At 43.2% G+C, this 72,089-nt stretch overlaps 2 protein-coding genes, 2 long non-coding RNA genes and 2 other non-coding genes across 11 annotated transcripts in view; 2 read left to right on the plus strand and 4 right to left on the minus strand.

Moving 5' to 3' along the window:
- Positions 1-736: 736 nt before the first annotated feature.
- LOC130378374 (5S ribosomal RNA) lies at positions 737-856 on the minus strand. Its single transcript, XR_008894675.1, has one exon. It is a non-coding gene; the product is annotated as a 5S ribosomal RNA (ribosomal RNA).
- A 981-nt stretch (positions 857-1,837) lies between these two features.
- Positions 1,838-2,579, plus strand: LOC130378371 (uncharacterized). Its single transcript, XR_008894674.1, has 3 exons — positions 1,838-1,882; positions 2,023-2,099; positions 2,278-2,579. It is a non-coding gene; the product is annotated as an uncharacterized LOC130378371 (long non-coding RNA).
- Positions 2,580-4,853: 2,274 nt separating this feature from the next.
- LOC130378372 (putative ATP-dependent DNA helicase Q1) lies at positions 4,854-13,086 on the minus strand. Of its 2 annotated transcripts, XM_056585151.1 has the most exons (3): positions 7,035-7,535; positions 6,822-6,899; positions 4,856-6,542 (listed from the first exon to the last, which is right to left on the minus strand). In XM_056585151.1, exons 1-3 carry the CDS (start codon positions 7,253-7,255, stop codon positions 6,509-6,511), a joined length of 333 nt encoding a protein of 110 aa, XP_056441126.1. In that variant the 5' UTR covers positions 7,256-7,535; the 3' UTR covers positions 4,856-6,508. The 2 variants fall into 2 exon arrangements, with proteins under 2 accessions (XP_056441125.1, XP_056441126.1); XM_056585150.1 differs by lacking the exons at positions 6,822-6,899; positions 7,035-7,535 and adding an exon at positions 12,678-13,086 and having other exon boundaries at positions 4,854-6,542.
- A 6,214-nt stretch (positions 13,087-19,300) lies between these two features.
- On the minus strand, positions 19,301-19,396 carry trnai-uau (transfer RNA isoleucine (anticodon UAU)). The gene is made up of 2 exons: positions 19,359-19,396; positions 19,301-19,336 (listed from the first exon to the last, which is right to left on the minus strand). It is a non-coding gene; the product is annotated as a tRNA-Ile (tRNA).
- Positions 19,397-54,674: 35,278 nt separating this feature from the next.
- LOC130378366 (uncharacterized) lies at positions 54,675-57,422 on the plus strand. 3 transcript variants are annotated; one of them, XR_008894668.1, is made up of 6 exons: positions 54,675-54,795; positions 55,471-55,528; positions 55,800-55,850; positions 56,217-56,278; positions 56,365-56,445; positions 56,660-57,422. It is a non-coding gene; the product is annotated as an uncharacterized LOC130378366 (long non-coding RNA). The 3 variants fall into 3 exon arrangements; XR_008894666.1 differs by having other exon boundaries at positions 56,217-56,445; XR_008894667.1 differs by lacking the exon at positions 56,217-56,278 and having other exon boundaries at positions 56,660-57,421.
- A 14,186-nt stretch (positions 57,423-71,608) lies between these two features.
- Positions 71,609-72,089, minus strand: part of LOC130378373 (uncharacterized) — a 4,156-nt gene continuing 3,675 nt past the window's right edge. For all 3 annotated transcript variants that reach the window (XM_056585152.1, XM_056585153.1, XM_056585154.1), the window contains exon 4: positions 71,609-72,089. This exon is cut by the window's right edge. In XM_056585152.1, the coding sequence (XP_056441127.1) occupies positions 72,045-72,089 (45 nt within the window). In that variant the 3' untranslated portion in view covers positions 71,609-72,044.

Here is a 72,089-nt window from a genome sequence, read left to right on the forward strand (position 1 = left end):
ACATGGCACGGCAATAATACACCAAGTTAACATTTAGTCATTCGATGACAGGTGAATATATATATATATAAGGCAGACTGTGGGAGTCACCGGTGTCTGTGTGACTTCAGGACCATGGAGAGCACCACTGCAGCCTGCACTTGAACAGGCTGAATTGTGCTGAGTGCTGCGGGCAGCAGGGGCCCACTAGGAGGCAGAGCCAAAATGCTTGCAGCACCTGATATTCCCAGGCGGTCTCACATCCAAGTACTAACCAGGCCCGACACTGCTTAGCTTCCGAGATCGGACAAGATTGGGCGTGCTTTTTTTTTTCTTTTGGTGACACCCGCCACTACTTACAGCAACCTGGGCTTCTGAGGAGGTCTCCCATTCAAGTACTAACCAGGCCCGACCCTGCTTAGCTTCCGAGATCTGACGAGATCGGGCGTGTTTTTTTTTTCTTTTTGGTGACACCCGTCACTACTTACAGCAACCTGGGCTTCTGAGGAGGTCTCCCATCCAAGTACTAACCAGGCCCGACCCTGCTTAGCTTCCGAGATCAGACGAGATCGGGCGTGTTTTTTTTTTTTTTTTTTTTTTTTTTTTTTTTCTTTTGGTGACACCCGTCACTACTTACAGCAACCTGGGCTTCTGAGGAGGTCTCCCATCCAAGTACTAACCAGGCCCGACCCTGCTTAGCTTCCGAGATCAGACGAGATCGGGCGTGTTTTTTTTTCTTTTTGGTGACACCCGTCACTACTTACAGCAACCTGGGCTTCTGAGGAGGTCTCCCATCCAAGTACTAACCAGGCCCGACCCTGCTTAGCTTCCGAGATCTGACGAGATCGGGCGTGTTCAGGGTGGTATGGCCGTAAGCAATTGCTACCTGTGAAAGTCAGCCTCATGAAGCTCAGGTGTGGGCAGTGCTGGGGGTTAGGGTTAGGGTGAGGGTTAGTGCTGGGCAGTGCTGGGAGCTCTGTGTGTGTGTCTGTGGGTTAGGGTTAGGGTGAGGGTTAGTGCTGGGCAGTGCTGGGAGCTCTGTGTGTGTCTGTGGGCTAGGGTTAGGGTTAGTGTTAGTGCTGGGCAGTGCTGGGAGCTCTGTGTGTGTCTGTGTGACCCTCAGTGACCTTTAACAGAGAGCAGGCTTATGAGGCCTACCTGGGAGGTGTCTGTGCCTCTGGGCCTGTCAGTGACTTAATACAATACACAGGGCAGTGTTTGGTGCTCTGTGTGTGTCTGTGTGACCCTCAGTGACCTTTAATAGACAGCAGGCTTATGAGGCCTACCTGGGGAGGTGTCTGTGCCTCGGTCTTGTACTGGAGGCCGTGGAGAGTGGGGGCCCTCTGGGCGCCAGGCCAGCCCGGGCATGTGTGCCCTGGGCTGGAAATAAATAAATGTTATTTATTTCTTCACTACCACAGAGACCACTGTTCAACCAAGCAAGGAGGTGGACGCCGCTGATGACTTTACATTCAGTACATTGTCAGACTTGGACATGGCCGATTTGGGTGTTGCTCCATTGTCTGCCTCAGCACTTCCAACCTCACCTGCACCTCAAACATATTCCATCATATTCGACAACCTGGACTTTTACGTTCAGACGCATCATCAGTCCACCAGCCAGACCAACAAGTCAATTCACTGGATCCACCACATGTGTGTCATCAACAGAATCAACTCACTACACCTTGACAAGTTGAAACCGACAAATTCTTTGATTGACTATGATCTCGGGAATTCACTTCCTGGACCAGACACACAAACCAGTATGCGTCGGGAATTCGTTGTTTTGGGGAGCCGAATCCTGACAGCTTATTTGGAATCATTCAAGACCCTCTCCAGTGTGGTTGTTCAACACATCCCCCACCAGTTCTCTGAAGAAATGGCCCAGCCATCCACTCATGTAAGTTTCATGTCCTTTTAAATATCAAATGAAACAAATACATTTGTAAATTCACAGTGCAAGTTGCAGATGTAATGCACTTATTCATGCTTTAAGTGTTTCACACACTGACACATAATTGTAATATTACACTTTTGTAGTATCCACTTGGACTTCTATTCAAGGACGAAACACAAACTGCCGACCTGGTGGATGTGCTCCAGCACCTTCAAAAGGAGTAAATATCATGCAAGATCAATCATTACTTTGTGTACCCTGGGACAGTTTCCCATACATGAATTAGACCATTGGCTGAAAGCGCTAGGGGAAATCAAGTCTGGGAATAGTCTAAACCCATGTAAGAGAAATGGACCGATTGTGTTTAAATTGATATTCTAACTGTAAGTCCTCTCTAGGTATGTGCCAAGATGTCCTGATGGGCTTGAAAAGATTTTGATCGGGGGTGACAGACTGACAGAGGCCAATTCCCGGAATATCCAGTTGGCGTTTGCTGATGGGGAGACGGAGGAGGACCGCCTGGAAGGCCTCTGTGTCAAATATGAAGACTGGCACGCAATTCGAAATCTCTTTGAGGTCGGTATTGTAATCATTAACTACATGCACCCTGATACACAATTTATATTTACAAAAAGCACATAATGTTGATTTTTTTATGATTACAATACACTGCCTTCCAAGGCATAGAGAAGTAATGATGTTTTCTAAGGACTGGTTCAAACATGATGTTTTTGATATGCATTACAGATATATCATCAGATCTTCTTTAGTGAAGAATCTGCCAAAGACCATGGCACACTCCACGCCAACATGAATCTCTTGAGGTAATCAATCACTAAACATCAGAAACCATGTGTTTTCAGATTAATGTTAGATTGACATTCATTACTGTGTATGTATCTTATTGTATAATTCTTTTCTCTCTACATTTCTTCCCCTAAAGAGTATCTTCGCCAACCATGAAGTTGGCGTGGACTTATGAACTGTGTGCATGTTACCAAGAAAGCACAGCCACCATGAATTCGGCTGCTTTCCATTTGGGATTTAAGGGAAAAGTGGGTAATTGGTACCAGTGTTGGGAGTAACGCGTTACAAAAGTAACGCGTTACTCCCAACAAAAAAAGGTAATATTTTACTTGGCTAACCCTAACTTGACTAACCCAGAAATACGTTTTAAACCCGAAATTAACTTGTGTGTTTTTATACAAATTCGCCAACACTGCGAGAATCACAGAGGAGAAAAAAATCTGCGCAAATGTTTTACTTCCTCTTACTGCTAGAGGAGAAGATCACGGCAGCAGCAGAGTCCAGGGAGGCTGGTTGTAGTCTTTTAGCTTGGTTCTCCATATCAACAGTAGGGCTAGAACAGAGCGAAAAGACTACAACCTGGTTGTAGTAGAAAAGGGGGCTCAATGTGTTTTTTTTTTTTCCATCTTCCCTAGTAGGCTCTAGCTCTATTGATTTCAATATGAATACCTAAAGTTACAGTATTTCTATTATGAAATGTATTGTACCATGAGCCATAACTGCGACCATTATATTGTACTTTTGTTAGCCTTAAGCCTAGCTCAGTCATTATGCCATACCACATCACCTCCTGCTGTGCAATGAGCTGCATTGAACACAGGAAGATCTATTGAGAACAACAAATCCATATTTCCTGTTATTTTGGTAAAAGTAGTGTAATGCCGTACAATTCAAAGACAGTAATATTGCAATGTAACTAATTACTTTGAAATGACAGTAACAAGTAATAAATAATGCATTACTCTTTTGAAGTAACTTGCCCAACACTGATTGGTACTACTAACAAACACACACCATCATGAATTTATGAACTATGAATATAATTTCACAAGCAGATGTTTTATGCAGCCATTTAAATAACTGCTATGTGATTTACAGGTGCAGCAATGCGAAGAAAGGCCCACATGCTGCGTACAACGCTTACAAACAGTTTGTGCAGATTGACACGACAGCACTTTTCCTTGCGGCAGCAATGGAACATTTTCATTTGGATGATGTCACAGGTCTGTATCTGCTACATTGTGTTGAAAGGATTAAAATCAAGGAATCAAACATTACCTTTTCTTGGCATAAGGTACAATGTATGAATACAATTTTTATATATATATTTATTTTTTGTTTTCTCACAGCTACTCCAGACGGCTTAGTACCAGACCACATCCAGCAAGGCTCTGCAGAACAGAAGAGGACCTGGCTCCATGACTCTGTGGCAGAGGTCGTTGACAAGTTTTTAATGTCTACAGAGATTGCTGACCTGACAGCTGGCGTTACTGAAGCGGCAACAGCCCAACGCACTGAGAAGGAGAAGCTCCCTTGTCGTGAGCCAGGTTGCAAGAAAGTTTTCATTTATCGAAAAGCCAGAGAGACCCACGAAGAGAAAGTCCACAGTTTTGTGGTGGCATCTATGCCAGTTGTTGAGCCGGCTTCCTTTGGTCTGATTGACCACAAAAAACAGCATACTGAGGCCAGGCTTAGCTTTGGATTTCTGCTATTCGATATGTTGGATGCAGTGAAAGAGGGAGATGGGGAGCGCTTGATAAGGCTGTACAAGGTGGCACTACTGATTTACAAGGCTTACGGGCACACTAATTATGCCTACAGCACTTTCCTCTTGACTGTACAAATCAATGCAACAATGTCCCCTAGGGTTAAACATGATGTAACCTGGAACCGATTCTGGAATAGTAGCGGCGGGAATGGGAAAATTTTTCCTCTTGATCTGCACCTCGAGCACCTCAACAACTTCCTGAAATCTTTTTTGAGGAATAAAGGCACCAACCTGGCAGAGAAAACAGCTGACAGGGTCAGCAGGTCTGTTGGTTTATTAAAAACCCTGATGGATACAACAGACGGAGAGCTGCAGCTATCCCGGCCCAGTGGCATCCACCATGCAGCAGATCTAAAAAAAAACAACATTTTAATGGTGCTTCAGGTATTAAGGAACACTGAGGTTTTCAACCAGCAACCGGGAAGACACTTCTCTGCATTCCCTAAATTTAACACAAACATTCTGTCCAAGCTAAACTATGACGTGTGGCGATGGATGCGTTGCAGGCTGAAAGACTGGAGGACTGTTGTTCTTTAATCAATTACCTACCTGGTCTGTAATGGTCCTAGCCTTGTCCTGCCAGACTATTTCATTTGAAGCTTTTATAGAAGGCCTATTTGTATGAATGTGTAAATAGTTCATATTGTTATGCAAGTACTTTTTGGTTGAATTAGTAAAAAAAACACTTTTTCATAGTACGTCTCGTTTCTTTTATAACTTAATTAGGGTCTTATAAGTATGTGTTTTGTACACTTTTATTTAGTTTTGTAGAATTGCACAAATACCAACCAAACACATACAAAACAATATACAACTGACACCAATCATGTTCCTGCACAAGTACACAAAGGGGTTTGAAGTGTTCTGTACATCACAAGCATCACAGAATTCACTGTTCAGACTCAGAGCTACTGACATGGCTCGTGAGTGTATCTTCAACATCATCATCAACATTGTCGAAGTAGTTACTGAAATAGAGATCTGGGTCAGTTAAATACCTCTCTGAATCATATTGCAGATCCCCATCAATATCCCCAAAAACATCACTGATGATAATTAAAATCTCCTTTGCATGGTCCAATCTAAACACAGGAAGGTTAGCACTAATGTATGCCAGGTCAAATATGTATTGACAGTGGGTCAATACTGCATCCACCAGTTGCTGACTGAATCCAGTGCAGGCTGCATGTGAGGTGTACAGTGGATTGGATAAATTGATCAAACTATCTCTGTAGTCATTCAGCAAATCTGCAATTAAAGATTTGTCATTTGCATCCACATGCCTAGATCTCTGATGAGTTGGTTCAGCTTCAATCTGTTCATAATTGGGCATGGGTTCTGTACATGTGCCAGATGAACAAGCGCAAACAGTCTGACAGTATGTACAACAGAGATGGCCTGGCTCTACATGGCTGGGTTCTGCTTCAAAATGTGCATGGAGAGATTTCCTGAAACATGTGGTTTTTCCAACAGCAAGCAGTTTCTTTACCTCTTCATCCACCTTGAAGTACTGCCCGGTGTTGTAGAGGATGGCATGTGATGGCTGACCATGCCTTCCAGCCCTGCCCGCCTGTTGTAAAATGGCCTCTAGGTCACCTGGAGCCCCGTACATTACCACGTGTGAAACATTAGCAAAATTCAACCCCATCCCCAAAGCTGTTGTTGAAACAACTATCCGGCAATTCCCTTCCCCCCTCAGAGAAGCCAACACTCTCTGCTTGTTTTGGGGGAGGGTTTTGCTGTGGAACATGCCAATCAGTAGGTTCTCACTTCTACAGTCCGGATCACAGCCCACCCAGGCATGTCCTTGCAGTTCCGCCTTTAAATATGCAAAAACTCTCCCCACTGATTTAAGGCTTTGGCAGTAAATTAATATCGGTAGCATTGCTGAGCCCTCGTCTTTGGCATGTTGCACTATCCAGTCTAGGCAGTTCATGTGATGAGTGGGCACCTTGCACAAGCCAAGACGGATGTTTGTCTTGTTGGGACTAGCGATGATTTGAACAGCATTGTCCATATGGAGTAGTCTGATGACTCTGCTTCTTGACTTGATGTCAGCGGAGGCAGTCAGTGCCAAAACAGGTGTACCTGGGAGAGTAGAAATATGACAAGATAAACACATGCCCCATTTTATAACATACCCAACAAGTTGTCAAGTGTTTGTTTAATATACTATGGCAGGGAGGACTTAATGAACAGCACTATGAACATGAATGCACTTAATCACACAATTCTGTTTCATTACAGTAACAAATCCTTGCAACAGATATTATCCATACACAGAATATTGACGATACTATAGCATTCAAATGAGATATTTCACAACATGTAAGGTAGGAGCAACAAAGGGCAGTGCATTCAACTCACCCTCCTTGGCTATAGATCTTAGCTCTCCGAACTTGGCAAAACTCTCTGAATGCCGACTCGCCTTTGGAAGCCTCGCCCCTGAGTGAAACAAAATGGAGTACAACATTAGCCTAAGCTATCGAGTATGGAAGAACAGAACTACTCACGTTGTTTAACCTAAGTATGCAACACAGCCCTATTTATGTTGTTTAACCATATTTAGTGCTTACTTACCATTTGTACGTAACGTGGACCTCATCTACGACGATACCAATGAGGTTGTCCTGGTGTATGGTTGAGGCTAGGATTCGTCGCCATTTGTTGTTCAGCAGCCAGGACTCGGGGCTGCCGAACACCAGACTCAAGCTTCCATCCAAAATGTCACGGTCATCATGCACGCCGAGCTGCCCAGCACGAACTCCCAACTGTTCTGCCTCCTTCACTTGGTCCTCCATTAGTGCAACGAGAGGGGAGACTACAATAACTATCGGCTTAGCATCGCCAGCATTCGCCTTACCCAACTCCTTCACCACTAACGGAGCCAGCTGGAAAATCTAACTTTTCCCGAACCCCGTGGGGAGAAGCCCCACCACATCATGGCCACCAACAAAGCTCAACAAAGCTTGTTCTTGCTCCGGCTTTAACTTCTCAATATTCGGCAACGTTGCCACAACAGACCGAATAGCTTCGCTCACATCGTTCTCCATTGTCTTCTGACTACCGACCCACAACAACAACTCAAACTGGCGCACGACTTTATCGTCATTGTTCTCAGACACGCCCTCTGTTCGCTGATTGGGCGCCGCTGTGGCGGCCCCAGAAAACCAAATGACATACAGCAGGTCCAGACCTGGGCCCCGTTTCCCGAAAGCATCGTTAGCCTAAGTGGATCGTGAAGTGCGTCGTAAGGGCATCGTAGAGTTTTCACCGCGTTTCCCGAAAGCATCGTGGGGAACGAACGTCTTGAAAACGCTCGTAGCTAACGAGTACTCCAGGGGTGCTCGTAGGACGCTAAGAGCATCGTCAGCTATAGCCTCAGTGGCGACACCATCGGACATTCCGTCTATTGGATGCGTTTTATTAAAACGCATTGCGCCTTTATGTTCTTAGTTTGGTAATTAATAAAGATTATTAATTTATTTATTAATAAAGATGTTAAAATGGCCAAAATAAAACGGGACAGTCCAGAAAATGTTTGCGCAGGCAGGGCACTCAAAATGTGTGAGAGAAAGTGGGGGGATTTGTGCAGACTGACATAGGCTACTCATAAAACGTAGCATAAAATAATGTAAAAAATTAAATTAAATTAAAAAAAATTAAAATAAAGAAATAAAATAAATTATAAAAAACAAGCAAAGGAGCAGGCAAAAGGCTGGGATATGGTGGGGATTGGTCACGTTGACGGGAATGTTTAGTGACATGTGGGAGGGTGGAGGGGGTTAAAAAAAAGTCTCAATCACTCTTCGACGCGCATGAAAACCAGCCGCGTAGTTATGAGGGAGGCCGTCCTCACACCGATCTTCCTCGTCGTCATCGTCCTCAGCGTCCTCCGGTTCAAGCAATGCCACCCAGCCTTAGCTGCAATGTTGTGCAACATAGCCGTCACACATATCACGGCGCATGACTTGGCCGGCGAAAACTGGAGCCCTCCGCCTGACTTGTGAAGGCATCTAATATAGCGCAACTTCCACCTCCCGATCGTGCGCTCAACGATGCACCGGGCCAGACGGTGGGCTTCGTTGTATTCCTCATCAATACATACCTTACCCTATTTCCGGAGGGGCTTTTATAGCCAATCAAATTATCAATCAAGGAAACCCTTATGCGGAATCAGATTAAGTCGGCTCTCTTTGCTGCGCAAAGCATGTTTCAGAAATCAGCCCATTAAGATAAATGTAGTTGTCACACAAGCAATTTTTAATTTTTTGTCATATGGAATTATTTCAGGGGGGAAAATGCCGTGAAACGCACAGTGCATTCAGGATTAGGACTGATATATGTCGGTTTAAGCCTAATCAATTGTGTTTTAATGTCTTGCTATAGCATTCATCTAATTGCAGTCTATTTTTTTCGGAGGCTACTCTGCTGTTGTCCTTGATGGGGATTTATTTTAACCCTTTTTAACACAATTTTCCTGCGACATTCCTGCGTCTCCCCCTCCTACGGAGCCCATTTCAGCACCGTGTCAGTAGACAGTTACAATCCTACGACGTCGTGAGTGCAGCGAATGCGCGTTCACGTTAAGAGGAGTTTCGGGAAACGCTCCAAAGAAATTGACGATGGATCGCAAGATCCATCGTGAGAATGATCGTACGAGCGTGGATCCATCGTTATCGGGAAACGGGGCCCTGGGCTGTTTCCCAATGTCAAGGAAGCATGCTCAACGGCCGCCCTTTTAAGGACGCTACGTCATCGAACGCCGACAAGCACTGTTCCAATGTTGAGGACACTCGAAATACGCCCCCTTTTCGGGTCCTTCGTTTTTGAGAATTCCGAGATTTTTCAAGGATGCATCGCTGCATCCTAGACGAGCCAAAACTACCCACAAACCTCTGCGTTCACTGGGCGGGTTCTTGAAAATGGCAGAGAAGTACACGTTCAAATGAAGTGAAGTTATATTAGTTTTCAGAAATATTTTGTGCCGTATTGCTTTTTATAGATTCATCATGTTAATGCAAATAATCAAGCCTAAAGACCTGTGCCACTTTTCAAACGTTTTTGCAACTTAATGATACGTTGCTATATTTTGCATGGACGTAGCTGGTGTTAAACACCACTGTCACCAATGTCAATTTACTCGCTCACAAGATTACATTATTTATGTATACCTATTTATGTTTTACGTTTTTTTTAGGGTCAGCCCAGCAAACGGAGGCTTTTGTGCGCCTTAGGGTGGCGCACAAACATTTGTTTGCCGGTGGAAGGGATAGTGCCACTATCCAATGTTGTAAAATTAATGCACAACCGATCATTTGCAATGTTTGTAATTTTTAATGAACGTATATAATTGTATTTTATATGATATACTTATGTGTTCAAAGCACTGGTAGATTGTAGGCATATATGAATGAATGAATCAGATCATATATCCAAATAAATACACGTTTATCATCTCTTTCTTTGTCTTTTTCCCCCTGCATAATAGTAATCAACCGTACTGTAAATGTGATGCATGAATTAAGTTCTCAGACAATTTCACTTAGTTTTATAAAAATTGAATGGATTTTCCTTTTAATAAAGACAATTCGATCAACCACAACAAAGCTTTTGTGACTTCCCCAAAGAGGCTCCATGCGAAGGAGACATGACCGCATTTATAACAGACAAAAGTCAAATAAATATCGATCAGCTTGATTGCTGCCATGTTTTATTCATAAGCTCACATGTGTTTACATTACAAGCGGACACGCAGTATTAAAAAGCGGAAGCGGAAGCGCTTCCACACTACCAAGTCGTTCCCAAAGTCAGACGTTACAAACGCTAGGAAGCACTCGAGCTAGCACTCTTGTCTCATCTCCATAGGACGCGACTAGCAAGGACGCGTCCTAGCAAGGCTGCAGCCTTCACTTTGGGAAACAGCCCTAGTACTGAAGGGAAATTCAAATTGAGCGGAAGTACTTCGGCGGGCTGAGCCAGGCTAGTCCAGACCTAGTACTGAAGGGAAATTCAAATTGAACGGAAGTACTTAGGCGGGCGGAGCCAGGCTAGTTTAGACCAGTGGTTCTCAACCTTTTTTGAGCAAACGCCCCCCTGACCTAAATTTTTATTTTTTATTTTTTATTAAAATAAGCCGTCCACGGCCGGGCATATCAAACTGTTTATTGCCCGGCCTCTCTGTGATTATTCCTTACTTAATTCTTTAATGTATTTAGCATTTCATATTTTGTATTCCTCACTTAATCTTTCTTTTGCTCTGGTGTGTGTGTGTGTGTGTGTGTGTGTGTGTGTGTGTGTGTGTGTGTGTGTGTGTGTGTGTGTGTGTGTGTGTGTGTGTGTGTGTGTGTGTGTGTGTGTGTGTGTGTGTGTGTGTGTGTGCGTGCGTGCGTGCGTGCGTGCGTGCGTGCGTGTGTGTGTCAGCACAGCACTGAGAAGGCACTGGACATATCCATAAACACCCTTCTCATTGCTGCTGACTCAGGCCATGTCAGCGTTCTCCTGCTGCTGGACCTCACAGCTGCCTTGGACACGATCTGTCACATCACACTGCTCACCCGGCTGGAAACACTTTTGGGTATCACTGGCACTCCGCTCACCTGGTTTACGTCATATCTCACAGCTTTATGCTAGGATTACCTATGTCTCCATAGGTAATTTCAGGGTTTGGTGGTGTGGTCCAGGGTTCTGTGCTAGATCTCCTGCACTTCGTCATGTACATCCTCCCCATTGGTCACATCTGATGTCAGCATGGTTTAGACCAGTGGTTCTCAACCTTTTTTGAGCAAACGCCCCCCTGACCTTACCCTGATCCTCTGGATCAAGGTAAAAAATAAAAATAAAAATAAACTAACAACCCCACTCACACTCGTGTTATATTGCTTAAAGTTATCAATGCATCGTTTTTCATTGATTTTGCGTTGGTCATTAATAGCAGTGAATGCCCTCTGAGTCGGTTTTGGTGCAAAAAATATAAAAATATTAATGAATCTTCATGACATGCAATTAAACTGAGAGAGAGAGAGAGAGAGAGAGAGAGAGAGAGAGAGAGAGAGAGAGAGAGAGAGAGAGAGAGAGAGAGAGAAAGAGAAAGAGAGAGAGAGAGAGACCAAGAATGAAGTGTTGAGGAAGAAATGGTTGGATTGAACATTCATTCACCGTGACCGCGGTGCGGCCACTCCCGCGACTCCCGACCGCCACGTCTCCCGTCGTGCCCCGGCCGCGGCACCCTGCGGCCTGTCAGCGTTACTATAGAGATCATGACGATAGCTGATGTAATTGGAGTCCGGGCGTGTGCAGGACCGAACCGCGCTGTATTATCGCTGTTCCACTGCGCATAGACAGTAAAAAGTAGCTGAGACGGTAGAGGGGTTAGAAAACAATAAATGAAAATAGGCTAACAAATTTTTTTTTATATCTCCCCCCAAAAATGGAATCACGTTCCCAGCGCCCCCCTAGGTTGTGCCCCCGTTGAGAAACCATGCCCTAGGCGATCGCCTAGCTCGCCTATGCCGAGCGCCAGCCCTGCATCCTTGATTTGTTTACATATTTTATAGTTCATCTCATCAACTCAATACCATGACATCAAGCTCTGCAGAAATCGGCTAATAACCATTTGATTTGAATCAGGTGAGAAGGGGAAAACATGCCTATAATAGTGCGTTCCAGGTACACTTCTATGCCCGTAAATAACCAGCTATAACTGGGAGTACAAGAGGGTAGAAGGGGGCGAAAACACAGGTTCCCAGGAACGCACCATATGTATTTAGGATGAGTTGAACAGGTCAATCTCCTCATCAGTAAAACTCTAGAACTACTGCAGTCCAGTGGCCGGTAAAATACAGTTGTATTCGTTTGTTGTATGGTGAGCAGACATTGTAAAACATTGCATTCCCTTGGTATCCAAGCAGTAGAGATCAGTGCCTGTACCCCCTTTGTTGAATTGTGCCCATTCTCGTGTGATGCCCCATGCTTGCTGAGATGCACACTCGACTTACAGTGCGTGTATTTATAGGAATGAATGGGCGGCCATGTATTAGTCCACTGTCCTTTCTCTATAATAGGTCCATGGTATTTACACACATAACTGATGCTATCTACCTTAACATTAGCGACAATAACTTGGCTGTTAGCTGTAGCGCTAATGCTAAAGCAACATTATAATGCTAACAAGGTAACCATATACAGTAAAGCAACACAATGATATGGCGTTAGTTAACTTACTTTTTCGAGGTTTGTAGCTGAGCCGAGGAGAGTTGGTACTGATCCAGACTTGATTTTCAGACGTTGAGCAAGTCCAGCTCTGTATTGGCCCAAGTTGAGGAAGCAGTGAAATGTTTGGCGCTGCCGTGTTCTAGCAACGGGACGGCCATATGTTCCTGACCTCATCTGACTCCCGCGCTGCGTTTGTATCCAGTGGGCGTGGCCTATGACCTAATGGCTCCGGCTTCCTCATCTGTCTAAAGATGCTGCCAGAGCCATAGAGAGAGAAGAGTTGCGACACTCTCTGATCTCGCCGGCAGGGTGGTCACGTGGTTCATGTAAGCCTGTATAGTTCCAAGCCACGCTGCTGTGTTCTTCAATGGGACTGACCGCAGCGATTGCAATATTGAATGGTAAATATAAATTAAAAAACACAAGTACTTTTCTGACCATTGTTGCATATTTGTAAACGTCAGTTTTAAAGTGGAGTGGTAGGGTGACAACTGCAAGCTACTTAGATACGTTAAGTTTGAGGGAAAGCTTCACGTTCGTGTTAGCATGGGTAGCACTAGGCTACTGACTTTAGTGGCTTAACCTTGCTACATCTGTTCTGAAATCAAAGACGATTCAAGATGTTCATTTTAGCGCAACTGAACTATTGAATTTTCTTGATTTTGCTTGTAATTCCGATTCACGTACCCGTGGTCAGAGAGCGATTGAGAAAGCAGACTAGCAACAGTCAATTTAGCATTTAGTTTCCAGGCAACTTCTTCTGATGAGGCAGATGCTGAGTCACGGTTAGCGGGTGGCAGGCAGGCAGGTAGGACCCAAACGCAGACAGTTCAGGTAAAAGGATAATTTATTAACTCAAAAAGGCAAGGAACACGGGTGACGCGGGTAACACAGGGAACACAGGAACACACAGGACAGAACTCACCACAAACTACAATGATCCGACAAGGAACAAAGGAAAGACAAGGGCTTAACACTAGAACAGCCGTCGAAGGGGTCAAATGACCCGTGAGTTAAAAAAATATATATCTTTGCACTCGATCACGTTCCAAATCCCTACTTTCTTGACTTTTCCTAAATATGTCTGTTGTACCACCCTGTGTTCATAAAAAAAAAAATTCAGACCGGGAAAGGTATTATAAAGCATTTTTTTATGTGTTCCTATGTTATTGTTCTTTTTCCAAGGATGCAATGCTCTTTCTTTGACAGCAGAGGTCGCAAGGGGACATTCTGATGCGAATAAGATTGATATCTATAGGTAGATATACACAGACAGGCAGACAGACAGACAGACAGACGGACGGACGGACGGACGGACGGACGGACGGACAGAGGTGGCCAATATGTCGACCACGATCGACTGGTCGACCGCGAGAGTAGTGTGGGTCGATTGCGTCGTTGCTGTTGGCTGAGTGGTTTAGAATCTGCCCTGCAATACGGGAGACCTGAGTTCACGTCCTGGGTACGTAATTTAATTCTTGCCGTTGGCTTATTTTTGTAATTTCCTTTATATCAGAGAAATTAGGCCTAACAATTTACTTTTTATGTAATAAATATGTCTTACAATATCCCTATAATCCAAATATACTTTGCAAAAACTCATGGTAAAGTTAATGTTAATATTAATGTTACTGATAAGCCTTTGTCACAATGACAAAGTCACTGCATGGGAAATTGCAGCCACATAAATTACATTCAGGTGAGTTTCGCGGCAGGCAGCCAAGAAACTCACCACTGACCACTGACCACTTCTGTTGAGAAAAAATACTATGGTCAGTCAATTTAGAATATTCAAAGAAATGGAAAATAAATGACTTGAAAAGTTTTTTTTTATTTCTCCAGTATTCCTTCCTAAAGCCCAGATTCGGTGGGGATTGAACCCCGGACGAACGGGTTTTAGAATAATTTGCGTCTCTCTCGTAGATCGCAACATCTTTCAACGTCTTTGTTTAATACAACTGCATCACCTTCTCTCTCACATTTCACTTTATCAAGTTAGAAGTCAACTGCTCATGATCATATCGCTGCGTTATCTCTGTGGAGATCCACCCCTGGAACAGCGGAGCCGTCGCATTTACAACAGAATGAAACCCAATAAACCACCAGTGTGTGCAGGGTCCGGGAGGGTAAATTGGGGTTCTAGCTCACACGCGGAAATATAAAAATGTGCTGCTCCAAATAAACAACAAAGTCAGTAACGTGTCAACTGTGTTGTCTGTGTTGTTCTACTAAGCGGACGCTTGATGGTGACGTATTACGACGTGATGACAAAAAAATACTATTTCATTCATCCAAGCATAATGATTTGTTATTCTTTAATATATTTGATAATTTGTGTATGGCTTAGTCTTAAAAGTATCATGTTTGTGTGGTATGTACAAGAGCCTACCGTGGCCAGGCCACAGTTGCGATTGCCTAGTGTGAATACAGGCCAGAGAACAATAGGGGCCAGTTGAGCACGGTTAGGTGTGAAAAAGGCCAACAGCCACGGCCAGATGGCCTGAAATCGGCTTTGTGGCCTTACTTATCTATTCAAATGCAAATGTACTGGCTGGGGGAGGGGAGGTGTGGCAGAGAGAGAGCGATTGAGAAAGCAGTGAAAACAGACCATTTAGTATTCAGTTCCCAGGCAACTTCTTCTCATGAGGCAGGAGGTGACCACACAAACATGATACTTTTAAGACTAAGCCATACACAAAGTATCAAATATATTAAAGAATAGCAAATCATTACGCTTGGATGAATGAAATAGTTTTACTCATTACTTTTGTAATGCGTTACTGCCCAACACTGCAAATAACCAAATGACTTGGGTTTTAAATGAGTGTATTAGAGTTTATTAGAGTATAGAGTACATTGACATTCAGTAAGTCAGTAAACAAAGAAAACAAAAAAATACGGCTGACTTTGAATGAACTAGGAACTGGATGAAAAATAAATGTCTTTAGGGACAGCAGTTTTTTTTTTTATCTTTCGGTTTCAGCAAAGTCTAATCAACATTCACAGCAGATTATTTTAGCAGGCTCACTGCATTTCCCACAGACAAGTCGCCTACATGACTCACAGACGTCACTAGTTTTGTTCCCACTACATCTGGCGACTTGACACTTTTTCCTTTTGGTAGGTGGGGAAGGAGTTTCAATCAGAAGTGGCCTACGTGCCACTGGTGCTGCCACTGATGACACAGTCCTGGCCATTCTCTGAGGCGCACACAGCTGTTTCACAAGCTCCAGAATAAATCTCTTTCTGGTCATGTTGACGTCCATGCACTGTTTGTACAGAATGTGTGCATTGATTGCAGCCAGGTCTAGGATGTTGTAGAAGAACAGCTACAGGCCAACGCCTGGTCCCTCCCTTTACTGAATACAAGCGTGCCATCTGGTCCATAACATCAACGCCATATTTAGTGCTGTTGTAGTGGGAAACAGTTTCGGGCATTTTCTTGGGGCCATTGTCAGTTGAAACTGTCTGGTTTCAACATCAGCGGCTACCCAGAATTTTATGCCACATTTATCCAATTTATTTGCCATGTACTGTGTGAAACGACAGCGCGCCTTGGTGGGGAACAATTGTTCACCAACTGTTATGTTCTCCCCAGGCGTGTAAGAAGCAGTGCTGTTTTTCACAAATCGATCAAATGTCTCTGATATCATGGAAAATGTGTCCTCCAGAAGGCGGGCAGCCCTTGTGCTCTTGTCATCAAAGCGCAGATAGCGCATGATATCTCTGAAATTCTGGCGAGACATTGTTTCCTTGAAAACAGGATTTCCCATTTCAGCAGACCAGAAGTCCTCCAGTTTCTGGCTTTTCCCGCCGGCAATACCTCTACAATAAACAAGACCAACAAATGCTTTTAGTTGGTCCATTGTCGCATTGAACATATCAGCATTGTTTCGGTCAGCTTCGACCTGAGTATACTTTAGAATCTGTTCCCACATTTCCGTGTCAAGCAAACACAGTAAACTGCTCAGTGGATCTGTGATATTTTCCTTGGCGCGAGGTGTGGGCCCTGGAGGTTCTCTCATGACATTGGCCTCTGTTGCTCTGCCTCTCGAACGGCCAGGGGGTTCAATCCGTATGGTACCATCTCGTGCTTTCTCTTGCATGGATGGTGATGTCTCTTCCATGGATGTGGTCGCCTCAGGTTCTGATTCTGAACCTGAATCAGATTCTATAACAGCGCCACTTCCATCATCAGCTCTCTCATCATCACCCTCTAGCTCGCATGTCAGTTCCTCTGCTTCTCCATCAGATTCCCCCTCTAAAATACTCTGTAACTCGACCAATAATTGCTCTGGCGTCCAGTGCCTCTGTCTGCCTCTGCCTCCAGGATGCATTGTAAAAAATGGATGCATTGCAGAGACACAGACTGCTCTACTAATTTATAGCTCTTTGTGTCAGGGAATGCAATTATCATAACAGCCACACCCACATTGTCTATTGTCTATGCTAGGGTACTTACTTATCTATTCATTCAAAAAGAACGTAACAATTTGCATTTGATAGTATAACGCCCACCAAGTTGCGCCGCAATCTTTTTATAACAGTAGAACAGGTAGGATTCAAGTGGGTTCCCCGTACAGTAGGGTGACCAGACGTCCTCTTTTGCCGGACATGTCCTCTTTTTGAGACCGAAAAATGTGTCCGGGCAGAATTTCAAAATTGTCCGGGATTTTATTAAAGCCTGAAACATGTTCACATCGAATTTGCGTTCACAAACTAGTTAGGCTACGCCCTCGATCCCCTACTCACTTCTATTCGCTTTGCATTGGAAGTGAGAAGGGGGAGTGGTGAAGAAGAGCCTTCGGATTGCAGGGTTTGATTGTAGAGTTATCCTCATGTTTTGTATTTATTTTTTTACTATTATTGTTTTATAGGGACAAACAGCATTGCACTGAATGCCACATAAATATATAATTATGTTTTTGCACGTTTGTATCATTCTAAATCCAGGGAAAAGTATAGGCTCTTCCAGCTAATTCCTAGTGATCGGTCTGAGACTGAGGCAGAGAACGTTCGTCCGGGGTTCAATCCCCACCGAATCAGTGTTTTAGGAAGGAATACTGGCGAAATAAAAAAAAACTTTTCATGTCATTTATTTTCCATTTCTTTGAATATGTTAAATTGACTGACCATAGTATTTTTTCTCAACAGAAGTGGTCAGTGGTCAGTGGTCAGTGGTGAGTTTCTTGGCTGCCTGCCGCGAAACTCACCTGAATGGAATTCATGTGGCTGCAATTTCCCATGCAGTGTCTTTGTCATTGTAACGAAGGCTTATCAGTAACATTAATATTAACGTTAACTTTACGACTTTTACGAACTTTACGAGTTTTTGCAAGGTATATTTGGGTTATATTGTAAGGCATATTTATTATATAAAAAGTAAGTTGTTAGGCCTAATTTCTCTGATATAAAAGAAATTACAAAAATAAGCCAACGGCAAATATTACATGATGTACCCAGGACGCGAACTCGGGTCGCCCGTATTGCAGGGCAGATGCTAAACCACTCTGCCAACGGCTGATTCATATACTACATGGAATACATGTCTAATTCTCTCTCAGCCACACCCACAGTGTCTATTGTCTATGCTAGGGTACTTACTTATCTATTCATTCAAAAATAATGTAACAATTTGCATTTGATAGTAGCAAATTATACGTTGCAATAGTTTGAACAGTGTGTCCACTCATTATTCTATCCTTCTTATAATTATATTTTATTTATTTATTTTTAAATTATATTAATAAAATAAAAAATATATCAACTTTTATTTATTATTTTTTTAATGTCGCGCATTAAAAATCGACCTGCACTACTCTTGCGGTCGTACAGTCGATTGCAGTCGACGTATTGGCCACCTCTGTCTGTCTGTCTGTCTGTCTGTCTGTCTGTCTGTCTGTCTGTCTGTCTGTCTGTCTGTCTGTCTGTCTGTCTGTCTGTCTGTCTGTCTGTCTGTCTGTCTGTCTGTCTGTCTTCAGAATGTCCCCTGGCGACCTCTGCTGACAAAGAAAGAGCCTTGCATCCTTGGAAAAAAAACAATTACATCGGAACACATAAAAAAATGCTCTATAATAGCTCTCCCGGTCTGAATAAAATAAATTATCAACACAGGGTGGTACAACAGACATATTTAGGGAAAGTCAAGAAAGTAGGGATTTGGAATGTGATCGAGTGCAAAGATATATTTTATTTTAACTCACAGGGGTGATTTGACCCCTTCGATGGTTGTTCTAGTGTTAAAGACAAAGAGAAATTATAATTTAGACTTTTGATTGGCTGCCTGTGAAATAATGTAATCTCTGGAAATGTCACGTTTACTTCTTTCAACAAATCACGCCACTGATTAAACTGATTAATCACGCCACAATCACGCCACAGTCTTCAACAAAGTCAAAAAATGTAAATTCGAAATATTTAAACTTCTCTTTGGTTATCTGTTACAACTCTTGGATTACATCTCTGTTGATCTCTGGCATCAAATCAAACAACATTGTATTTCAGGATGCTGTTCTGTGTTTTAGTCAAGCTATTGTAAATTAGACGGCACTTGCTCATGTCGACAGATTACAAAGCACATTACTTTACAGCGGAAATCCAAGTCCTCAACTATGTTTAACAAAGCTAAAGCTTGCTCCAGGTGAGGGTCGAACTCACAACTTCGGCATGACTTGGTGCAGGTTACTGTCTTATAAGTACCACGCGCTGACCGATTGCGCCACTGGAGCACAGCAGTTCACAAGTTGAAGATCATTTCAGGTTATTCTAAGCATTAAACCAAAACCTACTAGGTCAACAGCTTTTGTTTTACACAAAGAGAAGAGAGAAAGTGAGTCAGATCTATTAATATTGGTTCCAAGTCAATGAATAGATCTCTTTGACTCTGGCCTCAAATCAAACAGTGAGCGTTGGCTTAAGACAAGCTTTGGCAAATCAGTGATAATTTGCTTATGTCAACAGATTCTGAGTTTATAGAAGCCTAACTTATTTTTACGATGCGCTAGGTGAGGCTCGAACTCGCATGACTTGCTGCTTGACTTATAAGTACCTCCCACCAGGCCGCCTCTCTTTCTCGTCGTATCCAACAATACTCTGAGCAGGTTGGGTTTGTTTCAGCCAAGTTATTTTAAATCAGATGGCACTCGATCATGTCAACATATTACATAGACATAGAGCATTACTTTACATTAGAAATTAATGAGTTGATTAATCCTAAAATATCTTGTACAAAGCTAACATGGTTACTGTCTTATCGCGCGCTGACCGATTGCGCCACTGGAGAACTGCTTTTGATATAGACTTGATGATTATTCGAAGGTGATTTGATGTTAATCTAAACATTAAACCAAAAATCAACAGCTGTGAATATGTCCATACATATAAGGTAACGTACATTGAATGCGTGTGTGTTCATGTGATCATTCATGTGATCATATTTCATTCTGAAAGAGCTGAGCTCTAATGGGCTTGCTGCCCTCTGGTGGTTCATGGTCATCCCTTCAGCTGCTCTCAAGACATGAATGCAATGCAAAGTTCTTCGAACTGAGGCCACGTTTATACGTAGCAGCGTATTCATAGAAACGAATGTTTCCCCCCCTCCGTTTTCAAAAATAACATTGTGCACACAATATCGTTTTCAAAAAAGTTGTCGTTTACATCAAAACGCATAAATACGCCGTCGAGTGCAATTAAAGCCATGCAAGCCAATCAGAATCCGCAGAATCAACAACAACGAATAACACGAGCGTCTTCCTGTAACAAACAAACAAACTGTAAACATAGGGGAGTAGGGTCTATCTGCAGCCGGAGCCACTTGCCAAACACGCCCATTGCTCTGCCAAACAGGCCCATTGCTCTGCCAAACACGCCCATTGCTCTGCCAAACACGCCCATTGCTCTGCCAAACACGCCCATTGCTCTGCCAAACAGGCCCATTGCTCTGCCAAACAGGCCCATTGCTCTGCCAGACAGGCCCATTGCTCTGCCAGACAGGCCCATTGCTCTGCCAAACAGGCCCATTGCTCTGCCAAACAGGCCCATTGCTCTGCCAAACAGGCCCATTGCTCTGCCAAACAGGCCCATTGCTCTGCCAGACACGCCCATTGCTCTGCCAAACAGGCCCATTGCTCTGCCAAACACGCCCATTGCTCTGCCAAACACGCCCATTGCTCTGCCAAACAGGCCCATTGCTCTGCCAAACACGCCCATTGCTCTGCCAAACAGGCCCATTGCTCTGCCAAACAGGCCCATTGCTCTGCCAAACACGCCCATTGCTCTGCCAAACAGGCCCATTGCTCTGCCAAACAGGCCCATTGCTCTGCCAAACAGGCCCATTGCTCTGCCAAACACGCCCATTGCTCTGCCAAACAGGCCCATTGCTCTGCCAGACACGCCCATTGCTCTGCCAGACACGCCCATTGCTCTGCCAGACACGGCCATTGCTCTGCCAAACACGCCCATTGCTCTGCCAGACACGCCCATTGCTCTGCCAGACACGCCCATTGCTCTGCCAGACACGGCCATTGCTCTGCCAAACACACCCATTGCTCTGCCAAACACGCCCATTGCTCTGCCAAACACGGCCATTGCTCGTTCAATGGTGGCCATTAAGGATGAGTCGGTCGTGAATCTCGCGACCGATTCGTTCACAACGAACGAATCCCGAAGGTGAACGACAAGAACTGGTTGCCCAAAACAAGAGAACTGGTTCTTTGATTCATTTTTTTTTTAACATAAAACTAAAATATGGTCACGTAAATAAAATATACAAACGAACAGAGCTTCGTCTCCCCGCGACCTTATATTGATTGAGTCTACAACGTTCTCAAAGATTCAGCCAATGAAAGGTAGCAATGGTGTTGCTATGGCACCTGGGTAAACAAATAACAAGGTGGTACCGTCCGCCACACACGTTAACTAATGATTGCTGTAGGCTTCAATATCATGCAAGCACTTCATACGTTTTCTTTTTATTTTGTTCTACAACACAATTGCATGCTTTAATAAAGTATTGTTTTACCTACCATTACGAGTCTTGTTTGGTCTAATATTAATAAGCAGTGCTTAGAGCTACTTGGAATACGTCATTTAATTCTTACTGCACCGCTTTATGTATTTAGGATATTTATGAAAAAAAAGGCACGTATGTGCTTTATATATGCTTAATATTTAAACTTAAACTGGGTAATTTCGCCAGAACATTAGAAAGTCAAAGTAATAGGCTACATGCATGCATGTTGAACATTTATTCAATCATTTCATTGACCAACAATATCCCGTCACACTTGGTATGGGCCGAGTTGTTCGGCGCCAAACTTAAAGGAGAAAGAGGGGGGGGGGTCTTGAAGTCTATAACCCAAGCAACCATGTAAATCCTTCCACTGTCAAACATATTTTGCTCGAATTTGCGCGCTTTCTCTGTCTGACGTATCTTGGGTCATGCCATTCGACGTGGGGCCACTCATATATCCCCCTACATTTACGAAAATAGACTTGACCTGTTTGGCAGAGCAACGGGCGTTTCTGGCAGAGCAATGGGCGTGTTTGGCAAAGTAATGGGCGTGTCTGGCAGAGCAATGGGCGTGTTTGGCAAAGCAAGTGGCTCCGGCTGCAGATAGACCTACTTGACATAGGGCGCTCATATGACGTTAAGCATTTCCTGGCGCATAATGTGACGCATCAGAACCTAAAACCCCGTTTCGCCCACTGACACGACAACACATAACCAGCGTTTTCAGAAATCTTTGGCCGGAGTTTTTAGAAATGATCGTTTTCTGTGACAAAAACTGCGTTTTCGTGTAAATGAGAGGCCAAATCGCGTGGAAATATCTGCGTTTTCCCTTCGTGTAAACAGGGCTTCAGAATCTCAATTTTGTTCAATGAGGGCTTTCATCAGGGGGCGGGGCGGGCCGATTGATCATGTCAATCAAAATGGGACGCGGACGCAGGTTAAGGGCACGCCCACCAACAAGAAAAAATGCAACTCAGGTCAAACTGCCTTCAGCACAAGACGGAGGAAAGCACGACTCGTACGGCTAAGAACAGGAATGCAGCTACAATAAAGACTGGGAAACTATCTTTCCCTGGGTGAAACGAGTGCAAGGCGAGTCTGGTAAAGTTTTGTGTGAAGTTTGCTTGTCATTTTTCCATTTCACGGTGAATACGACGTGAAACGACACAGGCAATGTGGTGACAATTGCTGTGCCTACTCTTTGTCTCTGTCTCTCTGTCTCTGTCTCTGTTGCTCTCTCCTCTCTCTCTCTCTCTCTCTCTGTGTGTGTGTGTGTTATTGTCAAAGTTCCAATAAATCTCAAATCGGAAAACATTTATTGGTTTGCTTTTTTTATTAACAATACTTGTACTTTTAATTTCCATGCTCAAGTACATATAATATCAGAAAATTACCTTTGATACTTAAGTGCAATTAATATCAGATAGTGGAAGACTTTTACTCAAGTCGTATTCTATTGGGGGCTTTTTACTTTTACCAGGGCCCTTTTCTGGGAAGACTCATGGCTTTCAGGTTCTTCTTCCACCACCTGCTATTGTTGTGTGTGTGCACACTCACACACGTGTGTGTCATAGAGTGTGTGTCTGCCACCAAGTATAAGACATACGTATACATCTATAAAAAGACACAAGAGGATGAAGATTTTGGCAAACATATATCTATTTTTTTTGTCACTTAGATCTTTATTGACAGTTTTTCACAGTAACATGACAACATTATATCAACATCAACAAATGGAATGGCAATAGAAATAAAAAATAAAATAAAATAAAACAAGAAAAAAAAAAAAAAACCTGCCTGGGAAGTACCTTCATATTCTCATATCCTGAGTTTGTAATTGTCTACTACTGTTCCAATCCAATGTCTTCATTTTGAGTCCTGTAAAGTGTCAATTTTTCCCATTTACAGTCGAATTGTGTTTCTTGAAGTCTCAGTTTGTGTGTCAGTTTCTCCATTACAGCTATCAACAATAGTAAACCAATGAGTCTTCGTTGGTGGTGTTTCTTTACACCAATGTCTGGTGATAGCTTTCTTGCTCGCTACCAGCAGTATTTTTATCAAATATATATCACTCGCAATAATATTCTCTTCCTGAAATTTACATAGATAGAGCACCAAACTACTTTTGGGGACCTCATATGGAGACACCGTTCACCTCCTTGGGAGAATCTGACCCGATTTCCCTTTTGAAATAGTCCCTCATTTGAAGGTATCTATAGAATTCATGAGCTCCCAATTCATATTTTCTTCTTATATTTTCAAAACTCTCCAGCCTCTCGTCTTTTACCAAAACACACCAAGTTGTTATTCCCTTTGTTACCCAGTGCTTGAATCCTGGATCATACAATGTAGGTTTGAAATTTATATCATGTGCTACCCATTTTAATATATTAATGTCATTCTGAATCTTATATACTTTCAAAATTTTAAACCATAGACCTAGCGTGTGTACTGTTGTTCGGTCCATTTTATTTTTTAGTTCTTTGTATAGTTTGTTATCTCCAATGAAATGTTGAATTGGAATTTGGTTTACTTCTCTTTCTATGTCTTTCCATTTTGCTCTAAATTCTGACCTACACCAACAGTACACAGGTCTCAATTGAGCAGCATAATAGTATTCCTTTAATTTTGGAAGACCCATACCTCCTCTCTCTTTCCTTAGCTGAAGAGTTTTGCATCTGACTCTAGGTCTTTTGCCCCCCCAGACAAATCTGGAAATCATTCTGTCCCAATTAGCAAATTGACCCCTGGGGACCTCTATTGGTAAAGATTGGAATAGATAGAGAAATCTGGTCAATATATTAAGCTTAACTATCTCAATTCTTGAGTTTAGATCAAGGGGAGGGTAGACCATCTTGCTATATCTTTTTTTATTTCTTGATCTAAATTGTTATAATTTGCTTTATATAGGTCGGTGGAGTTTTTAGTGATCGTAACGCCCAAATATTGAATTGACTTTAGGTTCCACTTAAGGTCATATATTTCCATGATCTCTTTTGGTGGGGTATAATTAAACGATAAAATCTGTGTTTTGGAAACATTAATTTTATATCCTGACAGATGGCCATACGTGTGTAGTAGCTTCATCAAATTAGGGAGCGACGTGTTGGGTTGATCGAGGAAAGCTATTAAATCATCAGCAAAAAGTCCCAATTCATGGTCTATACCCTTAATCGTGACCCCTTTAAGTTCTTTATTTTGATGGATTGCTTGAGCTAAGGGCTCAATAAAAATCGCAAACAGGATCGGCGACATACAGTATCCTTGTCTTTCTTGGACAAACTTCCATTAATTTTAATTCTAGCAGAGGGTTTTTGATGAAGTGTTTTAATCAATTGAACTGATTTAGTATTAAATCCGAATCGTTCCAACACCTGATGAAGGAATTTCTAATTCACACAGTCGAATGCCTTCTCCGCGTCAATGCTAACCAGTACAGTGCTTTGTTTCTCTCTTCTTGCATTGTCAATTATTTGTAGAGTTCGGCGTATACTATCTTGGGTTTGGCGGCCCGATATGAATCCCGTATGATCTTCGTCAATTAATTCTGTAATGAAGGTATTTATTCTTTTAGAGATAATTGACGTATATAGTTTATAATCTAAATGTAGTATTGAGATCGGTCTATAATTTTCACATCTATCCTTATCTTCGCCTGGTTTTGGAATGACTGATATAATTGCTTCTGCCCATGTTGGTGGTGTTTTGTTTTCTTTTAGAGTTCAATTAAAGGAAGTCTGGAGAGCTGGTAGCAGTTCCTCCTTAAAAATCTTGTACCACTCTGCAGGATAACCATCGCTCCCTGGAGATTTATCGTTTTTCAATGGTTTTATAGCATAAATAATCTCTTCCCTTGTAATGTCTGCTGTTAATCTTTCATTTTGGTAAGTGCCAATCGATGGTAAATCCAATTAGTTTAAAAAGGTTCTAATTTCTTCCTCGTTCGCAGCAGCCGGTTGTGTATATAATTTTTCATAGAACCCCCTAAATACTCTTTCTATATTTTCCGGCTCGTCTATCGTCTCATTGGTGCATGGATCCTTAATTGTATGAATGGTATTAACTGCTTGTTGTTTTCGTATACGTTTTGCTAGGAGTTTAGTTGCTCTTGGGCCAATTTCATACTAATTTTGTTTCATAAATATGTTCTTTTTTCCATATTCGTCCATTAATATATAATTTATCAAATTTTTTACATATATTCGGGTTGTTTGTCTTTTGATATTGCTGTTCCAGTTCTCTTAATCTTAAAGAGTGGTTCTGGTACGCCTCTGCTTTAAGTTTCTTTATTTTAGAGGTTTTAGCTATTACTTTCCCTCGAACAACCGCCGGCAAACATATTTTTATTCGATTTTATATGCAAGAATTGGCATTTGGGCCCAGGCGAATTGAAACAAAGTGTGTACGTCCAACATCGGATGGGACCCGACCAAGTCCACATCGATGTGACTTCACACTGGAGAGAAACCGCAGCTTGGTCCAAGCGCAGGTGAATTTAAACAAAGCATTACACACCTCAGTGTGATGCAACACCGATGAGGACTTGGTTGAGTCCCATCAGATGTTTGACTACTTTGTTTAAATTCACCCGGGCTCCGACAGGGCTGGGGTTTCCCTCCTGTGTGATGTCACATTGATGTCGACCTGGTCGGGTGCCATCAGATGTTGACGTACATACTTTTTATAAATTCACCTGGGCCCAGACAAAGTATGGACCTCAAACATCGGATGGGTCCCGCCCAAGTCCACATTGATGATGGGTTGGGTGCCATCAGATGTTTGACGTACATACTTTGTCTGTACAATGGTGCAGTAATACATTTTATGGGGCTTTTATTTTTTTGGGTTTTTTGTATGCTATTATTATTATTATATACATATATATATTATTTTTTTACAGGACATGCATCCAAGACCTGGGGCCCTTCCCCTCAGCCTGCTGTGTGGCCGTCTTAATGTCTCCCAAGGGGTTCAGGCCTGAAGGGCGGCACAAAGGCTTCTCCTTCTGATCCGTCTGGACTTGGTCCGGGGCGGTCTGGCCCTGGTCCGGGGCGGTCTGGCCCTGGTCCGGGGCGGTCTGGTCTTGGTCCTGGGCGGTCTGGCCTCGGTCCGGGGCGGTCTGGCCTCGGTCCGGGGCGGTCTGGCCAGTGAAGGGGTTCAGGCCTGAAGGGCGGCCCAAAGGCTTCTCCTCCTCCTTATCCAGCAGGGCGATGGTAAGGGTCTCAGCCCAGAGCTCCCTGAGTCCCCTCAACCGGGTCCTCGTGTTCCCCGTGACCTGGGACAGGTCCTTTCTGAGGGCCCTGTCTGCTGTCGGAGACAGTGAGTCGCTCAGTCAATGTTTCGTGATTATGCTGACACATCAAACTCAAAAGATAAATGCATACAATACAGCACGCACACACACGTGCGCACACACATACACAGACACACACTAGAGCCCGACCGATGAAGGATTTTTAAGGCCGATACCGATACAAATATTTGGTGATTTAAAAATCCGATATTCCGATATATCGGCCGATATATATAAAAAAAAGAAATTCCAGAAAACATAAAGAGATTTACCTAACATTGGTTATTTGAAGTCATTTATGAGTCCTCACTAAAATAATAAGGTAATGCGGTTTAAAAATAAACTTTATTTTATTCTTTTATTGTCACAACAGAAAAGTCTAAATCAAAATTCATTACATTTCTGATGAATAAAATGTATAAAAACACAAACTTGAGATATGAAAATCAATCTCCTTTGAACAAAAACACAATAACTAAAAAACAATATATATATTTTATTTTATTACAATTAATTAATCGGCCGATACCGATAGTGTGGAAAATGCCTAATATCGACCGATAATATCGGACCGCCGATGTATTAGTCGGGCTCTAACTGTCCGTCCACACCAGAAGCGAATTGAGCGACCAAATCGCCGGAAGTCATTCACTTTCTATGGGCAAGAGCGACCAGAGCGACCAAAGCGACCAACGCTACCAGCGGCCAAAGTTGAGCGACCAGAGCGTCAAAAAGAAGTTGAAAACTTTTTAACTTTATGCAAATGACTATTATTCGCTTCAGCGACCAAACACTGACAGCCAATCGGAATGTAGACGCTCTTCGCTTGCGTGGATCCCAGGGAACATCGGCAGGCACTTTGGTTCCTACCTACCTTTATTCACTCACTGAACAAAATGTCGGCTGAAGTATTAATCGCGGCTGTAACTGGGCACCCGGTGTTGTACGAACCCACCCTTTTTCAGTTCAGAGATCGAAACGCCATAGTGGTTTGGATATCAAGTGATGATAAGCGGGAGTATTTATAGGCTACATCTAGAACGTTCGTATTTAAGCGGGAATCATTATAATTTGCTCTACATGCCACCAATCTAACCAACCAATCGCGTGTAGCATGCTTTAAACAAAACCAAAAAAGTATTTGAAATCGTCACATAAACAAACTAATCGACAAGACGAGGGATAAATGACAAGGGATATATCTCTTGTCTTTTATCCCTCTATTCCCCACTATTCACGGAGCCTGAGGTGAATAATTTTTAATTAAATAGTCTAGATAGATAGTCAAGTCTTTATTAATACCAAACGACACAAATCGTCGGGAATCCATTTAGGTGGTTCGTCCCACACAGGACAGTAGCCTACAATACCACACAGAACAAGTCTGACTGGATAATACACACAATACATCACATTAAAACTAGACACGCGTTGATAGATAGATAGACAGAAAGGCCTAGATAGATAGATAGATAGATATGTTCCATTATTTGCCTTGCGGAGCCAACCAGTCCTGTGCACGTATGCAAATTAGCCATGTGTCCCAACGTCTATTTGTTTTGAATGCGACGAATGAGTGCAGATCATGATTTGCAGATCCAGATCAGTGAAACATATTTTAACTACTACAGCACGCAGGGTTTTTTGTTCTCGGTTGTAATTAGCCTACATTTTAGGATTTTTTTTATATTGGGGGGAATCACTGTCCTACTTGTTGTCGAAGCACTTTATCGAACAAGCAAAACCGTCTCGGCAATATGGCCAAGGTGTATGGGAGAGTTCACTATTTGATATGGCTGTCTGTAGGGCCTACTAAACGCATACGGTTCCTTTAAATGCGTCTGCATAATTGAATTGTACGTCATGAGCGACTTGAGCGACCAAAGCGAACAGAAAAATTTGCAGCGAAACTTTGTGAGCGACCAGAGCGTCTTTGACGCTTGGTCGCTCCTGGTGTGGACGTACAGTAACACACACACACACACACACACACACACACACACACACACACACACACACACACACACACACACACACACACGCACGCACACACACAGATTAAAAAAAACTGCAGCGAACTCACCAGGTTCATCGGGGGTCTGGCCTTGGTCCGGGGCGGTCTGGCCTCGGTCCGGGTCGGTCTGGCCTCGGTCCGGGGCGGCCTGGCCTCGGTCCGGGGCGGCCTGGCCTCGGTCCGGGGCGGCCTGGCCTCGGTCCGGGGCGGCCTGGCCTCGGTCCGGGGCGGCCTGGCCTCGGTCCGGGGCGGTCTCGACTCGGTCCGGGGCGGTCTGATCTCGGTCCGGGGGGGGCTGGACTCGGTCCGGGGCGGTTTGGCCGTGGTCCGGGGCGGTCTGGCCTCGGTCCGGGGCGGTCTCGACTCGGTCCGGGGCGGTCTGATCTCGGTCCGGGGCGGTCTGGCCTCGGTCCGGGGGGGGCTGGACTCGGTCCGGGGCGGTCTGGCCGTGGTCCGGGGCGGTCTGGCCTCGGTCCGGGGCGGTCTGGCCTCGGTCCGGGGCGGTCTGGCCTCGGTCCGGGGCAGTTTGGCCGTGGTCCGGGGCGGTCTGGCCTCGGTCCGGGGCGGTCTGGCCGTGGTCCGGGGCGGTCTGGCCTCGGTCCGGGGCGGTCTGGCCTCGGTCCGGGGCGGTCTGGCCTCGGTCCGGGGCGGTCTGGCCAGGGAAGGGGTTCAGGCCTGATTGGCGGCCCAAAGGCTTCGCCTCCTGCTGATCCAGCAGGGCGATGGTAAGGGTCTCAGCCCAGAGCTCCCCTCAACCGGGTCCTCGTTTTCCCCGTGACCTGGGACAGGTCCTTTCTGAGGGCCCTGTCTGCTGTCGGAGACAGTGAGTCGCTCAGTCAATGTTTCGTTATTATGCAGACACATAAAACTCAAAAGATAAATGCAAACCATACCGTACGCAAACGCGCGTGCGCACACACACACACACACGCAGACACACACTTTAGCCCAACCGATAAAGGATTTTTAAGGCCGATTCGGATACAAATATTTGGTGATTTAAAAATCTGATATTCCGATATATCGGCCGATATATATTAAAAAAAGAAATCCCAGGAACGCGTAACAAAACATAAACAGATTTCCCTAACATTGGTTATTTGTAGTCATTTATGAGTCCTCACTAAAATAATGAGGTAATGCAGTTTGAAAAATAAACTTTATTTTATTGTTTTATTGTCACAACAGAAAAATCTAAATTCATTAAATTTCTGGCAAATAAAATGTATCTAAATACAAATTTAAGATATGAAAATCAATCTCCTTTGAACAAAAACACAATAACTAAAAACAATATATATATTTTATTTTTTTAATATTGATTAATCGGCCGATACGATAGTTTGGAAAATGCCTAATATCGACCGGTAATATCGGACCGCCAATATATTAGTCTGGCTCTAACACACACACACACACACACACACACACACACACACACACACACACACACACACACACACACACACACACACACACACACACACACACACACACACACACACAAACACACACACACACACACACACACACACACACACACACACACACACACACACACACACACACACACACACACGCGCAGGTACACAAACAGATTAAAAAAACTGCAGCGAACTCACCAGGTTCATCGGGGGTCTGGCCGTGGTCCGGGGCAGAATGGCCTCGGTCCGGGGCGGTCTGGCCTCGGTCCGGGGCGGTCTGGCCAGGGACGGGGTTCAGGCCTGAAGGGCGGCCGAAAGGCGTCTCCTCCTCCTGATCCAGCAGGGCGATGGTAAGGGTCTCAGCCCAGAGCTCCCTGAGTCCCCTCAACCGGGTCCTCGTGTTCCCCGTGACCTGGGACAGGACCTTTCTGTGGGCCCTGTCTGCTGTCGGAGACAGTGAGTCGCTCAGTCAATGTTTCGTGATTATGCTGACACATCAAACTCAAAAGATAAATGCATACAATACAGCACGCACGTACGCGCGCACACACACACACACACTAAAGCCCGACCAATAAAGGTATAAATATATATCGGCCGATATATCGGCCGATATTTATTAATAAAAGGAATTCCAGAAACGCGTAACAAAACATAAACGGATTTCCCTAACATTGGTTATTTGTAGTTATTTATGAGTCCTTACTAAAATAATGAGGTAATGCAGTTTAAAAATAAACTTTATTTTATTCTTTTATCGTCACAATAGAAAAGTCAAAATCAAAATGTATTAAATTTCTCATAATTAAAATGTATTACAAACTTAAGATATGAAAATCAATGTCCTTTGAACAAAAACACAATAACTACAAAAATATATACATATTTTTTTTTTTTAATATTGATTAATCTTATTTTATTTTCAAAACAGAAAAGTCAAGTTCCAAATTCATTAAATTTCTCATAAATAAAATGTATAAAAATACAAACTTAAGATACGAAAATCAATGTCCTTTGAACAAACCACAATAACTTAAAACAATGTATATATTTTTAATTTTTTTAATATTTATTAATCAGCCGATACCGATAGTTTGGAAAATGCCTAATATCAGCCGATAATATCGGACCGCCGATATATTTGTCGGGCTCTAACACACACACACACACACACACACACACACACACACACACACACACACACACACACACACACACACACACACACACACACACACACACACACACACACACACACAAGCAGGTAAACACACACCCAAACAGGTAAAAACAACAATGCAGCGAACTCACCAGGTTCATCGGGGGTCTGGCCTCGGTCCGGGGCGGTCTGGTCTCGGTCCGGGGCGGTCTGGTCTCGGTCCGGGGCGGTCTGATCTCGGTCCGGGGCGGTCTGATCTCGGTCCGGGGAGGTCTGATCTCGGTCCGGGGCGGTCTGGCCTCGGTCCGGGGCGGTCTGTCCTTGGTCCGGGGTGGTCTGGCCTTGGTCCGGGGGGGTCTGGCCTTGGTCCGGGGCGGTCTGGCCGTGGTCCGGGGCGGTCTGGCCTTGGTCCGGGGTGGTCTGGCCTTGGTCCGGGTCATTCGCCTCTTCATTTGTCTCCATCCATCTGATCACCACCTAGGACACAAACACACGGCATCAGGAACTCTTCGGGTCAAACACGAACCGACACTGAAGACCCACGACAGGAAACACAAAGACGTCTCAGTCGCTCCGTGTTGGTGTTGGTGTCCTCTCCTTCCTCACCTGTCTCAGGCGTTCTTTGTTTTGTGACGAGGTGGAGACCTGATGGGGCTGGGGGGGGTCCGGAGAGGGGGAGGAGGAGTCCGGATCGGCGGTGGCCTCTTCCTCCTGTCGGAGCTGATCGTCACCGTTAATGTTTCCTCGCCCCTCTCTTCTCCATAGTTCCCTCGCTGATTGCTAACTTGGCTCACTGGCCGCTGTGCTCGCTCTCTGATCACCAGGTAACGCTCATCGCTCCGCTCTCTGATCACCACTGAGCACGGCACTGAGGAGCGGTGACTTATATTTTACTCACTCTTCCTGAGTCCCGGCTAGCTGCTAAAGGGGACGGGTCTTTTTCTGTGTTAGCCCCAAAGCTTTGGAATGCATTGCCTGAGAAAATAAGGTTAGCTGATTCGGTGACATCTTTTAAGTCCCTCCTTAAGTCTCACCTGTACCACAAAGCTTTTAAAGAGTTTATTTAGGTTTAAATGTTATTTTTTATGTTTTTTGCCTGGTACACTTTTCATTGATGGTATTTTTGGTTTTATAATTGTGAAAAAAAAAAGACCTGTGATACAGTTATTCTTAGACATAAATTTTTGTTTGGTTGTTTTGCTGTCTTTCTTTTTATTTGTAAAGCACTTTGTAGCTCTGTTTAGAAAAGCAATGCTTATTAGTTGAGTGCTGAATGCAGCGCTCAACTATTGTTCTTCATAAGTTTTATTTTACTTTGGGACCTATCTCCTTCCTCAATTTTTCACCGAGAGACTCCATTCAAATTTTTAAATATTCAGAATAGCTTGGAATCGCGCGTTTTTTTCCAGATTTTGAAAATATTTTATACTTTCTGAGATATTCTACTTTTAAAATATTTTCTTTTTTATAACATGGGAGTCAATGGGAGGACGGCAGAGCCGTCCTCTGGTACTTAGTAACGTAACCAGGGCTGTAGTGGAGGGTAAACGCACGTAAACGCCGTTTACGCACCTCTGGAATTTAGGAAATAGCGTTTACGCACCTCTAAATAGCGTTTACGCACCTCTAAGTTCCCTGTGCCTTGTATTCTGCCGTTGGAATAATCGGAAATAAATTCAGCATCATTTTAAAACACCTAAGACTAGGTTTCATATTGTTGAACAAACAAACGCCGTAATCTGAATCATTTTCATCTGCGCTAGGCCTATGCTATTATGGTCTGTGACCCTCCAATCAGTGCCTTGCGGCTGCGGCAGCGACACCAATCAGGATCCAGGAAAATATGTAAACAGGAAGTATGTAAACACATGGCCCTGCGCGTTGTGGATTATCATGCCTGCCTACCTGTCATTAATTAGCCATGAATATCAGGCGATTTTTGAAGAGACCTTCGAGTGCTCCCACTCCAACAGATGCCCGAAAAAGGCCTCAAGTACAAAGTAAGACTGAAGATGATCAATTCAATTGAGTTGTTTTTGTGATTTATAAATCAATTTTACTTGACGAACTATTAAGTGACTACGTATGGAAGCATATATGTAGCAAAATTCAAATGGCAATGCAATTTGCAATTTGCAATTCAATAAGTAATTACGTTATGCAATTGACAATGCATTATGCAATTTCATAATGTAATTTGTAAATACGTTATTCAAACTGTATTTTAATATGCAAAGTGACAATGCAATCCTCAATTAAATTTGCAAAAGTTATAACAATAAAAATACAATAACATTTTGTCAAATTCTTTTGAGTTCCTTTATTCAAATTGAAAAGCTATAGCGTCCCCGTGATTGCAATCCACTTCGCCACGCTCCGTGTGTTGCGATATTCAAATGACATTTCAATCCGCAAAACGGAATCCAAAACGGAATCCAAAGAGGAAATCCAAAGAGGAATCCAAAGAGGAATCCAAAAAGTCAATATGCAAAGTGGCAAACGTATCAGCCAATCAGCGTCTGGGCGGGAACTACTTCACTTTCTATTGTGTCTGACTGTTTTATGTGTGGGGGGGTGGGAGTAGTGATGGGAATTTCGATTATCTATGGAGCACAACATAAACATTAGTAAAAGAACTCTAGAAAGAGTGCTTCATAGGAATCAGCTGTGGCGAAGACGCAATAAGGCGGACATCGGAGAAGTAGCCGATTTCATACATCGCCAATTACAGTCCTCTGGCCAACAACATGGCTACAGGTGGATGCAACAGAAGTGTTGGATGGCAGGGATCATCACGGACAGAGAGACCGTTCGTCTCTTGCTGCGTCAAATGGATGGTGGTGGCGTGGATCTCCGTGCACGGCACCGTCTGAGACGTAGAGTCTATGTCAGTCGTGGCCCGAATTATGTGTGGCACATAGATGGATATGACCAATTGAAGCCGTATGGGATATGCATCAGTGGTTGCATTGATGGGTTCTCGCCAAAGATGATCTGGCTAAACACCCACCCAACTAACAGCGACCCACGTCTTATAGCGGGGTATTTCATTGATTCAGTGATGCAGCATGGTCGCCCATTGAAAGTGAGATTGGATCGCGGGACGGAGAACACACACATTGCCGCAATGCAAAGTTTTATTCACAGCAGTGAAAACGGCATTTCCCCAGACTGTCACTCTAGGTCCAAGCACGGGGAACCAACGTATTGAACGCTGGTGGTGTACGGCTGATTTCTATGAAGCACTCTTTCTAGAGTTCTTTTACTAATGTTTATGTTGTGCTCCATAGATAATCGAGCCAAAATTTCAGCATTTGTATACCTCCGTCTGAAATAATCTTTAATAATCAAGTTCATCATCTCCAGCTAATCTACTGTAATAATAGGCTATATGTAGCACCTATGGATAAGCTACAATTAGGCTACAATGACTGGTCTGGTCCTGTTGAGAAGTTATCTCATTATAATGAGATAGTATCTCATTATAATGAGATACTATGTCAAAATAACGAGATACTATCTCAAAATAACGAGATACTATCTCAAAATAATGAGATACTATCTCAAAATAATGAGTTGTGACCTGCATTTTTTTTCTTTTACGTGGCGGAAACGGGCTTCCATACATACGAACTAGAAGTGAACAAGGAAATTACGAGCAAGTGACGTAGTTCCCGCCCAGACGCTGATTGGCTGATACGTTTGCCACTTTGCATATTGACATTTTGGATTCCTCTTTGGATTCCCTCTTTGGATTCCGTTTTGGATTCCGTTTTGCGGATTGAAATGTCATTTGAATATCGCAACACACAGAGCGTGGCGAAGTGGATTGCAATCAAGGGGGCGCTATAGCTTTTCAATTTGTATAAAGGAACTCAAAGAATTTGACAAAATGTTATTCTATTTGTATTGTTATAACTTTTGCAAATTGAATTGAGGATTGCATTGTCACTTTGCATGTTAAAATACACTTTGAATAACGTATTTACAAATTACATTATAAAATTGCATAATGAATTGTCAAATGCATAATGTAATTCCAAATTGCATTGCCATTTGAATTTTGCTACATATATGCTTCCATAGACTACGAGCATTCAGATTGGCCAATGCGTAGTCATGCTATCCGTGTACTGCCCACGTCAAAATGAGTGAAAGTCATTCAGAGTTTTACTATCCATATTAAACTCCGGTTTCGGCGTATCAACTTTGCTATAGCTTGGTCGCTATGTTAAAGCCTCAATTTGGAGATGCGAGGTTGGCGGTTGCAGCCGTGGGCTCCGCGGCTGAACCGTGGATCGGGCGGATTACGCGACAAAAAAATATATTTTAATTAAATTCGGGCGGTTGGCGGTTAAACCAATAAAAAAATTAATATTTATAAATATTTGTATTTTATATATTATAAATATTTTTATTTTATTATTTATTTTCTTTAAAGTTATTTTCCCACCAAACTGGCCTGTTCCCTGGAGGAGCAGTAAGGGGAATCCAAGTTGAAACAACTTGCCCAAAGGTTTAGACTTGATGACAGAAAAATTCTTGAAGGATATAGGGATTTTAAGGATAACTCAAGCATCATTCCAGAAAACCTTGCACCACTCCTGAATATCGACCATCTCATTCCAGTTAGCACTGCTGAGTGTGAGAGGGGGTTCAGCTTAATGAACATCATAGTGTGCCCCCTGAGATGCAGTCTGCACTTGGTCACAGTGTCGTCCTTGATGTTTATTCAACTGAATGGCCCACCACTCAGCCACCACAAAGTTCAATCCAACACGTATGTGAAGTCCTGGCTGGTGAAGCACAGGGGAGCCATGAACTCCAGAACACGCCCCTGCAAGGCAGGACCTGACGTGGAGGACAAGGAGGCCCTCTGGGTACTACTGTGAAAAGCATGCATACTAATACACACACATACACACATGCCATAGATAGATAGTTCTTAATCTACACATACTTTTCTTTACTGTTGAAATTTGAATAACTTGAATAAACTAGAAACACATTCATTGACTGTCATCGATTGATTTAATATGACTTTAATTGATAACATAATGGAATATAGCCAGGCTAGCCTTACAGAGTCGCAACACTTCGCGTTGCGTTGCGTTGTGTCGAGGTCGGTCTGATCAAAAAATTCATAGTTTACCCACCTCTAATTTGACCACTACAGCCCTGAACGTAACTAAATCAATTTTCAACCGTTTATCTTCGTTCAAACCATTTAACAAATCTACACACTTGTATCTTCCATAATATCTAAACGGAATTTCGATATCATTTAAACTTTTTTTCAGAATCACACTTTTAGTTTCATACCGCTTCGTTTTCAGCTGTTTTCATTGAAGACGTCAATGCCCATTCTGATACACCTACTTCTTATAACTTCGTAACTCAATCCTTTTTCAACCGTTTATCATCGTTCAAACCATTAAACAAATCTACACACTTGTATCTTCAATACTATCCCAACGGAATTTCAATAGCATTTATACTTTCTTCAGAGTCACAGTTTTAGTTTCAAACCGGCATCGTTTTCAGTTGCTTATAATAATTTAGGTAACCATAGCAACGCAGTTAAACAAACCCCGCAAAGCACAATCCCTACAGAGTCGCCGCGCTACGGCCATCCGGCACGTTTCAGATACAGCACAGCGCTTTTCATAATATTTTCAACCTCACTTTGCACTAAAACACTCATTTTCTGCAGGAAATGCATTTTCTAGTTGTTATTATTATCTTATATCGAGGAGCGTGGCCCCGTGATGTCAGAGGGCCGCCGCGGTGACGTCGTCACGGGGACGTCGTCAAGGGGGCGTCGTCACGGGGACGGAATGTTTGGGTATACATTCTTTTGAAAATGGCAAAATTATGCTGAAGCATAAATCAATAATTTTGATGTTTTTTCGAATAGAAAAGTTCAAGAAAAACATGCATAAACGTATTTATAGATCATATACATATATATCATATATATTTTTTATAAAGCACTGATATTAAATGTGTACAATCGTGTGTGTGTATTTGAGTGTGTGTGGGGGTGTGTGTGTGTGTGGGGGGGGGCTGTGGGTGTGTGTGTCTGTGTGTGTGTGAGTGTATGTGTGTGTGTGTGTGTGTGTGTGTGTTGCCTGCACTTCTTTAAAGAAAGTAAGTTGGACCCTAACTTAATATAATCATGTACAACCACAAGTTTTTACAGAATACAAATGTGCATCTGCAGAATCAAAGTGTGCGTGTGCGGTTGGCGTGCGTGTCCTCTCCTTCCTCACCTGTGCCGGACGCTGTTCTCCGGGGGGCGACGAGGGGTCCCCACACAGGGTCTCCTGGTCTCCCTCCTGTATCTCTTCCTGTCTCTTCCTCACCATAGTGGATCTCTCAGTTTGTTGCTGTCGCTGGTTATTGATATGCAGCTCAGTCGTTGCTCTCTGATCACCACTGAGGACTGGACTGAGGAGCGGGGACTTATATAGAGGCGGTGATGTCACAGCGGCCGGTCGGGTTCCGACCGGCCAGAGGTGGTACGGTACCTGATGTTGATTCGTCGTCGCAGGCAACTGGATTTGTTTTTATTGCAATCTACCGAATAGGCCTTTTAATAACTCAAATGGAAACCACTGAAATAAGAATATTACTTTAATACAAAAAGTTGACAATAACACAGTCGTGTTTACAAAGTCACCATTTGAAATTTGTTCTCCCAAGTCCATCATCTGTTTCCAAATCTATTCATGTTTTATACCCAAACATTTGCATCAACACTCACAGTGGGGCCAAGAAAGACTAGTCATTAGTTTGTCTCTGATCAATTCTATTGATACTCAAACACAAGTTTGAGAGTGTCATTCTTCAACCGAGGCCTGAGGCCCTTCCCCTCAGCCTTCTGTGTGCCTTCCCCCTCCTTCTCAGCCTCAACGACTAAATCTTGATGTTCAGGGTTGTTCAGGGGGCGTCGGTGGTGATGACGGCTTTGGTTTCGGCCCAGGCCGTCTTAATGTGTCTGAAGGGGTTCCGTCCTGAAGGGCCTGAAAGGCTTCACCTCCTCCTGATCCGTCAGGGCGATGGTATGTGTTTCAACCCTCTGCTCACCCGGACCCTCACGTTCCCCAATACCTGGGACCGGTCCTTTCTCGGGGCCCTGTCTGCTGTCATAAACGGTGAGAGAGACGCTCAGTCAATGTTTCGTGATTATGGTGACGTATAAAACTCAAAAGATAAATGCACACACACACACACACACACACACACACACACACACACACACACACACACACACACACACACACACACACACACACACACACACACACACACACACAGTTTGAGATGGTCATTCTATCTAGATCAACTGGGGACAAGTCCCTCCTGAAATCAACACCCATGTTTTATTTGATACATTTCGACAATGTTACCCCTTATGGGTTTTTCATGACGACAGATAAAAAACGAGAGTGTTACCCTTTACGTTTCATTTGATAAAAACGACAGTGTTACCCCTTATGTTTTTTCCCATGATGACTGATGAAAAACAACAGTGTTACCCCTTATATTTTATTTGACCAGAACTATTCTTTATTTTTTTCAAATGTTTTTTTAATGACAACGTTACCCATTATGTATTATTAAAGTATTTATCTATCTATCTATCTATCTATCTATCTATCTATCTATCTATCTATCTATCTATCTATCTATCTATCTATCTATCTATCTATCTATCTATCTATCTATCTATCTATCTATCTATCTATCTATCTATCTATCTATCTATCTATCTATCCCCTTATATTTTATTGACAAAGACAACAGTGTTACCCCTTATGTTTTTATTCATGACGACCGATAAAAAAACAACAGTGTTACCCCTTATGTTTTTTTTCATGACGACCAATAAAAAAACAACAGTGTTACCCCTTATGTTTTTTTTCCTGACGACCAATAAAAAACAACAGTGTTACTGTTGGGAAAAATAACCTGCTGAGTACATCACATGTACATTATAAATATAGCTAACTCCTACCCCAGCCTGATGAGCACATCACATGGCAGTCACATTACAATATGTGATAATATAGTCAGGTCAAGGCCAGAGCCAAGGCCCCATTTCCCAAGCAGGCAAATGGTAGACACTCAGACAATGCAACAGTCATCCTCAAGAACGGGAGAGCCACATTAATTCATCACACAAGAGATACTTCGAGCACACAAGAGATACTTCGAGCACACAAGAGATACTTCGAGAACAAAGGAGACACTGAGGAGCTCTTCCCCGTTAGTAGGAACACAAGAAGATACACTTGCATACACCAGGGCCTGGGAGCCAAGGTCAAGCAAAAACACACAGAACCACACACACCTCAAACGCACACACCTCATCGAGAGGAGGATACAGCATAAAACTGTATCACACAGAGACTCTTCATCTTCTTCTGAAGCAGACCTTCCACGGAGGCGAAGCTCCGGACGAACCATCAGCGCTGATTAGGGACTTAGACATATTCGATTTCTCACGCTTTATGACTCTGTATAACCGTTGCCACTTTACTTAATAAATCCAAGGTCCTCGTGCCGACAGACTTTATTACCTCTCCGTCTCATTTCATCTGGTCCAGTAACTAGACAGACCGTTTTTCCCAACAATTTGGTGACCCCGACGTGATTTTTTCTGAATTGAACACGCAACTGGGAAACGAGAGACGGAGAGCGGCACGACCTCGAGACCCCGGAGCACCGGACCGATTCCTGCAGTCTCACCTCGCGCGCGCCCAACAAAAGGTAGGCAGAACCTGTTGATAAAATCCAAACTCTGCATAGTTATATAGGAACCACATTAGGAGGTGAGACTGTGAGAGCGGTTCGCTACGGGATATCTCGTGGGGACGAATAGAACTGCATCCCAGCATTGCCCCATAAACCCGATTGACCCTGAACGCGTGACACATCGAATATCGGCTCGTTGCATGGTGAAAGAATACCCTCGAGACCATAGGGCCTATAAGAATCGGTCATAGTGATACAAGACTACCGATGGCCGAATAATGGATGCCTGGGCCAAGAGTGGAACCCAGAGGGATGCCTGGGCCGCGGGTGGAACCCAGAGGGAATGAGAAGAAAAAACTAGGGCCTATAAGAATCGGTCATAGTGATACAAGACTACCGATGGCCTAGTAATAAATGCCTGGGCCAAGAATGGAACCCAGAGGGATGCCTGGGCCGCGGGTGGAACCCAGAGGGAATGAGAAGAAAAAACTAGGGCCTATAAGAATCGGTCATAGTGATACAAGACTACCGATGGCCTAGTAATAAATGCCTGGGCCAAGAGTGGAACCCAGAGGGATGCCTGGGCCGCGGGTGGAACCCAGAGGGAAAGAGAAGAAAAAACTAGGGCCTATAAGAATCGGTCATAGTGATACAAGACTACCGATGGCCAAGTAATGAATGTGTATTAAATAATTCTATGTGGTAAGAAGGTTAGAGTCCTTTATCAGGGTTAGAATCCCTTTGCAGAGGGGCACGAGTGACACACAGAGAGACAGTGTGTGTATGCGCGAGAGAGAGAGCGACGGAGTGGCTGTGTGTGTGTGTGTGTGTGTGTGTGTGTGTGTGTGTGTAAGAGGCCCAGAGAGAGAGAGAGAGAGAAGAGAACGAGCGTATTTGTGGGCCGGCGAAATATAGAAATAAATCAATCAATGATAACCCGGCTATGTGTGCAACGCTTGCTTGCTTTGTTATGCTCAACGCTATTTTGCCGTGTCTGATGTGTGCGTCTGCGAGAGACAGAATGAGAGAAGTCTGTTGATATGTCTCCGTGTGTGCGTTTAGAGGAGACAGAGTCAGAAAGGCTGTGTGCGTCTCTGTGCGCGTGTACGCAAGAGGTGATGTTTCTGTGTGTGCGTTTGGAGGAGACAGAATGAGAAAGGTCTGTTTAGGTGTGTGTGTGTGTGTGTGTGTGTGTGTATGTGTGTGTGTGTGTTTGTGTGAGAGGGAGCGAGAGAGATAGCAAGGAGAGCTAAAGTCGGAGGACGATCGAGAGGGACCATTTTCCCTCTAGACAGTTGGAGGTAGCGATAGAGTGCGTGTTTTTCTCACAATGAACGGTTGTTTCAGGACCACGAGAAGGGACTCTGTTGAGTTTTCAGGCCCGGAGTGTAATCCCCTTTCCCATATGTGTAGTCCTCCCATTTGAGGTCCCCGTCCACCATATTTGAAGTCCTCTACTCCACCTCATGTTGTAGTTCCCCTCCCTAGAATTGTATGGAAGTTAGAACCTGTGAGGGTGTTTTGGTTCGGCCTGACGAGGCCTGTACCAATTTCGGTGGTCAGCTTCGTAGTTTTGTGTATATATAAATTTGGAAAGGGGGAGCAGTATTAAGTTATATATAATAAAGTGAAAAGTTATTTGTGAATGAAGGGACAGAAGGATCTTTTTGTGTGTGAGAGATAGTTATTAGGCCTTGTTCCATGATGGAGAGTTGAGGATGTTGCATTCCAGGCTTATCTGTTAACGGTCCTAGCTGCTGCTTGACCCTAAGGGGAGTGAGGAAGGGTGAGAGAGAGAGAACACATTTCCCCCCCCATTTGTCGACCTACACCAGGGGTTTTCAAAGTGTGAGAGAGTGAGCCCCCCCTCAGAGAAAAAAATTCAGCTGAGCCCCCCCCCCTCCCAATTTTTTTTTCTAAATACCTGTGTTTTGAAAGCTATTTTAATTATTTTACACATTTCAAACATCTCCGATCATAATTTTAAAACATTTGGAACATATTTTTGAAACATTTGAAACAATTTTTTTTACATATTTTTTAAACATATTTCTGAAACATTACATCTTTTTGCGTTTTTAAACAACAAAATGTAACGACTTTATCTAAGCATGTTTTAGCTTAACCTTTTTTAAATACATTTGAACATCTTAATCTGTGTAAACTGCCAGTTTACAGATTCATTCAGGGTCCCCGACTCTGAATTTTCTGAGTCGAATCAGATCTGCCTTTTCAGTCCAGAGATTCGACTATTTGGCGGGGTTTGTTTACCGGCGTTGCTATGGTGACCTCAATTATTATAACCAACTGAAAACGACGCCGGTTTGAAACTAAAACTGTGATTCTGAAAAAAGTATAAATGCTATCAAAATTCCGTTTAGATAGTATTGAAGATACAAGTGTGTAGATTTGTTTAATGGTTTGAACGATGGTAAACGGTTGAAAAAGGAATGAGTTACGATGTCTAGAAGTAGGTGTATCAGAATGGGCTGACGTCTTCAATGAAAACAGCTGAAAACGAAGCAGTATGAAACTAAAACTGTGATTCTGAAGACATTTTAAATGATATCGAAATTCTGTTTCGATATTATTGAAGATACAAGTGTGTAGATTTGTTAAATGGTTTGCACGAAGATAAACGGTTGAAAATTGATTTAGTTATGTTACTTCTACAGTTGAAGTACGACTGATGATTTGAATCATCGTCTTTCAGGGTTTTCTTCGGGTTTATTTTTTTCTCACGTCGCGCCCCCCCTGAAGAACTCTGGCGCCCCCCAGGGGGGGCGCGCCCCACAGTTTGAAAACCACTGACCTACACCATTCAGGCAGTACAGAGAGACACACTAACACACAGTACAGAGAAAGGAAATAGAGTGTGTTCAACTGAAAGCGTGTGGTGGCCATACGCCATAAAATACCACATATCCAAGGAATGCAGGTAGAGCTCTGTTGAGTTTTCAGGCTTTGATAAATTTGTAGTTCCCTGTCTGCCATGTTTGAAGTTCTTTGTAGTCTCGGTCCATAGGTTTCACCTGAACAACCCCTCTGCTGGCCGAGAAAAGGAACTACCCATGGTTTCTCTCACACCCAGCCCCCAGAGCACGCTCGCTTTCAAGGCGTTATGGCCGCACCCAACGTGGGAGGGAGACACCCTTATCTGTTGTCTTGCACCAAACAGCACCCCGTACTGAGGAGGGAGAGAGAGCGTGTTCTCCTGAAGGAGGGAGAGAGTCACAGGGAGACACACAGTGGATATTCACATTATGGCTAATTTGTTTTAGTTTTTGTTTTGTTTTTTGTCTTCCTAGGACAACAGTTATCATTCATGATGATGAACATCGAAGTTCATGAGGAGGTTATAAGGACAATAACGTTGATACTTTAATAGGACAACAGTGATGATAATCTAATGCAATTGGACTAAAGAAGGTGTTGCTATTAACTAAGTGATTAATATTATTTTCACACAGGAAAGAATAATTGAATAAATATGGATATGATTAAAGAAGGAGAATAATAATAAAATAAATTAATCTTGATAAACTGTACAAGTAGGACTACACCTATTAAAATATGGGGTATATCTCTTTGGTCAAGGATGACAGGTGGATTAGCGCTACATCTGCTGGGAAGGGATCCTACATGCTATGTTGTCAATTTGGATTCGGAAGTAGTGGGTTTACCTTTCAAATGCCACTACTGCTGCTGCAACACTTTAATAATTTTAACTCTGATAAATTACCTTTTGTTTTATAGTTTCCCTGATGTGTATCCAATACGCACACACTTGGCTGCATAGGGCAGATGGGGCTGAAGACTTTGTCTCCATCCCTCCACTTTGCGATCTATACTACCATATGGGTGGGGGTTGATTGTATTCCAGGTATGGCATCCTGCAGCGAGCCAGTATGGAAGGCTGGTTAGCCAACGACGGGTAAGATCCCACCTTGACACCCGGGACGACCTAAGGCAGGCACAGTCACGATTACTTGGCAGAGTCGCTGTGGGCACTGGCTCACTTGATCATGAAGTGACGAGCTGCAACAATCATGGGAAGTGCCGGGTGGGGTGTAGGGTGGAGGAGAAACAGGAGTCAGATATGTCAGCTCTGGCAGCAGAGGTGGTCTTGGAACGGGGCATGTCGCGTTTTATTTTATTTTTACCTTTGTGGTATAGAAGGCCACTAACGCATGTACGTTTTTTCGGTTTAGTGCATGACTTTGGAACAGCGTGGTTTCAGGCTGCTGATGGTAAACCCACCCATATTGGGCTTTGGTTTTTGACACACTGGTTCGATTTCCCTTCCCAAAAGATTGGCTTTAATTTGCTGATGGTTAAGGTTAGACGTTTCGACGTTGGTTGCACCAACGGCGTTCTTAGATTTGCTTATCATTTAATGTGCATGGTTTTGACCATTGCCCAAGGGGGGAGGTATTGAGAAAAAATAAATAAATAAATAAATAATAATAAAAATAATAATAATAATAATTAGAAAACAAGGTTTTTCTTCACCATACTTGCAAACAATGATTGACATCCAGCTAAATGAGTGTGAAATACAGTGTTCAACAGATGGGTAGAAGCAGTCCCATCAAAAGACCAAAGTGCGACTACAGTAATCAAGTTTCGGACTAGAGAAGTCATGACAAGGTTTGGAATTCCGTCAGAAATAAGCTCAGACAAAACGTTTATTCAGAGAACACTCAAACAAGTGATTCAACATTTGCATGTCAAATAAAGACTAGATTACGCCCCAATCCTCAACCACAAGGTATGGTGGAAAGAGTGAATGGGACGCTCAAGACAAAAAATTAACAACATTTGTGCAAGCACTAAATTGAATTGAGGCACTACCACTGACACTAATGAGTTATCGCATGACAACTAACAGAACGACACATCTAACCCCGCATGAAATGCTTAAGGGTCGACCCATGCCTTCACTTAACATTCGAGGCTCCCAAAAGGGACTTCCATTAGAGTAATTAGAAATAGAATTAAGGAAAAATATGTTTGAACATCTAACTGTTGTACATAAGTTTGTAATTCCAGCAAGAGAAACACAAAGTTCCAGGGCCAGAGGAGGAGCCAGATGCAGACACGCCCGGAGCCGACCAACTACCCAAGGATGATGCAATCAGATTTCGGATGGATGGAGAGCCCAATGAGCGATGGGCGCTACAGGTGCAGCAGGTGCCATCCAAGCTTACCTGGGGATCGAGTATACACCGGAGAGTTTGGACGAGGGACCACCAGAGGGGCCCGACCTGATCCGGCTGGAGAACATGGTGGGCTGCCCCATTCCCGTCCCCGCCAACGGCACCACCCCCCTCCCACCTGATGCACCCACGTCGCCCGGACCAGGGATCTGCGTTCCGGCACCAGGGGCTGCGGCCCGTTCCCTTAAGGCTTGAGGGCGCCCCTGGCTGTATTCGCTTCTGTACGCTTCACTGTTTTTAGCCGCTCCCATATCTATGCCCGCGTCTACGCAACCGACGCCGGGAACGTAAATGTTGTTGTTTATATCGCTGTCCCACTAGATGGAGCTCGGGGATACACACGGGCGAGATTCCAGGGGCCTTGATTGCCCGTTTATCAGATGAGGTCCTGAGCGCAGTTGAATAAAAGGGTCTAATGCTGAGGTGGCGCCTTGCGACCACCTGCCCATGATGACGCTCAGGGCTATTCCGTGGTTTCAGTTGTTCCCGTGCCCCGGGCCTACCCTGGATACCCCATGCGTGTGCTTGCTTATTGTTACACGACCAGTTAACTCCTCCTCACATCCTTAGGGTGTGGTCATCTAGGGATGGGTTGAGGGGGATTGCCATTCGTTGTGTACCTCATATCTTTCTGATATTATTATTATTATTTAGGGACACGTTTCATGGTTACATTTCTTTCCTGTGATTGTTATTGTGTAGTGTTTGTGTGGTTGTTGCATTTTGTTTATATCGTTATTGTTTACTGTTAGTTTTGTTGTTGCATTTTGTTGTTGTTGTTATGGTTTGGTGTTGGTTTTGTTGTGTATCATCTGCTGCCAGTATTGTTGGTATTGTCTGCTCGCGATGTAAGGCCGGGGTGGATGCCACCCCCTAGGTGGGGTGTGTATGGCATACCCATGTCTGAAGCAGGGGTAGCGTTTCTCCCACGTGGTTCCCCATACACCCGGTCCAGCGAGTTGTTTTAGTCCCATGCTCATGGTTGTTTGTTTTTATGATCATTTTGCCTTCTTTCTGTTATTTCTAATGGTGTTATAATGGTAGTCCCGCGCTGGAGTCCTATCCCTCGTACCCCTAATGAGTAAAAGTCGTCTTGCGACGACTTGAGGGGGATATGTTGGGAAAAATAACCTGCTGAGTACATCACATGTACATTATAAATATAGCTAACTCCTACCCCAGCCTGATGAGCACATCACATGGCAGTCACATTACAATATAGTCAACTTTTAACACATAACACAAACATGATAATATAGTCAGGTCAAGGCCAGAGCCAAGGCCCCATTTCCCAAGCAGGCAAATGGTAAACACTCAGACAATGCAACAGTCATCCTCAAGAACGGGAGAGCCACATTAATTCATCACACAAGAGATACTTCGAGCACACAAGAGATACTTCGAGCACACAAGAGATACTTCGAGAACAAAGGAGACACTGAGGAGCTCTTCCCCGTTAGTAGGAACACAAGAAGATACACTTGCATACACCAGGGCCTGGGAGCCAAGGTCAAGCAAAAACACACAGAACCACACACACCTCAAACGCACACACCTCATCGAGAGGAGGATACAGCATAAAACTGTATCACACAGAGACTCTTCATCTTCTTCTGAAGCAGACCTTCCACGGAGGCGAAGCTCCGGACGAACCATCAGCGCTGATTAGGGACTTAGACATATTCGATTTCTCACGCTTTATGACTCTGTATAACCGTTGCCACTTTACTTAATAAATCCAAGGTCCTCGTGCCGACAGACTTTATTACCTCTCCGTCTCATTTCATCTGGTCCAGTAACTAGACAGACCGTTTTTCCCAACATTACCCCTTATGTTTTTATTCATGACGACCGATAAAAAAACAACAGTGTTACCCCTTATGTTTTTTTTCATGACGACCAATAAAAAAACAACAGTGTTACCCCTTATGTTTTTTTTCCTGACGACCAATAAAAAACAACAGTGTCACCCCTCATGTTTCATTTGATAAAAACGACAGTGTTACCCCCTATGTTTTAACCCTTATAAGGTGTTCGGGTCTGTGGGACCAGTTTTCAGTTTTTAGCTTTATAAAAGTGATACAAATAATTATTTTTTTGAACTAAGATTCATTGGCTTTGGCTCATTTTCTGTGAGGAACATGAATCAGAAAACATTTTCAATGACCCCCCCCTGTATACCCCCCCATCACATTTATATTACACGCAGGGTGTTCGGGTCCAGTGGACCCGGAGCTGTTTAAGTGTGGAAATCATAGGTTCTGTGCACCCTAATTTTCCCTTCTTCCTCTCTCTGTGTGTGTGTGTGTGTGTGTGTGTGTGTGTGTGTGTGTGTGTGTGTGTGTGTGTGTGTGTGTGTGTGTGTGTGTGTGTGTGTGTGTGTGTGTGTGTGTGTGTGTGTGTGTGTGTGTGTGTGCACTGGAAAAAGCCTTCTGTTGAACCAATTAAAAAAAACAAGGGTAATGGTTCACATCTATATTACATAACTTGAGCCAATGACAAATATATAGCTTGCCTTAAACAATATTTCCTATGTTCATAAAAACAAAATAATACAACTTGGCACCAAGTATAATTCTATTCTTTGAATGAAGTTAATACATTTAAATCGTATGTTAAATCGTATGTTAAATAAAAAAAAAATATGGATTCACTCCAACAATTGTTTCTCATTTAAGAAATATCTATCAGAAATAATTTGTTTTATCCAATCAAAAAGATTACAATTTAATCAAACAATTGTTTCTCATTTAAACATGAACATTTTTAAACATAACATATTATTGTATACATCATCGTCATCACTTATTCCCACCCCGGCCTTGGGGCACTTCTGCCTGGATTCGACATCACATCACGACATCAGTAAGTGTTAGGTGCTTTGTCAAAGACACCTCGACACTCTGCTTGGTGAAGCCGGGGATCGAACCAACAACCTTCAGGTTACCAGCCAACCCGCTCTACCACCTGAGCTACTGCCGCCACACAATATACAATATATTTTAACAATTTAAATGGCAGAGTTAGACCTACTCCAGACCTCCCTCCAGACACAAACAGACTGTCCTAGCTCACAGAACAAGTGAGTCATCGTCACTCTGGTCAAGGCTAGTGCTTTCACCTCAAAAAGTCGCCAAAAGTCACCAATAGCAGCTGAAAAAGAAGCTAGATTTGTCGTTTGTCGCTGTTTTGAAAAAAAGTCGCCAAAGGGGTCTGAAAAGTAGCTAAATATAGCGACAAAATCGCTAAGTTGGCAACACTGCGGTTTGGTCCAGTAGTCGTAAGCGTCTTTGTATTTAATGCGCATGCGCAGGCTTGTACGTAACCTTGAAATTGTACATTTGTCTGAACAAATATTTTTCGAAATTGAGCTCCTAATCAAATATAACAGTGTTTTAGGAAGAAAACAAAAAAAAAATATTTGGATTGAATGACAAAAGTATTAATCAGTTGAATACACAACCTTAAAATTTGTCAAAATGGATATTTCTTAATTGAGCTCCTAATTAAAAATATCTATATTTCACAGTATTTTGAAATAAAAAAAGTTATTTTAAAAATAAAACAAAAAATGTTTATTTGAATTGAATTACAAAATAATAATCAGATGAAGTACGGCTTAAAACCCTTTTTCCAGTGTGTGTGTGTGTGTGTGTGTGTGTGTGTGTGTGTGTGTGTGTGTGTGTGAGTGTGTGAGAGAGAGAGGGGGAAAGAGAGAGGGGGAAAGAGTAAAGCAGGTGTATGGGCCCTTGGTGTGAGCACCCACAGTGTGCACCCACTGTTTGCAACCTTGTGCATCCCGCACAAGGTTGCAAAATTGGAGCACCCAACACTATCAAGCTTGGGGACCTGACACTATAAAAAAGCTCTGTCAGCGTGGTTCCATACCACAACTGATCAAGATGGCAATGCGATTCTCTGTTCAGACTGCCCTACAGTTGATATTTGAAGAGACAGAGGGTTTTGATGGTGATGCAGAGGAAATAGTTTCGGAAAGTGAGGATAACATTTCAGAGTCTGACACCGAGTTTGAAGAGGAGGATGAGCATCAGCCAGCTCCGAAACGTAAAAGAGCCTCAGGACTAGCCCTTCAGCAGCCAGGACAAGCCTGCGAGCAGCAAGCCCCAGGACCATCCCGTGAGCAGCCAGGACCAGCCCGCAAGCAGCCAGCCCCAGGAACATCCCGTGAGCAGCCAGGACCAGCCCGCGAGCAGCCAACCCCAGGACCAACCCGCGAGTAGCCAGCCCCAGTACCAGCCCGCGAGCAGCCAGCCCCAGGACCAACCCGCGAGCAGCCATCCCCAGGACCAACCCGCAAGCAGCCAGCCCTGTATTTTATTTTGAGAGTGCTGCTGATGGCTGGTTTAAGCAGCCTCACCTGGCCAGAGTCAGGTGCTTTAGGCTTTGGGGCTTGATAAGGCTGCACAGCCTAATCAAGCATACCTGAATTTGTATGATTGGATGTTTTTTTTTAAACCTCCATGGTACTGTATATTTTGCATTTAGACATTTTTCCAAGTAAGAATATTTTTCTATTATGTTGTCATCTTTTGTTTATTATATTTAAATGTATGGTAAAACTTTACTATTTCCTGTATAATTTCTTAACTGCTTTGTTAATGTAGATGTTTATTGTCCAAGCTCTTTTGAATTAAAATGAGAGATGTGGTCATGAAGTGCCGCATAGAAACCAAACCCTGACAGAAAGACAGACTTGAAGGCAGACCTGTAGAGCTCTTGTTGTTCCACAGTCGATCAAATCCGATTCCCAGATGTCTGGCGTATTCGTCCCCATACCAGACCAAGAGCTCTGCTCCTGAAGTTACGAGGCCACAGGTGCGATAAGGAATTCCTCCTTTGTGCTGAAACGCTATTAGGTTCTGTTCCTCTTCATTACGAGCACAATTGACAGTGTATCTTCTGCATATGTCATAGCAACACAGAAAATATTGTGGATCTAATCAGATAACAGACATGGAGAAATATAAATGTTATCAATAAATAATGTCAGTAAGAAAATTGTGAACATTATTCATGCAGTAGATGGTATAAAAGTGAATAGGGTCCTACCTCATCCAGTTAGAAAGTGTCTCTCTCTTTGCATCAATGTAATCATTGTGTCTGCTCTTGTAGATCTGGAGAAATGTGTTAATCAGACTCTATGCCATCCAATAAACTCACACAAGCACACACACAAGACTAGATCAAAATAAATGAATACAAACACACTGACCTCCCAGGAGTATCCACTCTCCAGGGCTCCCTCTTCATCGGTCCTGTGTCCTTCGTAGGGTCCAAAGTGTGTTCCAATGGGAAGGCCACCGTCTCCACAGTAAAACACCCCTAGACCGGCCCCAGGGATCCCAGAATCTCTGATCTACCCCACATGAGACAGAGATGGAGAGAGGAGGAGTCGTAGAGTGAGAGGAATACATAGAGGGAGGGAGAGGTGGAGGAGGGAGGAGAGATAGAATACAAGAGAGGTAGAGGAGAGCGAGATGGAGACACATGGAGTAGAGAGATCTAGAGAGAATGAGGCAGGGAGAGACACAGAGAGGTGAGAGGAATGGAGAGAGGAAGAGAGGTGGTGAGATGGAGGGGGGGGAGAGGAAGATAAGATATAAAGAACTTTGGCTTTGACTCCCTCAAGTCAAGAACATGAACCACGACAAGGAGGAGAAAGGGATCTTTGCCGGGCAGCGCTTAGGCGCCTCCGGCGGTGGTCCCTCAGCGGGGCTCAAGCGGGAGACATTCGCCGCCAACAATCCCTTTCTCCTCCATGTCGTGGTTCATGTTCTTGAGGGAGTCAAAGCCAAAGTTCCTTCCCCCCAATTCATTCTCAACTTTGGCTGAGATAACCCCCAATACGAGTCTCGTTGTAGAAATACCAGAGACGAGAGTCCGACGTGTTATGCGCCATCACACCAACAGCAGAACGGTTATCCAAATAACAAGGAAGTGTACAACACTTGCGTTACAGTGTGTGTATTCACATTGATGTGGACGTTGAAGAACCAGGAACGTCGGAGAACCCAACGCGGTCGTTTGAGAATCATAATATCGGCTCACACAGCTTTTGGCCGTGATAATATATATTATATGATATAGATATCTGTGTAGGCTATATGATAATATTTAGATATAGAGCTCCAGGACTCCCGTGTGTTCTAGAATATTTACAGAACACGGCTAAAGGCTGTGTGCGCCTCGCCATTGCGATACATCCACTGTAAACAGAGCGCATGGTGGCTGTAAGCTGCTCAGGGCCACACCCCCACCCTCCTCCTTGACACGCCCACCGAAACAGCGCATTTGGGGGAAGCTCAATGTGCGACTGGCTCGGAGTGGCTGTAACTCTGCACCACGGCTGAATTTCAGGAACGTCTTTGAATACTGTGTTAGTTGCCCACTAATACCTATATTAAAGAATACATAAAATAGCATGTCATGGGACCTTTAATATTATATATCGTGATTAATATCGAGATCGAAAAAATAATCGTGATAATATTTTTTGCTATATCGCCCAGCCCTATATCATGGTAAGATTTGAGGAATAGACGGTAACGGTATTATATCACGGTATGTTCATTTTATCTTAAATTTCGATATAAATGCCTCTGAAGGGGGAAAAATACTGGAAAAAAAAAAAAACACTAATGTTTAATAGTATGGATTTGTTTCTCCACTTGCTTGCGGACCTTGCCGTATAGTTTTGGCATCTCAATTTGGCTGAAGTGTGTGCGGGCATGTAACGCGTACCTGGGATCGAGTGTTTTGACCATCTCTTTAAAGCCCTTTCTATCGACAGTTTGAAAGGGAACCATGTCCTTAGACAGGTAAACAGTGACAACGTTTGTCATCTCGTTCCACCACTGGCATTTAGTTGTAAGGACTGGCTTTCAAAATGCCTGCGGAAGCAATGTCTGATTGCAGAGACGGCTTCACGCTACCAGCGTCTGTCTCGTACGTTGTGGAATGAGAGCTCGTGAAGGGACTATTGCGCAACGCAGGAGGGCTTGCTGCGCGCCTGCGTGCTTGCGCAATAGCATACGGCCTGAGAAGGCAGTATCGCTGTCAATCTGTCCCTGGGAAAAGTAACGTGGTGCCGAATTGAAAAAGGAACTATGTTTCGTTACCATATTTTCAGTAGTTGCTCGTAACTTTACTTTTTACATGAAAAAGTAGTTAGGGAACTGTATTAACGCATTACTTACTTTGTTACGCGTTACACACAACATTGTCTACCGGTCACACCGGTCTCACGGTAACGTCAAAATCCATACCGTAGCGCAAATTCACACCGGTATACGTTCAGCACCGTTTATACCGTACACCCCTAGTAGGTACCTTACCTCCTAGCAACAATACGTCTAAGGTTATACATCGTGCTGGTGTAATTAATACCCTTAATCCATCAGTCTGCTGTCAAACGGACATGAAGCAGGTCTCGTACCATAGAGGACAGGACATGGTAAGGCTGCTGAAGGTGATGTGTGCTGTTTTATACCTGTACAGAAACTGCATCTGACGTACTGGGCTGTTGTAGAGACCCCTGTCTGACTGTTGGTGGCTTCCACACTCGAGCACCTGCTGACATAACTGGCTTTAGGTTAGGATGTAACCTGCTAACTATTACCAACTGACTATATGAGTTAGGATGTGACCTATTAACTACAACAAACAGACCATATGTAAGGATGTACTATATTAACTATGACTAACTGACTAAAAGGTAGCTTAGAAGCTATTAACAACCGAGGCAGTATAAAACCTATTACTATTAACTTACTATAAGGTAGTATTTAACTTTCTGACTTACGATAAATTAATATTTAACCAAATAACTACTGATTGACTCTAAGTAAGGAAGTATCCTACTCACTACTAACAGACTAAAAAGGTAGTATAAGCTACTAACAACCAATGAAGTATAAAACCTAACTTACATACTATATCTGACTAACTATAAGTAAGGATGTATGCTACTAACTCCTACTAACTGACTATAAAGTAGTATGTAAACGACTCACTTCAACTAACTGACTAAAATGGGTAATATAACCTGCTAATTTACTATGAGGTACAACCTATTATTAAATATGTTTATGACAGGTTTTCCTTTTTTTTTCAGATGCAATAAAATCCCTTTAAATCAATAAAACCCCTTTTTGTTGCTATATCTTTGGTCTAATGATTAAGCAGTATAAGCGGGCTAATGTATCTTCAGGGCTTTGAAAGGGATAATGTTCACTGCACATTACTCCTTCCAGAAATGTTTTGTAAATGTCTTTATACCGGTCAATCCAGAGGTCCAGAGCTGCTCCTCCTCAGAGTCCGTCTCTTCAGGTGAGCAGACTCTCACCTGGCCGGGCTTCTCTCTCTACATGAAGGCTGGAGCCACAAAGGACAGGCCTGACACACACACACACACACACACACACACACACACACACACACACACACACACACACACACACACACACACACACACACACACACAGACACAGACACACACACACACACACACACACACACACACACACACACACACACACACACACACACACACACACAGACCGAAACACACACACACACACACACACACACACACACACACACTCACACACACACACACACACACACACACACACACACACACACACAGACACAAACATACAAACACACACGCACACACAAACACAAACACACACAAACACACACAGACACACACACACATAGACACACACACACACACACACACACACACACACACACACACACACACACACACACACACACACACACACACACACACACAAACATACACACACACACAGACACACTCACACACACACAGACACGCACACACACATACAGACACAAAAGAAGCAGTGATGTGTACAGCAGCACCACCTGTGTCTGTATGTATAGCAATGTACTCAGTAAAATAGTATTTAAGTATGAGTGGTTTACCAAGAGACGCCAGAACCAAAGAGAAGGGTCCAGCTGCAGGCTTGGGCGTTCCCGTCATGACACAAAAACGCCCATCGGGCGTTTCCGTCATGACACAGAAACGCCCATCAGGCGTTCCTGTAGCGTTTCATCCTTTGGTTTCATCGATCAATCAAGAAGAGGTGAGTGAGTTTCGCAAGGCATGCTGGGTATGCTACCCTTCCTTTTTTGGCGGTTTTACCTCGTAGTAACTTTCCAGAAAAACGAAAGGGTTATGATGAGAGATTATGTCAGTAAGTATGATATTGTTTATTTGACAACATTGGCTGTGAAGTATTCTCATTTAAATCACAGATAAGCTGTGGTATCGTTGTATCCGAATTCGAATCCGATGTAAATACTCGTGACAAGCATGGTTCGGTAGCAGCGAATGCTATGCTATCTCGTCCATAAACGTAGCATATAATAGCCAGAAATCAGCAACGTTTAAGACGGTTTGTAGGTAGAGGGTAAAGTTTGCAGCGAAGGCTTTGCCGATTATTTTACTGTGAGGTTAACATTACCAAAGTACATTGTTAAGTTGGATGTTAAGGTGTCAGCTGGCACGGTAAGAGGCATGAAATCGCGGCCACTCTGCTTCGTTGTGGTAACACACGCATCGGATTAAACTGTGCATGTAAACGTACTAGTACGTCTAAACTAACTAGTATGTTTACATGCATGGCAGATCAGAGAATTCTGTCAGTTCGGTCGCGGCGCAACGAATGAATAAAGATCGTTAGCACTCTGAAAAACAGATGACAGATGTGCCCTTAGTCACTACTTTATTACCTCGTTGATGACCAACGTTTAGGAAAACATGTACTTTTAATTCACCCTTGGGTGAAATCGAAGCTTAGTGTGTACTGAATGCGTGTTGATGATGATGCATATGAATTGCAACTTACACGTCTTCCAAACCTTTTCAGTACCCTGGCACATGCTTTGTCCAATGGACCATGGAAGGGACTTTACTTGGCTGACGAGGTAAAACGTGTGGCTGGCGCACAATTCATTGCATCTCGTAGAGTAGCATTCACTGGTAGACAGGCAGGCCTCTAGATTGTTTATTATGATTTAATGAAGTGTTCCTATGTGACGCTGATGGGCCCTGGTTGCTGCTAAATGCTTGTTCAAAGTGCATTGTGCACTTTTTGTATGTAGCTACAAAATGAGGGTGGATATCACTTTATAGTTTATAGGCATTATATACTAATAAGAATCATTGACAAATCACATTCCCCTTTAACCACCACAGGACGCACCTCACCAGTATCAGAGCAACAGCTGTGGGGTGTTTATGCTGATGGTGAGATGCATTATTTTCAGAAATGATGACTGATGACTAGTTTGCAAAACTACTAACTCATTTGTATGTTAATTTCAGTACGCAATGTATTCTACCCTCAAAAGCAATATGATTTCAGTCAGGTGACTTCTTTCTAATCTCAATCAGATGTGTAGCATGAAATATAAGGCTTTTAATAATTTAGTCATCCTTACTGGAGGCTACAATTAACATGCATCATAGGTCATACACATTCTTTGTCTTCAGGTACTGCACTTACGGGAGGAGATGGCTACATCTTCACAATAATTGACACTGCTAAACAGTACTGTAACATGGATTTGTATTAGGCTATGAAGTCATTTAAAGCATAACTTTACTTTTCAGGGGGACATGCTCTCTATCAGGAGGTGGTGGTTGGACAGCTGTGAGACCTTTATGCTTGAAAGGTTTATATACTGTGTCCATGTTGCTATTTACTTATTTTTGGTGCTCACGAAGATCGTAGCCAATACACTTGTCTCTCTGTCTCTAGCCCTGCAGAACTAGCTGGCTCCTTCTCACCCTCTCCATCTCCCCATCTCAGTTACACCTTCCAATCACTAAGCAGTGAAAGGTATTGCATACTATGTCAATACTTTTCTATTTACGTATATTCTCTCTTGCTCTTTCTCAGACTTTTGATCGATCAGTGATTGCCTTTTTGTTTAATGGTGTGGGTTGTGTTGGTCTGGGCTTGTGTGATTGAATTGAAGGTTGATTATAATCCCTGTTTCTCTCCCTCTCTCTCGCTCTACTTCACTCTTTTTCGGCTCTCTCGCTCTCTCTAGCCCTGCAGGACTAGCTGGCACACCAAGCTCACCCTCTCCATCTCCCCATCTCAGCCACACGCTCCAATCTGGCACAACAGAGGACAGGCCATTCTTACCAACCTAAGTCCTTCAGTAAATTGTACAAGAGACGCTGAGACTGTACATGGCGATGCTTGGCGTGTTCAACAGGGTTTCAAACACATTCCGAGAACTAATCAAGCCTCTCCATCATTCCATATATATAAATGACAGTTTGGCAGGGGACATTAAGCTTAATAAAGACAATCTCATCTACATAACGGTTAGAAAGATTTACAACAATGCAGGCTGTGTCAGTGGCCTTGCGCTACGCCTCAAAGGCTTCTCAAAAAAGAAGAATTGGCCAAGCGCACCCCTGGTACTGAGGCACGTTGCATATGGCAGGTTTGTCATAAAAGATGTCTGCCTAGCATAATGTTCTTTTATTACTCCTTTTTCGTTTTATTTGGGACGTCATTTTTGCAATCCCTTTCATTTGTAAATGTACATACTACTGTAGTAAATGTATCTGCCCAGAAATGCTGGTATTTTATTACTCCTTTCTTTTTTGTTTTTGTGACAAATGCTATACGATGTATATAACATACATTTGTGCCTACGATGTATGTTGTAAGGTTAATTGTTACAGAGCAATTACTGTATTTTGTCTTTATTGAAAACATTCAGTGGGAAAAGTAAGTGAACACTTGGAGTCAAATGGCCTACTGTTTGAGCCTTCATAGTGTCTGGTAACTAGATTTGAACTGCATAATGTCCCAAGTGTTATTTTAATCTATTAATTATTTAATTTGGGCATATTCTTAAACAACTATATCAAACATCTCACTTATACCTAATACCCTACCTATACTAACCCAGAAGATAATGACCATTAGATCATGGAGCCTCCCTGTAATGATCGTGTTGCATCAAGTTTGATGCAAAGTTTGGGCCGAGATCCGACACATAAATGTAAGCCAACATTCTGTAGGCCCAGCTGGCTAACGTACCCGTATTACGAGATCGAAAAAGAAGGGGGCGCTAACGTCAGTTCTATGCTGCCAATGCTACTAGATCGACGAAGAAGAACGGGGCGTTCCAGCCTGCGTAGACGAAAACGCCCACCACACGAGAACGCAGGGGGGGCGTTTTAGTCTGCGTGAACGAGAACGCCCACGACACGGGAACGCCCATTTGTGTCTGCAGTCGGATGATATTGAATGGCTCCGGCTTCCTCATCTGTCTAAAGATGCTGCCAGAGCCATAGAGAGAGAAGAGTTGCGACACTCTCTGATCTCGCCGGCAGGGTGGTCACGTGGTTCATGTAAGCCTGTATAGTTCCAAGCCACGCTGCTGTGTTCTTCAATGGGACTGACCGCAGCGATTGCAATATTGAATGGTAAATATAAATTAAAAAACACAAGTACTTTTCTGACCATTGTTGCATATTTGTAAACGTCAGTTTTACATTTGGAGTGGTTGGGTGACAACTGCAAGCTACTTAGATACGTTAAGTTTGAGTGAAAGCTTCACGTTCGTGTTAGCATGGGTAGCACTAGGCTACTGACTTGAGTGACTTAACCTTGCTACATCTGTTCTGAAATCAAAGACGATTCAAGATGTTCATTTTGGTGCAACTGAACTATTGAATTTTCTTGATTTGGCTTGTAATTCCGATTCACGTACCCGTGGTCAGAGGGCGATTGAGAAAGCAGAGTAGCAACAGTCAATTTAGCATTTAGTTTCCAGGCAACTTCTTCTGATGAGGCAGATGCTGTGTCACGGTTAGCGGGTGGCAGGCAGGCAGGTAGGACCCAAACGCAGACAGTTCAGGTAAAAGGATAATTTATTAACTCAAAAAGGCAAGGTAACACAGGGAACACAGGAACACACAGGACAGAACTCACCACAAACTACAATGATCCGACAAGGAACAAAGGAAAGACAAGGGCTTAACACTAGAACAGCCGTCGAAGGGGTCAAATGACCCGTGAGTTAAAAATATATATATCTTTGCACTCGATCACGTTCCAAATCCCTACTTTCTTGACTTTTCCTAAATATGTCTGTTGTACCACCCTGTGTTCATAAAAAAAAAAATTCAGACCGGGAAAGGTATTATAAAGCATTTTTTTATGTGTTCCTATGTTATTGTTCTTTTTCCAAGGATTTAATGCTCTTTCTTTGACAGCAGAGGTCGCAAGGGGACATTCTGATGTGAATAAGATTGATATCTATAGGTAGATATACACAGACAGGCAGACAGACAGACAGACGGACGGACAGACAGAGGTGGCCAATATGTCGACCACGATCGACTGGTCGACCGCGAGAGTAGTGCGGGTCGATTGCGTCGTTGCTGTTGGCTGAGTGGTTTAGAATCTGCCCTGCAATACGGGAGACCAGAGTTCGCGTCCTGGGTACGTAATTTAATTCTTGCCGTTGACTTATTTTTGTAATTTCCTTTATATCAGAGAAATTAGGCCTAACAATTTACTTTTTATGTAATAAATATGTCTTACAATATCCCTATAACCCAAATATACTTTGCAAAAACTCATGGTAAAGTTAATGTTAATATTAATGTTACTGATAAGCCTTTGTCACAATGACAAAGTCACTGCATGGGAAATTGCAGCCACATAAATTCCATTCAGGTGAGTTTCGAGGCAGGCAGCCAAGAAACTCACCACTGACCACTGACCACTTCTGTTGAGAAAAAATACTATGGTCAGTCAATTTAGAATATTCAAAGAAATGGAAAATAAATGACTTGAAAAGTTTTTTTTTATTTCTCCAGTATTCCTTCCTAAAGCCCTGATTCGGTGGGGATTGAACCCCGGACGAACGGGTTTTAGAATAATTTGCGTCTCTCTCGTAGATCGCAACATCTTTCAACGTCTTTGTTTAATACAACTGCATCACCTTCTCTCACATTTCACTTTATCAAGTTAGAAGTCAACTGCTCATGATCATATCGCTGCGTTATCTCTGTGGAGATCCACCCCTGGAACAGCGAAGCCGTCGCATTTACAACAGAATGAAACCCAATAAACCACCAGTGTGTGCAGGGTCCGGGAGGGTAAATTGGGGTTCTAGCTCACACGCGGAAATATAAAAATGTGCTGCTCCAAATAAACAACAAAGTCAGTAACGTGTCAACTGTGTTGTCTGTGTTGTTCTACTAAGCGGACGCTTGATGGTGACGTATTACGACGTGATGACAAAAAAAATCCTATTTCATTCATCCAAGCATAATGATTTGTTATTCTTTAATATATTTCATAATTTGTGTATGGCTTAGTCTTAAAAGTATCATGTTTGTGTGGTATGTACAAGAGCCTACCGTTGCCAGGCCACAGTTGCGATTGCCTAGTGTGAATACAGGCCAGAGAACAATAGGGGCCAGTTGAGCACGGTTAGGTATGAAAAAGGCCAACAGCCACGGCCAGATGGCGTGAAATCGGCTTTGTGGCCTTACTTATCTATTCAAATGCAGATGTACTGGCTGGGGGAGGGGAGGTGTGGCAGAGAGAGAGCGATTGAGGCCCCGTTCACACGAAGCCGAAACGGGCGAAACCGTTACGGTTTCGATCTATCCGGTTTAGAAGTATCTCCGTAAAGACGAAGCCAAGCGAAACCGGGTAGATCTGTAGAAACTGCTGTAGTACACATTCCAGGCCCATAAGGGGCGCTGCTTCTGGTACAGAAATCCAGAAGAAATGAAATAAGAAGAAGAGGCGAGCATGCGCATAAAGGCTGCCCTTATGCGCATGCTCGCATGTGATTTCTGAGACTCCGCGGGCTTAAGAGCCATTGGCTAGGAGGTCGAGGGGTGGGGCGATGACGTCTTGGTTTGCGGTTTCAGTCGGTTTCAGGCGTACACACGAATCCAAAACGAAACCGGGTAGATTTGAAACCACCTCCGAGGGTGGTTTCAGAAGTTTGCGGTTTCGGTCAGCAGATTCGCCGGCTTCGTGTGTACGGAAGGCCGAACCGTACAAGACCTTTGCGGTTTCGCCATGAAATCGGCTTCGTGTGAACGGGGCCTGAGAAAGCAGTGAAAACAGACCATTTAGTATTCAGTTCCCAGGCAACTTCTTCTCATGAGGCAGGAGGTGACCACACAAACATGATACTTTTAAGACTAAGCCATACACAAAGTATCAAATATATTAAAGAATAGCAAATCATTACGCTTGGATGAATGAAATAGTATTTTTTTTTGTTAAACAATGAGTGAGACAACGTGTGTGTGTGTGTGTGTGTGTGTGTGTGTGTGTGTGTGTGTGTGTGTGTGTGTGTGTGTGTGTGTGTGTGTGTGTGTGTGTGTGTGTGTGTGAAATGCATTATTTATTACTCATTACTTTTGTAATGCGTTACTGCCCAACACTGCAAATAACCAAATGACTTGGGTTTTAAATGAGTGTATTAGAGTTTATTAGAGTATAGAGTACATTGACATTCAGTAAGTCAGTAAATAAAGAAAACAAAAAAATACGGCTGACTTTGAATGAACTAGGAACTGGATGAAAAATAAATGTCTTTAGGGACAGCAGTCTTTTTTTTATCTTTCGGTTTCAGCAAAGTCTAATCAACATTCACAGCAGATTATTTTAGCAGGCTCACTGCATTTCCCACAGACAAGTCGCCTACATGACTCACAGACGTCACTAGTTTTGTTCCCACTACATCTGGCGACTTGACACTTTTTCCTTTTGGTAGGTGGGGAAGGAGTTTCAATCAGAAGTGGCCTACGTGCCACTGGTGCTGCCACTGATGACACAGTCCTGGCCATTCTCTGAGGCGCACACAGCTGTTTCACAAGCTCCAGAATAAATATCTTTCTGGTCATGTTGACGTCCATGCACTGTTTGTACAGAATGTGTGCATTGATTGCAGCCAGGTCTAGGATGTTGTAGAACACAGCTACAGTCAACGCCTGGTCCCTCCCTTTACTGAATACAAGCGTGCCATCTGGTCCATAACATCAACGCCATATTTAGTGCTGTTGTAGTGGGAAACAGTTTCGGGCATTTTCTTGGGGCCATTGTCAGTTGAAACTGTCTGGTGCATTGTGCTGAGGAGGCTGACGATTTTGCGTGGTTTTCCCTGGTAAATGGTGAGTGTGGCTTCCCCAGCCCTCAGCACCTTGGAGGAGAATCTTTCCATCTGTGCCTTTGTTCACGGGGGCATCTCTCGTCTGATTCTATTCATTGTGCCAACAATGGTGGTTTTGTGCGCCAAAAGAGTGTTTGCCAGTGGTAACGAGGTAAAGTAATTGTCTGTCGTTACATTTCTTCCTTTCTCCAGGAATGGCTCCATCAGACGAATCACAACATTGTCTGATATGTGCTGTCCAGATGGCCTACTGTTGTCTTTCCCTAGATAGGGATGGGCATTCAACATGTATTTGGTTTCAACATCAGCGGCTACCCAGAATTTTATGCCACATTTATCCAATTTATTTGCCATGTACTGTGTGAAACGACAGCGCGCCTTGGTGGGGAACAATTGTTCACCAACTGTTATGTTCTCCCCAGGCGTGTAAGAAGCAGTGCTGTTTTTCACAAATCGATCAAATGTCTCTGATATCATGGAAAATGTGTCCTCCAGAAGGCGGGCAGCCCTCGTGCTCTTGTCATCAAAGCGCAGATAGCACATGATATCTCTGAAATTCTGGCGAGACATTGTTTCCTTGAAAACAGGATTTCCCATTTCAGCAAACCAGAAGTCCTCCAGTTTCTGGCTTTTCCCGCCGGCAATACCTCTACAATAAACAAGACCAACAAATGCTTTTAGTTGGTCCATTGTCGCATTGAACATATCAGCATTGTTTCGGTCAGCTTCGGCCTGAGTATACTTTAGAATCTGTTCCCACATTTCCGTGTCAAGCAAACACAGTAAACTGCTCAGTGGATCTGTGATATTTTCCTTGGCGCGAGGGGTGGGCCCTGGAGGTTCTCTCATGACATTGGCCTCTGTTGCTCTGCCTCTCGAACGGCCAGGGGGTTGTTCAATCCGTATGGTACCATCTCGTGCTTTCTCTTGCATGGATGGTGATGTCTCTTCCATGGATGTGGTCGCCTCAGGTTCTGATTCTGAACCTGAATCAGATTCTATAACAGCGCCACTTCCATCATCAGCTCTCTCATCATCACTCTCTAGCTCGCATGCCAGTTCCTCTGCTTCTCCATCAGATTCCCCCTCTGAAATACTCTGTACCTCGGCCAATAATTGCTCTGGCGTCCAGTGCCTCCGTATGCCTCTGCCTCCAGGATGCATTGTAAAAAAAAAAGATGCATTCCAGAGACACAGACTGCTCTACTAATTTATAGCTCTTTGTATCTCAGGGAATGCAATTATAATAACAGCCACACCCACAGTGTCTATTGTCTATGCTAGGGTACTTACTTATCAACAATTTGCATTTAATAGTATAACGCCCACCAGCCGCTATTTTTTTATAACAGTACAACAGGTAGGATTCAAGTGGGTTCCCCCGTACAGTAGGGTGACCAGACGTTCCGACATGTCTTCTTTTTGAGACCTAAAAATGTGTCCGGGCGGAATTTCAAAATTGTCCGGGATTTTATTAAAGCCTGAAACATGTTCACATCGAATTTGCGTTGCGTTTCTCTGGGTCGTTCACAAACTAGTTAGCTACGCCCTCAATCCCCTACTCACTTCTATTCGCTTTGCATTTGTGGAAGTGAGAAGGGGAGTGGTGAAGAAGAGCCTTCGGATTGCATGGTTTGATTGTAGAGTTATCCTCATGTTTTGTATTATTTTTTTACTATTATTGGGACAAACTCATTGCACTGTTCCCTATTATAGGGACAAACAGCATTGCACTGAATGCCACATAAATATATAATTATGTTTTTGCACGTTTGTAACATTCAAAATCCAGGGAAAAGTATTCATATGGTTCATCTACGTCACGTTTTTCTGGAACGCCGCCATTTGCACGACCAATCTCGCCAAGTATGACCGCCCACACCGCTCATCTGAATGTTAGAGAGAGACAGAGATATTATCGATTTTAGGCTCCGATCCATATTTGTTATCCCTAGTTTTTTTTTAGTCCATTAGTATGCTTGCCTCAAATCAATCTTCATGACATATTTATTTAGTCCACAACCCCTCCCCATACAGGGGAGATATCTTGAAAGCGTTCAAGAGCACTGATGCCTACCAATATACTGTGGCTGGATGGGTGAAGGACGCTAAAGTGAGGCACTTTGCCACCAATAATCTTTATCTGAAAAGGGCAAAGTTAAGTACGATATATTTGTGACTTCTTGTGAACAGTTTGTGGTGGGTTACCATCATTGATCGTTGAAATCAGTCATCAAATCATAGACGATAATTTCGCCGGGGACGCTTAGGACGAGTTTTCTTCAAGATTAATTTTGTACCCACAACAAAACCCGATTTGAATTATTATGGATTATTTTGGACAATGAATGACGTATTAATACCAATACTCTTTGGCTGGGACGATGTCAACAATGGGCATATGGAGCAGAACATAGTGGGTCATATGTCAACGTTTTTGTATGCATTTTATTCATTAGTAAGCTACATGGATATGCCACAGAGATAACGCAGCGATATGATCATGAGCAGTTAACTTCTAACTTGATGAAGTGAAATGTGAGAGAGAAGGTGATGCAGTTGTATTAAACGAAGACATTGAAAGATGGTGCGATCTACGAGAGAGACGCAAGTTATTCTAACACCCGTTCGTCCGGGGTTCAATCCCCACCGAATCAGTGTTTAAGGAAGGAATACTGGAGAAATAAAAAAATACTTATCATGTCATTTATTTTCCATTTCTTTGAATATTCTAAATTGACTGACCATAGTATTTTTTCCTCAACAGAAGTGGTCAGTGGTGAGTTTCTTGGCTGCCTGCCGCGAAACTCACCTGAATGGAATTTATGTGGCTGCAATTTCCCATGCAGTGTCTTTGTAACAAAGGCTCATCAGTAACATTAACTTTACCGTGAGTTTTTGCGAGGTATATTTGGGTTATAGGGATACTGTAAGACATATTTATTACATTAAAAGTAAATTGTTAAGCCTAATATCTCTGATATAAAGGAAATTACAGAAATAAGCCAACGGCAAGAATTATATGACGTGCCCAGGACGTGAACTCGGGTCGCCCAAATTGAAGGGCAGATATTAACCCACTCAGCCAACTGCTGGTTCATAAGGATAAAGGAATGGAGTGTTATTAATAAAATATCCACGATAACAATATAGGCATATCTCAATTAATTGAATTACTTTATTTGCATCATTTAATCTTAAACCCTTAGTGAAAATATAGGCTGTTTGTACTTCATATATGTACATTTATGACAAAATCGTGAGGACTAGGCTTGTGACAAACACACACATGTGGCGCTCGCGCGGTAATAGCTCATTGGCGCCACATAGTGATCATTATGTGCAAATGCACAGCCTCTCATTCAAATTACTTAGGGGTCATTTGTCCCCTCTTGTGGCGCTAGTAGTAAGTAAAAATGGCCTGGCGTTTCTAGTGTTAAAAGCCTTTCATCTTGACACTATTTAGGTTTTGTTTGGTGTACAGTAAATCTCAGGGATGGTAGCAATGATTTCATGGATTTCTGCGTTGCATAATCAATGTTTGTTCTTTTACCCTCGTAGGACTAGGGAGAGTGTCCCTGCACTCTTTTCCCCCTTCAAGCCCTAGAAGGGGGTGTTGGCTTGGGGAGGGGCTGGAGTCCTGGAGGGCCCTCAACAAAAGCTCAAATGTAGGAGTAAGTCAGTGCCTGCACATGTTGTCCCTGACGTGATGTCGTATGAATTTAAGGAGCATGATGCTGTGCTCCCAGACGAGGAGGGGACCCGTGACCAGGAGTCAGGGAGAGACGGCGGGGGAACTGGCAGGTCGGACCACTGCTGGTGTTGTTCTCTGAAACCAGTTTGCTTCATCTCTGGTGATTGCACTGGAATGCACATGGCTTCTTGTGTTATTTATAAATCATCTCTGTCATTGACAATCAGTGGTTTTTTTGGCCATGTGTGTGTGTGTGTGTGTGTGTGTGTGTGTGTGTGTGCGTGTGCGATAGAATAACATGCATGTCCAAACTCCTATTTCCACAAGGTATAGCAGTAAGTAATCCTATTTCCACACAGTATGCACATAACGGTGTTAGAGAGAAGCAGTGTCTGCATTGAACTAGTTCCCAGAGGAACACTCTCTTGCTCTCTTCTTCCTCCATCATCCTACAATTGTCTCCGCTTCGCTCTCGCACTCTCAAGATAATGTCATGTTCTCTTTTATTGAGGTCACCCCTTCGGCGGCAACGTAGAGACGGTGGACGGTGTGGGGTTCTGCGCCTGGCCCAGATCCCATGATCTGGGCCAGGCGAACCTGCTCTGGAACCTGAGAGACTCTTCAAACCTGACCTCAGTCCACCACGGAGCAACAGGAGACTTAAATAAAGTAACACTTTGAGCTAGTCAAGTCCTTTATTCATCCCTTTTTAGGGGGAAATTCTTTCTCTGCTTTTGACCCATCCGGGTCAGCTACTGGGCGGACTAACTCCTTGACTGTGAAGGTTTGTAAATCACTCATATTTTTCATAACTAGTTGAGAAAACACATTGCCATGGTGCTGAACATTTTTTCTTTGCAGGAGGTGAGGCTGCCGTGTCTGTGGAGGAAGTTTTGATGTTCGCAACTGGACTGAATTCACTTCCCCCATCTGAATTGGAACCATCACTAAGAATAGAGTTCCTGGATGACTCTCCATTCCCAATGGCAAATACATGTTGTGAGGGACCGGCGTGGTCGCCCCACGTATCTGAGATACGGCCAACCAGATTCAGAGAGTGTGGTCAAAAACTAGGGCAATTGTCTCAGGACAAGAAAAGTGAATCTTTATTTTCTCTCTTGTACTGACCTCCCATCAAGCCAGCACCACCTTCAGCCCCCAAACACCAAATGAGCCAGCCCTTAAATAGGGAAATGAAGTGGACCAATCAAGGCCGTATGGGCCAGACCATTAGTTGGGGGAACACTCATATATATATATATATATATATATATATATATATTAGAGCTGTCAAGCGATTAAAATATTTAATCGTGATTAATCGCATTAATGTCATAGTTAACTCACGATTAATCACAAATTATTTTTCTATGCTAAATATCCCTTGATTTTTTTGGCCCATAATTCTTCTCATTTTAATTCTCTTATCAACATGGTGAAGTGCATCGGCTTGCCTTGTGCAAAAGATTTTTTATTGATAACAACATTGGCATATACTAGGAATGTGTCGGTCGCGACTGATTCGTTACAACGAACGAATCCCGAACGTGAACGACAAGAACTGGTTCCCCAAAACAAGAAGAACTGGTTCTTTGATTCTTTTTTTTTAACATCAACCAAACATATGGTCACGTAAATAAAATATACAAACGAACAGATCTCCGTCTCCCCGCGACTTATATTGATTGAGTCTACAACTTCCTCAAAGATTCAGCCAATGAGAGGTAGCAATGGTGTTGGAATGGCACCTGGGTAAATCAATGACAAGGCGGTACCGTCGAATATACGCGCTTTCTCTCTCTGACGTATCTTGGGTCATACCATTCGACTCATATATCCCCCTACATTTTTTCGAAAATAGACTTGACCTCCATCTGTTTATTGGATAAACGCATTTCCCAATCCCAGGAGTCTTTGCTCCATTCTACGTCAATTTAAGAACAAACAAAGAAATTAAACTGCAGTTCGTATTTTTTATTTATGACCATGCAAGTTCTGTAATGCCTGAACAATGAAGAATTAAATGTAAAGTAAAATAAAATTATAAATGTAAAACCATGAATGAAATATAGAGAGTAAGCAAGTGGTATAAATATTGGTGGGACGTTTGACATACTATATAGCAGGCATCTCCAAACGGCGGACTGCGGTCTTGACGGTCCTATCCGGACCCACGACCAATCAAAAAAATATATATAAAAAAAGTTTTTTATTTTAAATTTTTTTTAAGATGTAATCTGACGTAACGAACGAATCAAAACGAACGAATCAAATAAACGAATCGTTATAGTGAACTGAACTGAAAGAACTAGTTCCCGGAAAAGAATCATTTTGCCCATCCCTAGCATATACTGATCAAAACAGGACGATAAAAAAAGAGCCTATAGTGCAATTAAACGACTGCTTTGAACAAATGTAATTTGAACATAGCAGTCAGGCTACTGCTTCTTCGTTTTGATAAATAAAAAATAATAAAAATAATAATAATTTTTTCAATAAAATAATTGCGTTAATCGCGCGATAAAAAATTTAACGCCGTTAAAATTGGTTTGTGTTAACGCCGTTAATAACACGTTTAACTGACAGCTCTAATATATATATATATATATATATATACACACACACATATACACACAATATAATAATAATTTCTCTAATGCAAGACTGAGAAGGGGAAGGATTTCACCTTCTCACACATGTTCAAACACATTGAAATTACCACTCCTAGACATGTACACTGTGTTTAAGACAAAAAAAAAAAGGGACATTGGACTTCAAAATTCTCCAGGATTTTGATGTTTTTAAGCCATGAGATGACCCCTAGGGACGCTGAAAAGGTGGTTCTTTGTTGTTATTAAAGGTTAAGAATCTTTATAATGTAAAGATATGAGTGTTTTTCTCTCAGTTAACATTTTAGCCATTCTATTTCAGACAAAATAAACAAGGCCAAGAAGTTTTGTTTTAATACTTAAAATGTAATAAATATGCATTACTTTGCTATTATTTGATTCATTTATTTCATCAAACACTGGGTGACATTCAGACATAGACGGCAGTGTTCCACAGCTACAAATCAGATTTCAGGGCATATTAAAAAACATCTTAAACACTCTAAAAACAATAGCAGGAAGAAAAGAAAAGGGTTAGGGTTAGGAAGAGAAGAGGCAAACCCATTCACCTTTTGCGCTGAATTCACCCTTGCCCTCCCACGCCTCCTCCGATCACTCCTGCGGATGTTACACCTGCCCTAGCAAGGGAAGATCCGAGTCACAGGCTCCATCTTCTCCTTCCCCCTCCTCTTCCTCACTACTCAGTTCTTCTTATCACCAGCCCCGCATACACCCCTACACGAATCGCAAAGCCACTATGTGGTCCCTCCCGATTAGAAAATCCATAAACATCATGGGCGATTCGAATTCAGCCCGTATCCCAAAAGTAAAACTGGACTAGATACAATGTTTCCCAGGAGCTACGCTCAGACACATGACAGCCGTCCTACTTAGACACACGTCTCCCAGACCGGACACCAAACTCATTGTTTTATCGGTTGGCATAAACAACCCTCATTAATTTCTCACGTAATTTATCTGCACCACATCAGACCCTATTAACACGCCTTAATTCATTCATCACTATAAAATACACACTTTTCGAAATACACCATTCTGAATTTCACACAACTCATGACGACATACATTGGACAGCAGACACTGCATCACACGCACTTCAACATTGGCTGTGGGAAAAAGAGTTTCCTCGACGCACATGGTTGTTGTTAAAAAGCATATTTTTACTTAACACATAGCACAACCGTCGAGTCACTTGCACAACTCAAGCCTCCCTCAATTCTAAGGCTACGTTTACACGATGACTGTCTGAACAGAAGACGCAAAAGTGGCGTTGAGTCTTCACTTTTATTCCGCGTTTAGAAGAGAGGAAATCTGCGTGCATACGGTGACGCAAAAGTGTCTGAGCCATGTCTGAACGCATGCGTAGAATCTTCCTTCTCTTATCCGTGTCGCCAAAAACCAAAAAGATCCTTCTCTGTTCAGTAATACTATCTGTAAATATCCTGTACATTTCGTGGAAATACTCCTGTATGCTTGTTAGAGCTGCCAGAGCAGCTTGAAGGTCCGACGCATGGAAATAATCTGACATGTTTGTTGTACTGGCACATGTATGTGACGTAAACGCGTACGCGACGTGAGCAGATCTGAGCAGTGTTTTGCGTCTTGGCCGTTTAGACGGAAACGCTAAGGCGGAGCGTATTCAACTTTTTCACCCTGGAGGGTGGTTTCAGATTTATGCGTTTTCATGCCCCAAAAACGCTGTCACCGTCTAAACGAAAGGTACTTCCGATAAAATATTTTGTCGTTTTCACCCGCAAGCGTCCTTGTGTAAACGGGGCCTAAAACTCTGGCCTTCTTAAGGAGCACCAGAATGGGTGTGGCTCAATTAGCCCATTAGACTATTATGGCTAACAGCCAGACAGGAATATGTGCATCTTTTAAAACATGGTTTAAAACAGTGAAGATGCCATTCACATCTCCTTCCCCCTCTTTTAAGCTTGCAAACACGGTTTCAAGCGCAGTAGATAAAAAAGGTAAAATATTGTGCAAGTAATTTGTGTTAAATAAACAATTCAAAAAGTCTCTCTGGTGACCGCCAATCTTCATTCCAAGATCACTCCTTCTTGGCCAAACACTGCACTCTTCACTGTACACAGGCCCAGCTCTGAGACTTCCTCCATCCAGACCTCCAGACCACCTGCAAAATCCGCTCAGGCCTCTGCAGTTCCAGCAAATAACTCGGCCTCTGAGCACTTTCCCTGGGCTGCAGACTGGTCCTCCACGGGATGTCATCAGGAAGTCCTCAGCCATTACTGTCCTCCGCCACTGCTGTTCTGCTAAGGCTTGGCAATAGCTCCCCACATGGCTCACGTCAGCAACAAGGAGTTCCCGAGCTATTCCTCCTTCAGGCATTGGCCAACCCCAAAGGACAGCAGTTCAACTCCACCAGTGATCTCCCCTCCCAGCAGGTCTCTTCGTCTACCTGCTCACCCTTCCCTGCGGCTTCCACCATGAAGCTCCTCGAACAATATTTTCCGAAATGTGGGTCCCCTCCACTCAGCTAGAGGAATCATCCCACCACTGCCACCAAATGTGAAAAAGAGTTTTCTCGACGCACAAGGTTGTTGTTAAAAAGCATATTTTTACTTTAAACACATAGCACAACCGTCGACTCACTTGCACAACTCAAGCCTCCCTCCAGTCTAAAACCCTGGCCTTCTTAAGGAGCACCAGAATGGGTGTGGCTCAATTAGCCTATGAGCCACAGCTGCAGACTATTACGGCTAACAGCCAGACAGGAATATGTGCATCTTTTAAAACATGGTTCAAAACAATGAAGGTGCCATTCACATCTTCACAGGCTGGATCAGTTAAACTTCGGGCGGGGACTAAGTCCCAACAGGGACACCCCCGTCCCCAGGAATCTAACATTCTGAACCTATCCACCATCTTCCATCTGTCAGAAACGGAAACTCAGCTGCTGGAGAGGGGCCTCAGTTTCACCCCCACCCCTCATATTTCAGATAAACTCAAATTCCGAAATGGGTCCCCTAATCGGACTGAGTGGTGCGGTTGGTCGCCAACGGTCTGGAAGTCTTCCCGGAGCTCCAGAGCAGCGGGACAACGTCGCGTCTGAGGCCGAAACGGGTGCCCTAATCGGACTGAGTGGTGCGGTTGGAGAATACACTAAGCCCCACCCCTTTAGTCATGTGCTGCTTCAGAAATTGTAAATGGGCCATTCAAATTGGTTTCACATCTTTTGTGGAAGGACCAGTCAAACTGGTTTCACTTGAAGAAATTATCCAAAAATGCATTGCAGTTCCACAGTTGCTCTGTGTGTGAATGAAATGCATCCATTTATGTACAGACACAATTATTATCTTTTCCAGACCTTGGGGAATGTGTGATTGAAATGATGAATCAAAATGTGAAGTACAAATGTTAATAAAATATCTTGAAAGTGTATCTCTGTCTTTGGAAAAAAAGCCAATCTTGGAAAAAGTCTGCAAGTGTGTTGAAGTTTACCAAAATGAGAGAAACCTCAGCAGTCCTCTAGAATGAATACGATTTTTAATTGATATATCTCTAAAGATAAGAAACAGGATATCACCACAGAACCTCAATTTAAGTTACACAAGCTAGAACAAGTTGCAAAACAGCTACACAACAAAAACAAAAATCAGCACTAAAAAACACATATGAAACATTTCACCAAAATGGGTCATTTCCCGCTTTTGGAGTCCTCATCCCTATCCTTTAAAGAGCCATCAGCACAAACAAACACACAGATGAAACATTTCACCAAACAGGGACATGTCATAGGTGTCTCTGAAGGCAGATGCCCTGTAAGCTTTAGGAGTCACCCGCCGCCCCACCACCCCCCAAAGGTCAAAGGCCACGCATCATATTCAGAAAGTTTATCCATACATGCCAAGAATTGTTCCACTAAAAAACATATGAAACATCTCACCAAACGGGTCATGGTACGATTTTGGAGTCCTCATCCCAGGTAGTCAGAAACTGCTTTCTTCTGAGGGTCATCCAG

The sequence above is a fragment of the Gadus chalcogrammus genome, unplaced genomic scaffold, assembly GCF_026213295.1.
Source record: "Gadus chalcogrammus isolate NIFS_2021 unplaced genomic scaffold, NIFS_Gcha_1.0 GACHA073, whole genome shotgun sequence".
Taxonomy (NCBI): domain Eukaryota; kingdom Metazoa; phylum Chordata; class Actinopteri; order Gadiformes; family Gadidae; genus Gadus; species Gadus chalcogrammus.

Coding starts and splice junctions, on each gene's coding strand:
- LOC130378372 (XM_056585150.1), bottom strand. CDS start 6,471: ATGGACAATGCTGTTCAAATCATCGCTAGTCCCAACAAGACAAACATC.